General features: G+C 34.0%; 1 protein-coding gene across 5 annotated transcripts; it reads left to right on the top strand.

Annotated features, from left to right (window-relative positions):
* The first annotated feature begins 30,495 nt into the window (after positions 1–30,495).
* Positions 30,496–66,065, top strand: LOC118197288 (stearoyl-CoA desaturase 5-like). Of its 5 annotated transcripts, none has more exons than XM_035368988.2 (5): positions 30,496–30,640; positions 55,093–55,449; positions 60,018–60,148; positions 62,169–62,374; positions 64,531–66,065. In XM_035368988.2, the coding sequence occupies exons 2-5, from the start codon at positions 55,119–55,121 to the stop codon at positions 65,054–65,056; spliced, it is 1,194 nt and encodes a 397-aa protein (XP_035224879.1). In that variant the 5' UTR covers positions 30,496–30,640; positions 55,093–55,118; the 3' UTR covers positions 65,057–66,065. The 5 variants fall into 5 exon arrangements, with proteins under 5 accessions (XP_035224879.1, XP_035224700.1, XP_085681228.1 ...); XM_035368809.2 differs by lacking the exon at positions 30,496–30,640 and adding an exon at positions 30,647–31,028; XM_085825102.1 differs by lacking the exon at positions 30,496–30,640 and adding an exon at positions 43,854–43,881.
* The last annotated feature ends 6,024 nt before the right edge of the window (positions 66,066–72,089 follow it).

The raw sequence follows: 72,089 nt of genomic DNA, 5'->3' as shown, positions 1-72,089 counted from the left end.
TGCTATAGCCAGCATTTAACATTGTTATCAAATACTAACTGTTATATAGCCGTCACTTTAGCATCATTGATGAAACAGTTCAAAATGCATTTGACATCACATTCTCAGTGTTAGCAGCTAACTGAAACAGTTTGTTTGTTTTAGAATTTATTATGCCTGCACGTTGTTGTGCAAACGTGCAGGCATAATAAATTCGAGTCAAATGTAAATATCAGGAAAAGATAATATTTGCCATGGATAATTAGAGTACATTTATAGCTGTCAGATTTTACACATCATAATCTTTACATTGCCATAAGCCATAATTAATACCATTAATTTCTGTGAGTATTTTTCAGGTCCGTTTCAAAGAAAAATTTTACGAAACCTGATTTATGTGTACTTGCAAAGGCATATAGGTTTCTTTTCTTAGAAATTAATGAAGAACAATTTTACCATTTCATGTATTTAAAAAATTAACTTATGCATTTTGGAATTTTTTCTGAAAAATAGCTTGAGATCCTTTGCTTTGCTTTCTTTCTGTATCTATAGGCAAAGTTTGAAGTAAAGGATAAGTATGGATATTCAAATTGACGATTCGAACAAGCATCCTTGAATTTATACCACCAACAGAAAAAGAAAAAGGAAAAAAAATCTAAAACCTTTCATATTTTATATTACGACCAAAAGATCGTTTTTCCTAACGTTTTGCGAGTTACCTTTATTTATTAAATATCACGTTCTTCGCCGGCATTTGCGTTTATAGAAGAACAGTTTCAAAAATAGCGCCCAATGTCATATTTAGAATTTCTATTTACAAAATCGAAAATATATACGTCTTGTTTGCCTTTTCAGTTACCTCGTCATTTCTAAATCAGACTTTCATAAATTAGAATATTCCACTAAAGAAAATAGGATTTAAAAAATAAATTTAGCTAACAGTGGTTAAAAATAAAGCTAGCTAAAAAAGTTAGCTAAAACATTTAACGAATGTTTTAGCTTAATCAGCTTAAAGGTAATATTAAATTTAACTGCCATTAAAACAATAAATCAAAAACGTCATATTTTCTTTACAGTACCGATCATTACCCCATTAATACACACACCGACCAATGAATTACAAATCCAAGATCAATATTTCATTGGACCACCTTTTGCACGGATAACTGCTCTGATTCGTCTGGGCGTCGAATCTACATGCTTCTGGAATGCATTTACGTCCAGAGAATACCATGCATTGGAGCATGGTATTCTCTGAACATTTTAGATGCTGTAAATTAGATAGAGTGCTTTTTAAATCCTGTAAATTAGATGGAAGAAAAGAGTGCTGCCGGATGCGTCTTTTCGCCATATCCCATACATTTTCTATAGGGATAAGGTCTGGAGTATGCAGTGGCCAGGGAAGTGTTAGAAGTCAAACTGATGTTCAGTGAACCAATTTTGAACACTTCTGGCACGATCTACAGTTGCATTATCGTCCATGAAGCATCCCTCGCCATCAAGGTAAAAATGCAACATTTCAGGATGCACTTGATCTGCCGTATATCTAGGTATCTCATGGCTGCTTACCCTCGAGGAACACCAGGGTACCAATTCCATGCCAGCAGAACATGCCCCATATCATGATACTCCTGCGAGACCCTTGCACAATACGAGTAGGGCAAGATGGATTTCGACGTCTTCCATCAATGCAAAACAAGGTGTAGCGTGATTCATCCGACCACATCACCCGTTTCCGTTTCCAATCCTCATATCTCCAATGTCTTCTTTCCCGACACCACTGCAAATGAATTCTTTCATGTCGGCAGATATCTTGTTTTTTTCATAGGCAGCCGACTATGCCTTCCTATCCACTGCAATTCTCTGAGTATGGTTCGAGCTGAAATTTCTTCGGAAGAGACTTGGGTGACGATCTGTGTCAGTTGAAGCACAGTAGAGTCCCTGTTCTGCCGTACAATTTGTCGGAGACGACGCCAATCACTTCCATGGAATCACTTGCCAATCACTTCCATTATTCTTAATTTCGCTACCAAAAACAGTAGAGTCCAAGAAAAATTTTAATGAACGTTTCCTTTGTGATATGAAGGTTAAATTTAAAGAGTATTTAGGTAGGCAAAGACCCCTGCAATGTTTTCGTTGCAATGGGGTTCAATCACACCCAAGCTGGGTGCAATTACGCCCCAAATGTGTTAGATGTGTCAAAGAGCATTTTGTTAAAGATTGCCCTGATCGAAATAATAATAATAAGCCTTTGTTCTGTGTGAATTGCGGAGGTTCTCACACCTCCAGTTTTAGGGGGTGTGAGAAGTTCCCCAAGCGAAAACCTGAGGAAACAAATATGTACCCTAGCTGAGTTGTTGAAAATAAATCATAATCTTTTTGAGTGAAGCAAAGCAGGTTTTCGCTGATTTAGCGAAACTCGTTTCAGTTATCAAAAGTGCAGGGTTTCAGATTTCTCAGCAAGTTAAAGAAATTAAACAAACCAGTCAGGAAATAGGTAAACCTTCCAATACAAATGGGACAATTTAGACCCTTAAGAGCCCCTATTAAAGTGATGACTTTGAACGCTTGCAGCGTTCAATATAAAATTCCGGAGCTTATGGACTTTATAATGAATCATGACATCGACGTGGCCATGATAACCGAAATCTATGCTACGCCGAGTCTAAGATTGACTATACCAAACTACAAATGTTATAGATGTGATCGTCTGAGTCACCGAGGGAGGGGGTCACCATTTATGTCAGGAACTCCCTAAACTCCTGTATGATCACTGATGAACGTCACAATGGACATGAGCTGGTCACGTTATCAGTTCTACTTCCCTACTGTGGCATGGTCTATTTTAACTCTATGTACAACCCGCCATGGAATACGTTATATATAAATTACTTGGCCAAGATCTTATATATAACAAGCAAGTGATCCTTGCGGGGGATCTCAACGCTAAGAATTCAAAGTGGTGTTGCAGAAAAACGAATAAAAATAGGGAGAAACTTCTGGAATTCATCAACAACTATCCGATCTATTTTTACTCGTCAGGCGAATATACGTACTTGCCACACAACCCAAGGATAGGAGATATTCTAGGCTTATTTATGTCGACTACGTCATCCCCCTTCAATCTTGAGATTCTCCATGAGCTAAATTCCGACCACTGCCCGGTTATTGCTACCCTAGGTACCAGTAAGGACAGCCAAGAGGATTTCATTAATACCACGGATTGGAAACTGTTCCATAATCTGCTAAATGACCGCCCGACTAGCACACACAGACTGCACACTATTAAAGTATGTTAATAAAAATAATAATAATATAATATATAGTTTAGATAAGTTCTGGCAACAGTGAGTGTTGTCGTCATCAGGAGATCGTGCTTCGCGATACTGTCGTTCAAAAAATAGCTATAGTTTGTAATCCCAATAAAAAGCATCGTATTTTTGCTCTGCTATTTGTTTTCTCTCTATTTTTAGAAATACCTTTTTAGGTTATGTATTTTTTAAGAAATACTTTTTTAGGTTATGGGTCAAGCAAGCTCCCATATTGCGTCAAATGTTTTGAATTGATGTTTTCTCGAAGAAACGGAACTCGTTAAGCCTAATCAAGTAAGTGTTTTGTTTTCGTTATAGCAATCGAATGTTCTTTAGAAATCAAAGTATGGAATTATCTAAGGTCCAAGTAAAGCCTTTATCAGGTGAAAGCGATTGGCTAATATGGAAATACTGGATAAAATTTGTTTTAAATTATCATCCTGGTGCTTTAGAAATTGTAGAAGGAACTATAGTGAAGCCAGAAATTCTTCCTGTAGATGCTCCGATTGCTCAACAAGAGAAATATAATGAAGCTGTTAGGAAGTTTCAAAATGCGAACACTAGTGCTATGATGGTATTAACGAATTCCATGACGGAAGAAACTCTGCAAAAAGTTATGAGATTTCAGACTGCTAGAGAAGTGTGGTTGGAATTACATGAGTTATTTGAAGCATCATCAGAAAATCAATTGTATAATATATGCATGCAATTTTTTCAATTCAAGTGGAATGAAAATGATAATATGGCAGCTCGTCTTTCCAAATTAAAAAACTTATGGAATGAGTTGAATTCAGGACTTGAAAAGAAAAAGGAAAATAAGTTACAATAGCAAGATTTTAGATGTCTTACCAGAACAATACCATTTGTTTAAGTCAAGTTGGTTACTCTTGGGTGAAGACAAAAGAACAGTTGATGAGTTAACAGCACAGCTTTGCTCTCATGAAAGAGAATTTAAAAGTCATGAGAAAAGCAATACAAATGAACAAGTGGCATTAGTAATGTCAAAATCTGAAAAACAAAAGCAATATAAAAAAGACAAATTCAGAAGAAAACCAAGAAAAGAAGATATTTGCAATTATTGCAAAAAGAAAGGACACTGGGTAAAAGATTGTAAACAGTGGATTGCTGATGGAAGACCACCCAAGAATAGGTTAACGAAAACCAATGAAGGAAATACAGGCAGTGTAATACTGATGTCCATTGACGAAGAGGCTAAGACTGATCAAACATCTTTTTGGATTGATAGTGGAGCTACAAGACATATCATGAATTGTTTCACATACTTTATTGACTTTATGAAGTTTGATAGTCCCTGTAGCATCAAGACTGCTGGAAAAGAAACTTTAGTTGCTCTTGGTAAAGGTACAGTATGTGTCAAAACAACTATTGGTAGTAAAATCCAAAGAATTTACCTTAAAGATTTTTGGTATGTCACTGAGATAAACAGCAATTTATTTTCTTTACTTGCTGCTCAAGATAGAAATCCGAATAGTAAATTTATTTCAACAGTTACAGAATGCTGGTTAAAGGTTAATGGTCAAGTAGTGCTTTTTGGAACTCGCAAAGTATATGGTACTTTATACAAGGCAGCTATCGAACCTATTATGCCTGATAAAATTATAGAAGTGCATGCTGCTGAAGCAGACAATTCCTTGTTATAGTTATATCATCAGAGATGAGCACATCAAGATAAACGTCACATTAAGAACATACTTGAGAAAGAATTAGGAATTAAAATCCCATTTGAAAGAAAATTGTGTGAACCATGCATTTTTGGCAAAGCACACCGTTTACCATTTGGCATGAGAAAGCCAGCTAGCAAGCCTGGTGAATTAATTTCAGCTGATGTCTGTGGACTTTTTGATTAATCATTCCAGAGGAAAAGATACTTAGTTGTGTTTAAAGATTACACAAAGTTTCGTTACGGGTATTTTATTAAGGAAAAATCTGCTATTGTAAATACACTCATGTCCATAAATTAAGGATAATTCGGAGTCACGCGGAAATTGAACTCTAAAATAAATTTATCACCTGTAAAATCACTACACACATCTTCAAGAATCATATGCAAATTTCAGGAAGTAACCAGATGACACCGATGGTACGTCACAATGACGAGAGTGTAAGAGAGTGATATATAAGGAATGCAGGCAAAGAAGTAAAATTGTTCGCAGGCGCTTTATAAGCATTTCAGTTCAATAACCGAATAGTTATGACACGAAGGACGCTTTTGGATGATTTTTTAAGTGGTAGAATTATCGGTCATCTGGAATGTGGGCGTACCCAACTGGAAGTATCAGACGAACTTGGAATTGCCCAGAGTGTCATCTCCAGGCTTTGGCAGCGATTCCAAGATGATGGTAATGTGAGTAGACGTTACAGCACAGGTCGCTCCAGAGTTACAACGCCGAATGAGGACCGGTGTTTGGCAGTTACTGCCAAAAGAAACAGGGGGAGCACAGCCTCAGACCTGTCTCGTCAGCCACTGGTACGACAATTTCAAGGCAGACCGTGTACAGACGCTTAGGGCAGATTGGTCTATATGCTCGTAGACCTGTCAGATGCGTTCCACTTACAGCAACACACTGTCGCCTGCGGTTAGCCTGGAGTAGAGAGCATGCATTGTGGACACCGCAACAGTCGGCTTGTGTGATGTTTTCCGATGAGTCCAGGTTTAGCTTGCAGTCTGATTCTCGCCGGACTTTCATATAGAGAGCTCCAGGTACCCGTTACCACCAAGAAAACATCATTGAACGACGCCGTTACGGTGGTGCAGGAGTGCTCGTTTGGGGTGGAATTATTCTGGGTTTCAGAACTGACCTGCATGTTCAACTTGGAACCATGACAAGCCAAATCTATCGGGACGTCATTCTGCAACAACATGTACGTTTGTTTCGGGGCGCCATGGGCGCATAATTTGTGTTTATGGATGACAACGCCCGTCCTCACCGTGCAAATATCGTAAGCGAATGCCTTTAGTCGGAAGATATCACCCGTATGGACTAGCCAGCATTCTCACTGGACTTGAATCCAGTAGAGCACGTGTGGGACACGCTTGGCCGACGAGTTTCAGCCCGTCAACCTCCTCCTACATGTCTATCGGAACTTCGGAGAGCATTGCTTTTTGAGAGGTGTAATATCCCCAAAGATCAGATCGATAATTTGATACTCAGCATGCCTAGGCGTTGTACGGATTGTATTGCATCGTCTGGGAGACATACAATGTATTAACAATCATACCAACCATGTAATATTGGTTTTTTGTAAATAGGTTTTTTTTTTTTTTTTTTTTTTTTTTTTTTTTTTTTTTTTTTTTGTAATTTGCTCCAGGGAGAAAAATCGCTAATTTTTTTAATAATATCAAACATATAGCATCTTTTTTTGCTCTTTACCTTTTGTTTAATAAATAAGCTTTACAAATAAGTCAAATTTCTTTTGCTTCTAACACTTCCTTTGCCTGATTTTACATTATCCTTAATTTATGGACATGAGTGTATGTTACAACACATGCTTGCACACGCTAAAATTTTAGGACATTCAGTCAAAGAATTTCTCAGCGATAATGGAGGCGAGTTTAACAATGACAAAGTGCGTGCTATTTTGCATTCTGAAGGTATAACTCAAAGACTAACAGCACCTTATTCTCCTGAGCAAAATGGCTCTAGCGAAAGAGACATACGTACAATAATCGAAATGGCAAGAACATTTAAGTGCTCAAATTCTGAAGCTCATTTTCCTGCAGCAATGTGGGCTGAACTAGTCAACACTGCCATATATGTACTAAACAGAACTGGCAAATCATCAGTAGAAGGCATAAGTCCTTATGAGCTATGGTTTAAAAAGAAACCTCGAATTAAGCATCTTCGTATAGTAGAATCTGTGTGTTATGCCCATATTCCTAAACAAAGAAGAAGGAAAATGGATAATAAGGCTACAAAAGCTTATTTAATTGGTTATGATGGAGACGAAAGATACCGACTATGGATCAAAGAAACCAATAATGTGATCTGTTCACGTGATATTATATTTAGCGAAAAGCTCACAAATTGTAAAGAAATGGTGCAGTTACCTATTCAAGATCAAGATAGCCTAATTTCTGGCTCTGAACATCAACAAAATTCAGAAAAAGATAAGTCAGAAAAGTTTCTTTGTGAAGAAGATAATTCAGAAAAAGAATGCGACAAATAAATATCTGGAAATATATCAGAAGAACATTTTAAAAGACAAGAATGTGAAGATATTAATTTGCAAAATAATGCACAGTCAAGATACCTAAGAGATAGAGCTGACTTGAGAAAGCCAAAGCGTTTTGAAGATTATATAATGATAAGTGAAGCTTTTATTATTGATTCTGAAGAGCCCGAATCTTATGAAGAAGCGATCAACTGTAAGCAAAGTGTTAATTGGAAAAAAGCTATGGATTCAGAGATGAAATCATTGATAGAGAATGAAACATGGAGTTTAGAAAAATTACCAAAAGATGCTAAAGCTATACCATGAAAGTTGCAAGTCAAGTGGGTTTATAAGATCAAAAGGAATCCTGATGGATCTATTGATAAATTCAAGGCTAGACTTGTTGCCAAAGGATGTACTCAACGTTTTGGAGTTGATTATAATCAAACGTTTAGTCCAGTAACAAAGTTAGGAACTATTCGTTCAGTTTTGAGCATCGCAGCCAATGAGAAAATGCATCTTTCTCAGTTTGATGTTGGTTTATATACATGCAGCAACCAGAAGGATATAGTGACGGTTCGAAGAAAGTCTGTAAGTTGAAACGCAGTTTGTATGGACTTAAACAATCATTACGCTGCTGGAATAAATATTTTGGAGATTTTGTGTCGCAGCTGGTCTTCAAGACAAGTGAAGCAGATCCATGCTTATATATAAGAAACAATAACGGCAAGAAGCTAATCGTATGTTTATATGTAGATGATGGTTTAGTAGCATCAACAGATCTACAAGAATCTGAAAAATTTCTCAGAGAATTGAAGTCGAGATTCAGAATCACAACTAAACCAGCAGTATACTTTCTTGGACTTGAAGTTAAACATCTTGAAGATGGAAGTATTAAAATTAGTCAGCAAACTTATGCAAGGAAAATTCTTCAAAAATTTGGGATGGAAGATTGCAAGCCAGTGTCAACTCCTATCCTGAAGGAAGGTCTAACTGAAAAGAAAAAGGAAGTTAAATCAAACAGAGAAATTTTTCCTTATAGAGAAGCTGTAGGAGTTTTAATGTATCTTATGTTAGGCACAAGACCAGATTTAGCTTACTGTGTTGGCATTCTATCACGTTACCTAGAAAATCCTTCGAAAGATGATTGGAAAAAAGTGAAACGTGTATTCAGATACATAGCAGGTTCTCTAACTAAAGGTGTTACATACAAGAACAAATACAAACCAGGAATTCTAGAATGCTATAGTGATGCAGATTTTGGAGGCTGTCAAGAAACAGGAAAATCAACGAGTGGAGTAATGATATTATATAGTGGTGCAGCTATATCATGGATTAGCCAAAGGCAATCAGTTGTTGCAACTTCGACGACTGAAGCAGAAGTAATTGCAGCTAGTGAATGTTCTAGAGACGTAATTTGGTTAAAGCGACTATTTAATGACGTAACCAAGTTACGTGAAACTCCAGTAATTCAAGTAGACAACGCCGCTGCAGTGAGACTGTCACAAAACCCGGAGTTTCATCGACGCAAAAAACATATTGATATCAAGCACTTTTTCATACGAGAGAAAGTTCTAGAAAAGGAAATCATTGTTCAGCAGGTACCTACAGAGGCGCAAGTTGCTGACGTAATGACTAAGCCTTTATTTAAACCGAGACTGTTAAATCTTTGTGATAAGATGGGACTTTTGTGACTTTTTTTTTTCTTTTAATTTATTATTATTATTATTTTTTACAAGGAGAAGTATTAAAGTATGTTAATAAAAAAATAATAATATAATATAGAGTTTAGATAAGTTCTGGCAACAGTGAGTGTTGTTGTCATCAGGAGATCGCGCTTCGCTATACTGTCGTTCAAAAAATAGCTATAGTTTGTAATTCCAATAAAAAGCATCGTATTTTTGCTCTGCTATTTGTTTTCTCTCTATTTTTAGAAATACCTTTTTAGGTTATGTATTTTTTAAGAAATACTTTTTTACAGACCATGCACGAGATAGACACTGCTATCAGCCAGTTGACTACGGATATTCAGACTGCGGATAAAAACGCCACCTGGAAAATTCCTAGGCAGCAGATCGCTGATAGACTTCCAAGGCAGATTAGAGATCTGATCAAAGACAGGAACAAACTCAGAGAAAGGTTTCATATTACATGGGATCCAAATACCAAAAAGCAGCTTAATAAGGACATTAAGAAGCACATTACAAATTACCGCAAGGAGCTCTGGGACGAGAAAGTCGCTAGCTACAATGAGCCCAATAACGCGTTCTGGTCGTAAAGAGATTAAAGAGTAAACACACGGTTAACAAGCCAATCTGTGTGGAGTATCGTGTTGCTTTTAATAAAGATAAGACTACTATTTTTGCTGATCACTTTGAGAAGCAATTCTTCTCTAACATCACTCCTAGTAATCCAGAGTTTTGGACTAAGGTCAGCTCCTATATCTCGGACTGGACTAGTGCTTCTCCTAACAAAATCACCTTGAGCTCACCTCGCCCCGAGAAATTTTGGATATCGTTAAGAAACTACGGAACAGGATGGCGCCTGGTTTTGATAACATTAATAATGTCGCCTCAAGTGTCTTCCCTTAAATATCATCTCAAGGTTCACTAGCATCCTAAACACATGCCTCTATCACAGTTACTTTCCCGAGTTATGGAAGACTGCTAAAATGATTGTAATCCCGAAACCGGGAAAAGATCTGACAAAACCTGAAGGGTACATGCTCATCAGCCTGCTTCCCAGTATGGTCAAGATTTTAGAGCGCATCATCCTCAACAGGATACAACCTCATCTCGATAAGCTTCCTTTGGAGCAATTTGAATTTAGGAAAGCCCTCTCCACCACCAAACAATTGGTACGGCTAAATGAATTTATTGGCAGCGCGCTGCACAACAAGAGATGTGTTGCCTTACTCATGCTGGATGTGGCGAAAGCATTCGACCGTGTCTGGCATGAAGGGCTTATTTACAAGCTTATGGAACTTAACTTCAGTAGCGAGCTGATTCAGATAATTAACTCCTTTCTTACGGATAGGACTTTCTTCGTGCACATGGGAAATGAATCCTCTGACAACAAGAAAGGGATGGCCGGCGTCCCACAGGGGTCCATTTTAGGTCCCATTTTGTATTTGCTTTACGTGGCTGATTTGCCTACATACAACTTGGATCATAATGTTTTATGGGCTGTTATGCGGACGACACGGCGCTTGCTGTCAAGTCTGCATCATCTAATTTCGCAATCACTAAATTGCAGAGTTTAATGCCGCACCTTGAGATGGGGTGCTCCAAATGGAGGATCGCCATAAATGCCGAGAAATCTAGACTTATTATTATCAAGAAAAAGAGAATGAACACCCCTCTTGCTAAGACATTGTCATTATTTGGTACTGTCGTGCCGGTTTTTAACAAGGCCACGTACCTCGTGTCAAATATAGCTCCAATTTTCAGTGGAAAGAGCACAAAAATTATGACAGAAGTAAGACGGCAGGGGTAATTCAATGCCTCACACCCCTTCTTTCCCCATATTCAAAGCTGGACTTAGGACGCAAGAGACATATTTATATCTCGATCATTCGTCCCATTTTTGCCTATGCGCCATCCCCCTGGGCTTCTTTCTATAAAAAGGAACTCAATAAATTGCAAGTTACGCAAAACAATCTGCTCAGGATGATGACCAGAGCGCATTACTTTGTGTCAAATCAGACTCTTCACAAGGACTTGAAACTTGAGACAGTAGAGGAGTACTTGCACAGAACGAATGTAAACTTTTTCACAAAAGCACAGGACTGTAGGTACATGGGAGACCTTAATGTATTTAAATATATTGTTCTTGAGGAGGACTCCATTTATAGACCGCTTGCGGCCCACCTCGCTCGGGACTTGAATTTTCCTACTTAGTTATCTCACCGCTTTGTATATATGTTAGTACTTTTATTACGTATTTCATATTGTGAACTTGTATTTCAATTCGTAACTGATATTTTATGTCACTTTACTGTGCATGCTGTGTCATTTATTGTATATAGTTTTGTATTTATTTATGCTACCTTCTCATGTATTGTTTAAATTTTTCTTGTATCACTTGTCTGATTTGTCTTTGCTACTCACTGCATCAACACAAACATACACCACAGTGTACCTCACAGCTCCTTAATTTCACTTATCTTGTGTTAAGGTCTTGCTTCATGAGCCGGACACATCGCGCCTTGCGCGATATCCCGGCGATACTAGCGCGGATACGGATACGGATACTGTGCTCAAACCAGAGTTACGTTTTCTAGTGTGGGTTTTGATTCCATCTCTTGAAAACCTTTAATATGGCTGCTTTTCAGAACGCAGTGAGATTTGAGGTCTTCGAATTCGAGGCCCCTGCTAAACGGGCACCAACAATAAGCCTTTTTTCAAATGGTAAATGATATGTCGTTTTTTCCATTTTATTTCATTCATCGTGAAAAGCACTCTTACACCTTACTTATACTAGCATTCTAACCACGTGTAACCCACGTTATAAAAAAACAATTTGCATACTTCATCCCTAGCACGCATTCAAAGTAAAATATCAAAGGTTTCTAATTCATTGGCCAGTGTGTGTGCAATACAAAATGCAGAAAATTGTTGGCACGAAGAAAAGGGAAGAAAATTATTAATATTATCCCCGACAGAAAGAAGTATCTTATTTCACAGTGATAATGATGTTTTTCCTTAATCTCTCTGTACCTGCTAAGAAAACAGACAAGCTCAGTCTCAGTTTAATCCCATCATTAAATGCTTACCAGCAGTTGAGCGATAAAGTCACTGAGCACTCGTAGTTTGGTCCGGGGTTCGAATTCTAGCGAACGGGTGGGCAGCATGGGAGTTTTTGTTATTTTCCGTGTGCACAACACGGATACAAGTCATTTCCCTCAAAAGGTCCTCCACGAAGGCACCCCTTTCCTTAAGGAGATAGCCCATGCGGGCTTTGTCATAAGTAAATAAACCCAGCACATATTTATTTAGCTCAAGAGTAATGGTAACCTAGCGGTAAAATTACTGGGCACTGGTCACTCAACCGTATAAAATCCGGGCGAACATAGCTAGCTGCATGAAGCCTGCGTACTGTTCCCATATACCTTAAGCCCTCTCAAAAGACATGCCTTCCCTTAAAAATTTATCAAGAATAATTTTTCCACTTCATGAATAAAAAAAATAACTTATGGCTTTTGGAACATTTTCGGAAAAAATTGCTTAAGATTCTTTGCTTTGCTTTTCATTTGTATATTTAGGCAATATTTGGAGTATAAATATGAATATTCATAGTATAAATATGAATATTCAAATGGTAGCTATTTAATGTATTTCTTCGATTTTAAGAAGCATCCTTGAATTTATACCACCAACGGGAGGAAAAAAGAGAAGGAAAACGGAAAAGATTTAGGCATGCAAACTTTCATGTGCTTTGAGAGAAGTGAGAGATAAATTCAAGTTATTTAACCCTTATCCATCTTTAAATAGCTTGCATTGTATTTCTAAAGACAGCAATATTCTTTTCTAAAAAAATTGAACGTCTGTAATGAGAAGCATTTGCATGTTTTTAACCAATCGTAATGAAAGTTTTTGCCTATTCTTTTTTTATTTATTTTCATACTTTATGAAGGCATAGGTGTAAATATAAGCAAAATGTATCTCTCAGTTTGTTCCTTCCAGAAAAAATAAGGGAAAAAAGTCCTGTCATTACACGCTTATATATCTTCAACCAGAGAATATCTGAAGAAATTTATTTCCGCAATCAACCGCTAACATTTTAGTAAAAGAATAAAAAATTAATTTCCTGAGCAGGTTTCTGAGAAACGAGAAAATTACGCCTCATTTAAGCTTAGGCAGTTAACAGAAATTTGTTAGCGTATAAAAATGTTTGCTGTCTCCGAATTTAATAAGAAACTGATATTTAAACAAGATCGGCTGCAATTAAATTCTACATCAAATGGTTCGGTGGTAATCTACTATTTCAATAAATATGCATTAATGTTTAAAGCAGGATGTTTTTTTAAATATGACTGGAAAATGAATCTGATTGAGAAAATCTAAATATTAAAATTCTAATCTACAAACACAAAGCCAAGAATTTTCTTGCATTTCTGACAAATTCGCCTTTTACCATTTCTTGTGCTGCCTCTGAGCGAAGTCAAAAATCTCTTCAGAGCGGAATAATTAGATTACATTACACTCTTTAAAAAATAACGAAAAGCAAAGTTAACGTTTTCGAAAAATATAAACTCCCCCCTTTTTTTTCCCTGAAATTTCTAAGTTAGATCAGTTTGTAAGGTCCCTCACTTGAAATTCTAAGTTAATGTTGGAAGTGAGGAACCTAGGAACTGATAAGCGAATAATCGCTAGAGTTCGAAGACAGGAAATAACAAGAGAGAAGGATAAATAACTCTTTATTGTTTCGATAACATTTAACAAAACTCCGCCTGGGAGTGTACAAATAAAGTCCGCACTTTGGACTTGAACTTAAAAGACTAAGAATTAAACTAAAACTAAGATTAACTAACTAAGTATAGCCAAAGCTAACAAGGTTCAATGAGAGTTGACCCCTTAACTTATTTTACTACGAAGCTTAGCAAGGGCCTGAGTACGGCCGAGCGTAAAACAGCTTTGAGAGAGAGAGCGGCCAAAAAAGCAGACGCGCGTATTTTCTCTCTCTGTCTCAGTAACTTCGTGGTTTAAATACCGCTCCTTCTCATTAAATATTCAGCAAATTCCAAAACTACGTTCTGGCCGGAAGTAGTAAGTTGAAGTTAAGAATTTAACAGGAAAGGAACTTTAACTTAAAATTTAACTGTTAGTAAAATTAACATAATCCTTGCAAGTTAACCATTCATTTTAATTATAAACAGCGGAAAAGATAAAACTGTTTTGCACACAGAGTTATGCTCCATATTTTATTAATATCGAATATAGCAAAACTTGCAACTAGGAATTTAAAGCATGTCATAGAAGATAAAATAGTGAGTTGTGAATTAGAAAATTTAAGCTGCAAGATCCTTTTACTTACGAATTATCCTTTTATTAAATGAAACATTTTTCAGAAAATATGATCTTCTAAGATGAACAAAAAAAACGAGCCGCAAAAAAAAAAAAAAAAAAAAAAAAAAAAAAAAAGTAAATAGCACTTCCAAATAGCACTGAAAACTACTTTCATATTATTAAATCTACCTTTTAAATAGCCACATTAAAATGTTCCGTGACGGTCGGTATGTTGATCAAGAAAACTGGCTGCCGGTTGTAACAGCTTTAAATATTATTAAAATCTTGTAGTTTAAATAATTTAAATAGATGAACATCAAGGTATTTGTGAATGGCAATATTTGAAACCAGACTCGAGTGCCCCGTGCGACTCTCGCATGAAGAATGTAATTTATTTTGGGTAAATCGCAGAATAGGCTGCATCAGTCGATGCTCTGTTTACTTCTCTTATGCTTGGACACGCCTTTTTATGACGTAATATTGGTTACGCCTCTCCTTAAAATCAAGTTATAAGTATGCTATAGCTTCGTATTTAAAGAAAACTTAAATGAAGTTTTAACTGAGTTGAAATGGTAGGTTTATAATGTCCTGCGCGAGATTTTTTTAATTATAAATCTACTTTTGTGTGGTGTGTGGTAGTGTTAGCATTTAACGCAACGAATTATCTCTGACAAATGTAAGCCTTATTAAGGAAGTGTCTACCCGTACAACGTCGGACGGCTAGCTCAAACATGGTAAAAATGCTAAATGTACGACTGGTTGCGCAGAGATCATCTGCGCGAAGTTTTAACTGAGTTGAAATGGTAGGTTTATAATGTTCTGCGCGAGATTTTTTTAATTATAAATCTACTTTTGTGTGGTGTGTGGTAGCATTTAACGCAACGAATTATCTCTGAGAAATGTATTATTAAGATACCAAACGATTGAAAATATTGAATGCATGAGTTAAAAATTATAACCGCAACTTCTGAAAATACAGAAAAGAATTCTTTTGCTTAAAGAATGTTTTGATTATTGATGAGTGTGTCAAAATCAATGCTTACTGCAGAATAGATGAGTATCTGAATCTGGATTTTTTTTTAATCAGTTGGAGCGAAGAGGCAAAGTATGGAGAAAAGTTTGATTGCAGTATCGTATAAGTGCCCAATTTGTGGAACAAATATGAAACTAGTAGAGAAACGGTTTTGAGACGTATAGACGATTTTGAGTGGTGCGCAATGCCGAGTTTGTGCAACTCTGAGATGTTTTTTTAAGTGAAAATTGATCGATGTGCACATGGGCAAAGCCTGTGTGGTGCGCAATGCCGAGTTTGTGCAATTCTGGGATTTTTTAAGTGAAAATAGATCGATGTGTACATGGGCAAAGCCAATGTGGTGCGCAATGTCGAGGTTGTGCGTGATGCCGAGTTTGTGCAATTCTGGGATGTTTTTTGAAGTGAAAATAGATCGATGTGCAATGGGCAAAGCAAATGTGGTGCGCAATGCCGAGTTTGTGCAACTCTGGGATGTTTTTTTAAGTGAAAATAGATGGATGAGCACATGGACTGGACATTTGTGGAATTCTTTGATGTTTTTCGAGCGAATACTGAACGTTGTGTAGAAGAGAAAAGGAGGTTGTGTGTGATGCCAAGCAGTAATGTAACTTTATTTATGTGCAATGTTTAACATATCGTTAGTGTATTTTAAATTTGTATTGTTGTTTTAATTGTGAATTATATTTAAGACGTCTTTTTCATTTAAATTGTATTTTTAATTTTTTGGCTTTGATATGTTTTCAACGCTTTCCGACTTACGACATATATCGATAGCCGGACGATCTACTCAACAGTAGCAAAATTGTTAACTTTAACTCTTGAAGTAACGTTTACCTCATATTTTAATACGTAGTGTTTGGTATCGTAATTGCACTTGATAATATGAGTTCATTGATAATATATGTGTGTGTGCGTATGTGAAGCATTTTTTAGTGTTATTATATTATTTTCTTTCATTCTGAGAAATTAGATTTTTTTATTTATTAATGCTTAGAATTCTAGCATGCCTACACAGAATATGGCGTGATTTAGGAATTTCAGAAACTGTTATGAAAGCTGTGTAATGATGTTCATATGCAATAAAAAATATCCTTTTTTTATTAATGTAAAGTTTAAAATTTTTAGAAATAATGAAAATTGTCTAATTATTGGTATGTAAAGAATTATGTCGTTACGTAGCAAGAAGGTAATTTGTAATAATGATAAAATTGAAATGTTCCACAATGTGAATTTAAATTTAAAAAAAAAATTATTTTATTTGTATAAATAAAAAAAAATTAATAAAAATAATAATAATAATTTAATAAAAATCTTTGAAAATATTGAAGCTCTACAAGTATTAGAGACTGCGACGTTGTTTATCGTTTTAATAATTGGTAGAATTCGCTCACTGTATCATGGTAATTTTAAATATAAACAATTTATTATACTTATTATCAGTAACGCCTAAGTTTAAATGTTATAAATGTAAATTAAAAGTAAAGAATTTGAAATTAATTTACAATAATAAATAATTTATTATTGTTATTAAGAGAAAATAGAAAGTACACGTAGTGTAAATACGAGACTACATTGTGACGTCATAAGCTTAGTTCCACCCATTTATGGACGTCACACAGCTCCTCCTACTGAACTTTGTTGATGCAGCCTATTCTGCGCTTTTACCTTTATTTTTAAATGTTAGAATTCTTTTTTCTTCTTGATTGCTATGTCGCCATTTTGAGTGCTAAATAAAGTTTTTTCTGTGTTCCATCATTGGAGTTGCTTCATATTGCCAAAGAAGTATCACAGTCATAATTATTTTGGAGGCACCGACTAGATAGAATAATCGTGCGTATTTTTATTTTATTAGTTCATCATTGAACGCAATATTAGTGATACCAGATTATTACTTCCTGTTAATATTGAATTGCTTTATTTTATTAGTTCATCATTGAACGCAATATTAGCGATATCAGATTATTACTTCCTGTTAATATTGAATTGTCTTATTTTATTACCGTTTTGGATATTATTTTTAATATTCATTTTAGTTGTCCGGACAGTAGATATATATATTGCTCTATGTTGTTATTCTTATTTTAGTCACAATTAATGTGGTAGAGAGAATTAACTTCTTATAATTTAAATATTTCATTTTTGATGTATACATATTTAACAGAGTGCATTTAATTCCGTGATTCCTGACTGCATTAATTAATTAAAGTAATTGAATTGAGCTATTTTGAGGAAGTATAAAGAACATAGTGTTCGTTAATTTTAAACATAGAAACAATGTCTTACTTAGGAAAAGCTCGTAAGGAAGATTTGCAAAATCTCGCGGCTGAACTGGGGGTTCATGTGACTGCAGATTTGAAAATAGTCGATTTAAAACAGAAAATTGTTGAAAGTAGAGATTATGATGAAGTATTCGTCAAAGGATTCTTAGACACAATAATAGAAGAACGGAAAGAGAGGGAGGAAAGGGAAAGAGAAGAACGTAGGAGACAAGAAGAAGCAGAAGAGCGGAGAAGGAACGAATAGTATGAATTAGAGAGATTAAGACTTGAAGCAGAGACAAAGTCTCAAAATACAGGACAGATCCGGCCGAAAACGGAGCTGCGTCACCTCATGCAGAAATTTGATGGCAAGAAAAGAGATATCAGTCTATATTTGCTATTGTTAAGCAGAATGGGCTAGAATTGATAAAGAAGAATTTGTATCTCATTTACTAGGACTACTTCCTTACGAAGTAACCCAGTTAATAGCTAGAGAACACTCCGATATAGCTAAAGACTATGAACACGTGAAGAATTCATTGTTAAGACGGTTTAAACTAAGCCCGGAAAAGTTTAGGCAGAAATTTATGAAACATCAAAAGAGTACCGAATCCACATGGGTGGATTTCAATTATGAAATAGAAAATTATTGCAAAGAATGGGTGACTGGTCTAGGAGTTAAGACTTTTGATCAGTTGCTAGATTTGATGGTGAGTGACCAACTTAAACGTCGAGTTCCTCCTGAAATTCGAGATCATTTTCTTGATGAGTGGGTAGAGATGATTTCATCTAAAAAATTAGCTGAAAAACTTGATGCCTATAAAAACGTTTGCGGAAACTTTCAAAAAAGGCCTGTAGTGGATCGGCAGAAAGAAAGATACAATGCACTAACGGCAGAAAGAAAGATACAATGCACTAACTCAAGGTAAATTGAGTTTAGATAATAAAAATAAAACTGAAAAAAAAATGTCATCAGGATTTAATTCGCAAAGCTGGTTTCATAGACCTAGAAGTGCACGTCCAGATGATAAATATTAAAAACAAAAGATGCCACAATGCTATCAGTGTGGATCCTATCAACATTTAAGACCCTAATGTCCAAAACTTAAGAATAGTACTGAATCTCCTGCTAATCTTAACAGAATTAGTGCAAAACCAGGGGATAAATTTCTATTACCTTATACTAGTATGGGTTACGTAAATGGTCATAAAATTCCTATATTAAGGGATTCAGGTGCTAGTATTGATATAGTTTGTCGCAAATACATCACGCCAGAAATGCTGACAGGTGAAAATGTGTGGGTGCAACAGCCGTTAGATTTGAATCCAACCTGTTTACCATTGGCTGAGACAGAACTAAATTGCGATCTTGGGCGAGTAATAACTAAGGCTGCCGTTATTAGAAATGAACTCGACAAAGGTATTTATTTATTAGGCAATCGAACTTTTGCACTGTTGAATAAACAAAGAAAGGAACCTGATAGTCATCCTCACCAGGTTAATGCCGTCTCTACTAGAGCTCAAAGAAAAAGAAAAATAGCTGAAGATCTTGGAACCGATGAAGGAAGAAAATAAAGCATCCAGAGATATGTTTGAAGAAGAGGTTAAATCACCGGAATTAAACGTGGAAGATTTTCACGAAAATTCGAAAAACGATAAAGAAATTAATATTGAGAATCATTTTGCATTGCAGCGTTATCACCATCTTTCGGGTTTTGATTTAGTATCGAAGCCGCTACTGATAGACGAAGAAAACAATTGTCGAAAGCAAATGACAATTGAATATTATCCGAAAGGCACAGATGAACTGAGGAAAGGCTTTGCTGTGAATTATAGCCGATGAACTGGTCCACCATGGAAGAGATCTGGGCGCCGTCAAGAAAAAAAATGAAGACTTATTTGATCATTCTCCATCTTATTCCATTTAAATGTGGTGTAAAACTATTTGTTTAAAACTTAAAATTTTTGGTCTAAAATTTGGAAATTTATAAGAGAAATTACCTTTTCTCTTTAAGCAATTGAGCAAGCCGAGCTTATAAACTTTCAAATTTTACCGAACTTTTCCCTTCGGCAAAAGTCTCTCCGTTGGGGGAGAGGTTGTAACAGCTTTAAATATTATTAAAATCTTGTATTTTAAATAATTTAAATAGATGAACATCAAGGTATTTGTGAATGGCAATATTTGAAACCAGACTCGAGTGCCACGTGCGACTCTCGCATGAAAAATGTAATTTATTTTTAAATGTTAGAATTTTTTTTTTCTTCTTGATTGGTATGTCGCCATTTTGAGTGCTAAATAAAGTTTTTTTCTGTGTTCCATCATTGGAGTTGCTTAATATTACCAAAGAAGTATCACACTGTCTTTTGGCTTAAATTCATATACAGGGGATTAATGTACAATGCCATTTTGGCATGAGGAAACTTAAAATCTCATTGAGCGGTAAGTGATAGGAATATCAATCAAACTTACTTTCCAGCTTCTAATTAAATTAACTTTGGGGTAAGGCTTTAGGCTCAACTCCATTGGAGGCAGATTAGAACGTCACCTCCCCCCTTAGACAGATAGCCCTCCAGCGTTTTGCCGTAGTTAAAATAAAAGGTACCAAAACCATATAAGAATCATTTCTTGAAAAATGTTCCAGGCAAGAAACTTAAAAACCCGAAATATTGTCAACTACCAGTTCGAGGAGGCGAATTTTCTCAAATGACTAAGCATAGTGTAAGGATCTTAAGTTTTACTAACGTTTATTTTATTTTAAATCTTTACTATCACTTCTTATTTTCTACTTCCGGCCAGAATTATAAGCGTTAAGGATTTTATGCAAAGTTTGTCTGGCGAACGCCAAGTATTTAAGTTGTGGCTTTTTGCCAAACGAGAGAGAGGAAGCAGTGAGTCGAAGCAGGCCGCTTACCTTAGAAGTTACGCAGTTGCTTGTTGCCTTCCAGGCCAGAGGTTTTAATCCTCTTGATAAATTTTAAACGTATTGTAGTGTTCACAGCTCTCTGTACTACATACGCTTCCTGTTAATATAAGGCCAATCTTCCACGTTTAATATTCTAAAGTTAAATTGGAGTTTAGTTTTATTTTTATACTTTTACGTTTTGACCCCAAGTAGCGGGTCGGTGTATTCCGAAGTAAGGAAGTCATTGTAAATAGAGAAAAATAAAGGGTTTTGTATACCCTTCTTGTGTATCCTGTTTACTTCCCACAGTTTTGAACATAGCTTTAGTAAGCTCTCTGTTCCGAGTCAGGTCCTTGCATGTTCCCGAAGAAGGTAAGAAGGAACATTGAACCTGATAGTGGCGCCCAACGAAGAAGAATAACCATGGCCGAGTTTCAAGAAGAACCTGTGCTGCCTGCAGAAACGGCTCAGAATCCAGAAATGCCAGCTACCGCCCTGGAAGGATTTGGTTACATCGTCCAGACCATGCGCGCTTCGATGAAACCAGAAGCAACATTTAATGGAAACTCACCGGTAACCAGCTTTTTGGAAAAATTGGATGACCACTTCATGCTCTACCCCGTGCACGAGTTTCAAAAAGTTACCTTAGCTACCAGCGCTTTGAGGGGCCAAGCGCTTAACTGGTTCAAATGTATAGGCAGAAGTCTCTTGGGTCAAGCAGGAAGTCCCACCTATACTTACGAAAATTTCAAGACTGCCCTACTAAAAGCCTTCCCTGTTGTAAGGGATCGTGCGAAATTAAAAACGGAACTTTTTAGTATATATCAACAAAGAATCGAAAACCTCTCAAGCTTTATTTTAAGAAAAATTCACGTCTTCAAACTCTTGTATGGAAACCGTCCGAATTCTGAAATAATTCAAGTGATTTTGCCGAGGTTACTGCCCCAAGTGCAAGACTTTATTGAATTAAGAAATCCGACTACACTGGAAAAGTTATTTGAGCTAGCAATCCAGTTTGAAAGTAGAAGAACGGCGGACGTCGAAAGAAGACGCCAATATCAACAGCGAAACCAATTTGGTACGCCAAGACTACAGCAAACTCAAGCACACGGCTACGGAGGCAAAGCGAATCAGTGGGCAAGGAAACTCGAGCATTTAAAAACAGCCGGCGAACGTCGACGGTTCAATAGCAATCCAGGAAAAAAGTCTCAAGGCCAGGGGAAAAAGAAGGAAAGCACAGAAATGAAAAATAATTTAAACTAAAACGGATTTCTGCTGACGGGAGGGTGCGGAAATCCGAAGGCCAAGAAAACCCCTCTTCCTACAAGTTAAATACAGAAATGGTGAAAAATTTGACTCTTCCGAAGATTGAAGTGTTGGTGAATAATATCCCAGCCACCGCACTCCTGGATACAGGCGCGCAGTGTTCCTGTGTGGCAGAAGATTTTTTAGGAAGTATTTTCGTAAATACCGCATATATAATTCGGATAATACGACAATGTTAGCGGCGCAAGGAGAAAAATGTAAGTGCATAGGTAAAGTACCGTTGTATATCCGTATGAAGGACGAACAAGTAAAGGTGATGTTTTTTATAGTAAAGAATCTGCAAGCACATATAATCTTAGGGATAGATTTTCTTTCAGACGCACAAACAACACTGGATTTTAATGAAGCGTCCCTTAAGCTGACAAGGAAACCAGTTCAGGCAGAAAAGGCTGAACCGCCGATGTTAAAACTTGACCACCTCCCTAATGACGAGCAAGGAAGAATCCGACAAGTGGTAAGTGAATTTGCTTCGTTATTTAGTGACATTCCAGGTGTAAAATGTTATTGTATAAATTTTATTTAAAACATTCTAGCAGGAAAGAAGTTTAGTCTGAAAGACTTTTTGAAATGTATTATTTCAATGTAGAAAGAATTGGCACTTGCTTTGAAAAGAATAGAAGTTAACAATGTACTACTAATGTATGTTTTCAAATGTGTAAAATTAACGGCATGTTAATATGTTCTTATATACAATGTGAACTGTTATTTTAAATGTTAAGAAATACCGTGATATGGTAAAAGTGAATGTTAATTTTTTTTTTATTCGTGTGACTGTAAAAAGACTAAATCATGGTGAATATGTGTTAAAGGTTGAATGATGTAGTTAGGCTCTCTGACGCTACACTTCAGAGTTAGACACTTTCAGAATAGTACCTCAGGGTTTAGAGTTGAAATTAGGGTGTGTTAAGAGGTCTTGTTATGTTGAATTTTAACACGTTAGTGTTTTGATTGTAGGAGGAAGTGTGGAACACGTAGACAAAAACACATTCATGTTTGGTGTTCTTTTACAACACATGTCAGAGAGCACGGGGAGAGATAATTAAAATAGTCATGAATGAAATAAGAATGTTAAGTGAAATATAATTATACATGTTACTTGCCATTTCATTGTGTAACATTTCATTAAACTAGTTTTCCTTCCAGATCTGTGGAAGGAACCAGATTTGAATAAGAGCTCCTGTTTGGATGCAGTACAGATGAAAAAAAGTGTGTATCCTGGGAGCTGCTATTGTAAAAACAAATTTCTTTCTTTTAAATTTCTAGTTTCTAGCGAAAAAAATGTTTGTAAAAGATTGGCCTCGCGTTAGATTCTAGAGCTAAAAGTTTTCAACAAGGTCGTTTTAGACCTCAGTTTCAAACTAATTAACTCTGGCGGGAAGTATGTAAGGATCTTAAGTTTTACTAACGTTTATTTTATTTTAAATCTTTACTATCACTTCTTATTTTCTACTTCCGGCCAGAATTATAAGCCGTAAGGTTTTTATGCAAAGTTTGTCTGGCGAACTCCAAGTATTTAAGTTGTGGCTTTTTGTCAAACGAGAGAGAGGAAGCTGTGAGTCGAAGCAGGCCGCTTACCTTAGAAGTTACGCAGTTGCTTGTTGCCTTCCAGGCCAGAGGTTTTATTCCTCTTGATAAATTTTAAACGTATTGTAGTGTTTGTTCACACTTCTCTGTACTACATACGCTTCCTGTTAATATAAGGCCAATCTTCCACGTTTATTATTCTAAAGTTAAATTGGAGTTTAGTTTTATTTTTATACTTTTACGTTTTGACCCCAAGTAGCGGGTCGGTGTATTCCGAAGTACGGAAGTCATTGTAAATAGAGAAAAATAAAGGGTTTTGTATACCCTTCTTGTGTATCCTGTTTACTTCCCACAGTTTTGAACATAGCTTTAGTAAGCTCTCTGTTCCGAGTCAGGTCCTTGCATGTTCCCGAAGAAGGTAAGAAGGAACATTGACCCTGATAATAGGAGAGACAATACAAATTGACGTCAATATACAAAAGGTGAGGTCAGCCAACAAAGTCAAATAAAGTCAGCCCACAGGGTTGGGGTCAGTGAAATAAAGTCAGCCCATAGAACTGAGGCAAACAAATAGTACTCAGCCAGTACAATAAACAGGCCTAAGGGTTGCACAGAAAAACAAAAGGCCTTTAGATTCCGTCCCTCTAGTACCCTAAATCAAAATTTGGTTGTAAATTGGACAAAGTAATTATGTTAATACAGGTGCGCAACATCTCAGACCAACGGTATCCCCCCAAAATTTTTCATGAGGTGGCTTAGGGGACACACTCGGACCTCGAAATCTGTAATCTCCGCTATCTGTTTCATTGACTGTCTGAGATAACGTTGCGGTTTAATTGAAATTTTTACTTGTTAATTTGAGTAGTTAATACAGTTGTCGCTTCCTCTGGACTCGGCGGAAAAATATTTTCATGTTTTTTTTATGCTTTATGGAATAATTCTGTTGTTATCAACGTATAGAACAAATTTTTATAACCATTTTGAGTGGTTACTTTCTGTATTTTGGACATTTCTTCCAGTAATCATGTGCGAATGCTATTTCTTCCTTTTCTAATTATGGACTTTGCAACTGCCGCTGATTGGCTAGGTAGCTCCTGTTCCCCAGATGGCTGCAAATTCGCTGACATTTATTTCCGCTCTTTAAGAGCTGACTCTCTATTGTATATAATGTAAATAGTGAATGTTTACTGTTTGTATCCTGCATGTTTTACCTTGTACAGTAGTTGGCAAGTTAGAAGTTTCGGACTCGCCACCAACACGTGACCAGTCTCATGCATTGCTTTCAAAACATCGAAACAAAGGGCTTCTTCTTGTATCACCTCTTTATTTCTACCTCGTATGGAGAACTCTCATCTTCAGACTTCATCATATGTCAAGCCCAGTCGGAATTCTTTGAGGATACTAGTAAGAGCAGGAACGAATTATCCTGCTGAATGCCAAGAAAAACGCCAAAGCATCAAATCATCAGTTGTCATTTGAATGTCCTTATGTGGCGGTTCTCAATCGAATGGTTTTCTCCTGTGTGTTTTTGCTATTATTCTACATGCATTTCGTTAGATAACCAGTCGCTGTGGATTTATCTTTGATGCTGAGAGAGGTGAGTGAATGTATATCAACATTTGTTACTTTATTGGAAGTGCAACAGAAATGTGCCGTGATTGAATGATGTATGAAAGTTGCTTTGATTGCTACTTTTTTTTTGCTTGTCCAAAGTGTGGTGATAATATGCGTTTGTGTGAGAGAAAGAGAAGTACAGATAGGTTTGAATGACGATGTGAAAGCAAGGAAATGTGAATGCGGATGATATTTCTAGGAGTATAAGGAAAGGTTCTTGGTTTAACCATTGCCATTTGAGTATACGTAATATTTTAGTGTGTATGACGTCTGGGATAAATGATAGTGTTCCGATTGAAGGTAAAGGAGACCATGGATGAGAGTAAGTTCGGAAAAATGAAATATGGAACAGGAAAGCTTGTGGACGGTCATTGGGTAATAGATGGTATAGAAAGAGGAAAGAACAGATGCTTTCTAGAGAGTCTGAGAATAAATCAAAGGTGGTTTTGGAGAGAGTGATAGTTGAATAGGTGTTGCCGGGATCAACTATAGTTTCAGACTGCTGAAAGGCATATAATGGATCAAAATTTTAGGTTTTCATCATCTTATCATCAATCACAGAACACCAAAGACGAACCCCGCCATGGTACTATGCCTTCCGGGAGTTGCATCCATACTTTTGAGACCATCCAGGGGGCGCGACCCCCGCAGTTCCCCTTGGGTTTCCACCATGGAGGTAGGAAGTAAGATGGAGTTGCCCTAAACAAGTTTCTCCAGTACCCTGCTCTGAAGCACCGGCGATCCCTACGTGGTGACCAAAACATTGGGTCATTTACCATTGAGTTCAATGGGATTTGACGCGTTCGGATGTAAATATTTTGTAATTACGTCGTAAATATACATATAAATGTATATATTTTCTTTTTCTACAACACTTCAGAGTCCTAAGTATATGAAAACAACATATTTTTAAACAACATTTCATTCTGAACGGAATTAAATGCTATACTTTTCACAGGACAGTTTTCTCAGAAGGGTTTAATTTGAATGAAATATTTTCACAAGTTTTCGTTAATTACATTAGAAAAAAAAATTAAGGTAATTCGATTTGATTCGGTTAAGGTACAAAAATTAAGATCAAAGATTATTGTACTATTAATATTAAAATTATGCATTATTTGTTTTCTATTTATAGAGCTTCTTCCTAAAATACTTTCTTAAATATGACATGATTTTTTGGCTTCTTTTAAATCGAAAAATGTAAGTCAATTTATAATTAATGCTCTATTCGGTTCATTTTAAATTAGAGAATTATTAGGAATTAGCGAAATACTTTAAATAGTACTTGACTTTCTCTGAACATTTCTGAAAGGGAATAAAATAAGGTTTTTTTTTTTTTTTTTTTTTTTTTTTTTTTTTTTTTTTTTTAAGTATTATTTAAAACTTATAACTGAGTTATTATAAATTGTAACGGGAATAATTCTTTTAATTATACTTATCAGATTTTTTTTAACCTTTCATTTCAACAATACATATTCAAAAACTCTTTATTACTTTCTTAAGTGCGCATCTCATAGCATTTCCTTTACAATACCTTTTAACAGATTGCTTTCCAATACGAACAATTCTTGCTTAAATAGTTTTATAACGTATTTGTCAACAGGATTTCAATTCATGTTTACATTTCAATATTAAGGTTATTATATATTTAGATAACATTTATAATCATTATAAATTAGATACATTTAATAATTAGATTTCTTCACAGTACTTTCACAGTTATTTATAAGTGAATAAATTCTTCATTTCAAATACATTTATAAATAATTTAATGAATACTTATGTATTTCGTCAAAGGCGATACATGCTTTTTGCAATAATATGCAACAATAATATATGGATGTGAAAAAAATTTGTTTTATTTAAAACATTTTGGCTTTTGGAAAATAAAATAAAAGTAGCGAATACTCTATCAAGGGTATCGAAAGACGTATACAATTTTAAATGTACCGTAAGGTATCTTTCATTCTTTAAGCATAACATTTTTCTTAAAATCTATATTTTTGTAGTTCAACAGCTTAGAATTTTATAAAACAAATTCATAATCAAAATCACGCTGTTGTTAGTTATCGAAAAATAACCAAGATGTGATTTTTGCGTAAATGTCACTAAACTATACAAATTGCTAATATCCATCACACTATGAATGTTTCTTTCATGCGAAAGTGTCCCTTTTTCGATTTGTATGGAACTGTCGTGTGTCGAAATACTATCAGAACCGTGTCAAGCGAGCTTCTGAATGTAAACAAAGAACACCCCATCTGGTGACCCAAGCTTCAAAGTAGTGCTTCACTTCTAGTTCCGACTGGCCCCTCCTTCCTTTCCTACCTCCATGGTTTCCACGAAGCATGGGACCGAAGAACGCTATGAAGAGTTTAAGAACGAAGACATTTTTGCCCCGGGAGCATCCAATATTGAAAAGAGTGGTCTATACCAGTACAAGTCCCCCACGAGGGACCAAATGAAACCAAACCCTCAAAGATAGCCACATATCATACGATGTAACAACAACTCCACAGCCAAGGGGAAGACAAGACAGTACCAGTACGGTTCCCGCCAAGCCTGAACCATCTCCCGAATAAACGGAGGTTCTAGTCCTGAGACTCCTATATACCCCCGTGTTTGAGACTGCCTAAGTACAGATCCTAGCTAATATTTCCCAGAAATTCTCCTGAGTCAAATCCCGGGGGGGGGAGGGGACTGTCAACCGCAGTCTGCACTTCAAGATCCCGAAACGGATGCGCACATCAATTCCATAGAGGTTACTTAGTCTGGAATAAAAGTTCATTTGCGTCGCAGTACAAATCACGTAGATTTTGATTTGAATATATGTGGCGAAAATGGCACAACCAACTCATTGAGTGATGAATGTTATCGTGTCTTTTTAACGGCAATTATAAAAATTTATCCGCCGTTTCTGGCGGATAAAACAGAGTAAATTTTCTTAAAGATGGCGGTTTCAGGAGGGTTTCCTTCCTGACATAAATTTTTAAAAATTCCCTCAAAAAGACTTTAAATTTTTTCTGAAAAGGGTAAGTGAAAAATGTTTTCTTTTAATTTTTAAAGTTGCTTACTTTTAATATTTTGCTATCTTTTCTTAAAGAATTGTGCCATTTTTTTTAAATACTTGTTCGATGTCATTTTGTTTAGCATTTGGGGAGCGTCTCGAGAAGGGGTGGGGTATAATTCCAGAGACGTTCCACAGAAACGTGCTAAATTGGCAATATTTTGAAAATCGCCAAGCAGTGGGGTTAAGTTCATTTTCACCAAAATGTATAAAAACGTTTCAGTATAAATAAAATCATCTTATTCTTTCCAAGCAACAATCAATTCGTAAATAATTTTTTGTTGCCAAACTAGGAAATAAAAACTTTTTTGACTCTTCAGGTTAATACGTGTATTCATGACGTCTTGGTTTAAATTTAATGTAATATAACAATTTTTTCTCGATAAAGGAATTAGCGTGGCAATAACATGCCGTGTCAGTTATTCTAACCCGAAATAAAAATGTTGCCAACAGTAGCTATTTGTTTAAAATTCTGATATTAACGAAACATTTTCGACATACAGTGACCCATGCAATCGCGTGCTTGCTTCAACGTCAGAATATGATCTTATATATAATAGTAATATATCTGATGATTGGCAATGCTATTTTATTTCACATTTTGTAAAACTTACTAATTTGTTATTAACAAACTCTACGATTTGAAAGCGATCAGTGGCAACACTTTTCGAAATAAATATAGTTTTATCTCCAGCGCGTGAGAGTTTTCAGAGTTAGAATTAATATCTCTGCTGATTAAAGTCGTTATGAAGATGCAAATAGTAGAAATGGCTTCCCAGGAATTTCTAGATCGGGGAGTACTCTTTCGAACCTCAACTCGCAGCCGTTCCGAAAGAGATGGTATCAAAAACAAAAGACACGCACAAATTTTAATAATGATAGAAGTTTTATTATTTCTTGCATTGTTATTATTAATATTAACTTTATAAATGCAAACAAGTCTTCAAGGGGAAAAAATCACAGATTATAAATTACACAAAAGTTGGATTTTAATTAATGTGATATTTGTGCTTGATGTACTGATGCATTTTTTTTTAAATATTTGGCACAAAATTGTTTGATTTAATTCTAAAATCATCTCGCTCAAAAATATTAAACATATTTTAAAATACGTTATTTGTTTTTAAACTATATTAAATAACTGTGTATTTTCCTCATCCATTTTTTGTACGAGTTCTTCCTTATTACATGATACAGCTTTGCATCAATAAACCGTTAATTATTAACTTCATTAATAAGTTTCTCGGAATCAATAAGATCTTGAATATGCAGATCAATTGCTGATGCATATTTGGCTGTCGATCCCCAACAGACCCCTTGATCTTCATTGACCTCCTTCAAAATTTCATCGAGCCCCGTTGTGAATCCCTACTCTGATCTAAAGAAAACATACATTTGAAACGTATTTTGGGTTAAATTTCTTCTGGGAGTTCAAAATGCTACAGAAAAATAAAAATAAGAAGTTAAAAAAGTACAATATTTGTATATGAAATTTAATAAAGCTCTAATTTTACAAAATGAAGCAGCTAGTATGGCATACTCTTTCAAGATATTTTTGGAGAAAGGAGGAATGCATATATTTGAAGAAAAGATAAAATCTGCATTAATATATACTTTCAAACTTGTATTAGATTCAGAAGATCCTCAAAGGGTGATAGCAATAATAAAACAAAGCATGGGTACTAATATTGTCTAAAAAATAGTAGTACATATAATGGAGATAATTTTATAAAACTCATCTTAAGCTGGGGCTTCGTGTGAAAGATTATTTTTAAGTCAGATCTGATATACGAATAAATATTATTGTATTCATCGACATGTTCACCACGTACACTTCTGTGCACGTGTGTATGTGATTTATTGCCCAAAATAATTCTTGAAACAAAAAATGTTTATATTACTATTTTTTATTCCAAATAAAATGTGCATGAACTTGAAATAGCAACAACATCATGTAGGCAAAATTAATATCTGAGTGTCAAAAGCATAGCTCATGAAAGACACGTGAACATCACGCGCGGCTCAGCCACAATAGGATATAAAAACAAAAACATCCATATGTAAAAGTTTTAAAAAAATAGAACTTTATTCCCGGCTATTTCGCTGATGCAATGCTGCATCATGGTCATCTCTAACAACTAGGCACATGATATCGAATCACACACTATTTTCTAAAAAAAAGTATTAAATATTAATAAACGAATAAATGCCTCTCATAGTATCTCCGGCAATGCTAGGCTTTTGTTGGCAATCCACCATCACGCCACAGCAGACGATTTTCGCGTGGCTGCTGGTGATCACGCCATGTGGTTCTATGACAGTCGCACCAACCAATACAAAAGCTTTGCTCCAGTGACGTCACTCACGTGACCAACTCTTTGCTCTCCGCTCGCGTGGATTTCGAATTCTTATTTTAGAAATGCCGGTATAGCATCGTACTGAGGGGTAAGTGGTCATATCCGCCCGTTTTAAACTCTGTTATCTCTCTTTCGCAAAACTCGAGTTTTTGTTTAGTGCGTGGGTCTAAATTTATCCACAACAGAACTTTGTACTCGCATCGAAATCCGTTTAAGAGATATTGATAAAAATTAAAAATAAAATAGTCTTTCGATTTTTCTGCCCTTTTACACAGATCCGGTGTTAATTGCGAGATTGAACTCTGACCGATGCGTTTTATATATAAGAGAAAAAAAAAATTATGGTGTCTCAGACTTATGAGTAAATCCATTTTGGGCGGACTGAGCATGAAATTGTAGAATTTAAAAATTAATACATTACGAAGAACTGCTTTTTGCTTAACAAATTGTTTTTATTGGAGACTGAATAATTTACCGTAAGTATAATATTTACCTTATTTTTTTCAATTGTTTATATCTGTAAAGCTATTTTTCATTTCGTTAATGAATTCACTTTGAATTTGAATACCTTTAAAATTATTTCGTTCAGTTATTTTTTTCAATACTTTACACATAAAATTTTTTAAATGTCAATAATTTTAATAAAAGTTCAGTTTACAGATACGATGAGATAAGCTGCAAAATATTATATTTTTTAACATTAAAAAATAACTGGCTGAGTTTCTCCTGCAGTTTTTGAACTGAATGTTTGAAAAAAAAATTAATATTTTAGACAATTTAATTCAAATTTAATTTAACATAAGACAGTATATAGTTTGCACTAATTTGTTTAAACATTTTGAGTTTACTGCTTTACATATTTAGAGATATTGTAATGTATTTGTCGAGTATGTTGTAACAAAGCATTTAAGGTAATAATTTTTATGTAATATTAAAGAGAATGGACATTTGGTTTCCAATAGAACTCTTAAAGAATTGAATTTGTGCATTGATGTTTGTAATAATTTTCTTACTTGTTTACCTTAATTTTCTTACCTCTTCTTACTCTGCATATAAATTGCCTTATTTTACTGTAATACATTTGGAGAATTAGATTTATGAAATATTCGATCAAAATCAAAAATCATTTCAAAACAAACATTAATTATTTTAGAAATTTTCTCGCATATGATTTTACTTCATTAGAAAGCAGACTCTTAGTCCTTTTCCAAGTGGTAAATATTATGTTTCAAAATAAGGTATGTTTCCAAAATAAGGTAAATATTATGTTTCAATTTCAAATGTCGCCGAATTTAAAATTTTGCTTCCCCCCCCCCCTCTCTGGTAAACTAAGGATTGCAAGAATAAAATTTATGTATCAGGAAATAGCAATATCGGAAAGCTTTATTTAAATTTTTGATTTTAATGAAATCAGTATATTTAAAATGTTGGACTCTTGATTTAATGAAATGTTTTTCACTAAAAATGGGGTAATCAAACTTGTGTCCAAAATGCATGGACTTTTGATAATTTTGAATGTCATTTTGATAATTTTGAATTGAAATGTATTCTATATTGCAAGTTAGAAGTTATTCTGAAGTCTAATAATTTATGCTTTTTGCATTTTTTAACTAAAACCAATTTTATTTATTAATCCGAAGATTAAAATTTATAAAAATCCAAAACTAATGCTGATTGAAAGGGAAACTTATAAGTATTACATTATTAAAAATACAATTGCTTGCATATTTAATATATTTATTGTAAATATAGTCATACTGAATTATTTATTGTAAATATGGTATTTTTTTATTTATTTTCAAAATACTTTTGTTATATTATGGTTCGGCTTTTCGAAAGGATGCTTTTCGGATGCTGAAGTTTGATATAGAGATAATTAAAAAAATGCTGCTCATTTTAGACGAAATTTTGAGAGTTCTATTTCCTAACTTGAATATTTTGAATTTTGGCAATTTAATACAAATTTAAAATCGGTTTAATAATATTTTATTGAAAAATATCTAGTTAAAAGTGTTGTAATGAATAGGATGCTTTTCGGATGCTGGCGTTTGAAACAGAGGTAATTAAATATTAATGCTGCCCATTTATATGAAATTTTGAGACCTTTATTTCCTAACTTGAATACTTTGTATTTTAACAATATAATATCGGTTCAATAGCATTTTAGTAGAAAATATTTTTAACTCGTATTGAAAATATCTATTTAAAAGTGTTGTAATGAATAATAAAATATTTAAGCAAATTTTAATGCGTGTCATAAAATTTTGAATTTAATATCTTTATATAAAGAACTAATTTTTCATATGATTGAGAACTTAAGTAACCTGATTGTACGTTCAAATTAATTAAAATTTACTGATTTTGATAATCAGTATAAAATCTAATGTGTGTTGATACTTTCGGTTTCGTTGACACTGATTCTTAAAACAAAATATTTACTCAAGAACTCGTTTTTAAAATCTCTATCTGCATCGTGTGCTGATTAAAATTCTGTCGTGAATGATTACAGGAAGTGTCGTGCAAAGAGGTCATTTTTCTTTTCGTCCTTTTAAACAGTCATTGCGCCATCTGTCGCATTTTCGCCGAACTAATTTGTCTTGCATTGAGCGAGTTCCTGTGCGTTCAAAATTCGGTGAATAGCGACAAATTAGTTGCACGAAATTTGTATTACTTCTTAGATAAATCAGTATCTGGGTTGGTTGTGGGCAGAATAATAGTCTAAATTACAAATTTTATATTAAACGAGATAAATTTGCAAAAACTTTGCTGTTACTTCAGTAATTTAATCTGTAACCAATTCACTGTATTATGGAAGAAATCTGCGCTCTCCTAGGATTAAAAGTATTCAAAAAGGTACTAATCTTCAGTAGATTTTTCTCTCTTATGAAGAGGCATGTTGTTAACATCTTGAAATGCAGCGTGTTTGTTCTCCTTTTTACAAAATGATATTGAGTAAAAGAAGACTACTGGAAGTCAAACTGGACTGAACCTTTTTTTCAGAGATTAATTTTTAGTCAAAATGTCACTAAGAATAAATATAAAATAAAAAGCTATTGTGAAAAATATGATTTATAAAAAACTTTATGTAAATTTGATAATCTTAAAGTAATAAGAAATTTCTGAATTCTTCAATTTGTTTTATATTTCATCTTCTAGTAAGCTTTTAAATAATGACATTAAAACCCAACTTCCATTATAAAATCTTCACAATTTCCTGTGGGGAAACACGTGCCCGAAATTTTATTCGATAAGGCAATCTCAACCCCTCCTTCTTAAATGGTATTGTCTTCTTAAATTTCAGTATGATATAGTTAATTCATTTATAAAAATTCATGTTCCAAACAGAACTATTAAGGAGATAAAGAAGCTGAAATTGTGAATATTTAATAAAATTAAACAACTGTCTACATTAGATTATCGAATTAATGCAAAGAAAGCAGTTATTAATTGAATGACCTCAGAGCCAGATTTGCTATTTGAGATATGAGCCCTTTATAAGTCTGATTTAATACTATTTATAACTATATTTTAATTTTTGTAACCCACAAAGCTTAGGGCCCCAACAAAGTGGGGGCCCTAAGCTATGGTTTATGTAGCTTATACGTAAATCCGGCCCTGTATGACCTTCATTCTAGCCTTGATCGAACTACCAGCAACCGAGAGAATAAGCTGGCTAAACACTGATAGTTTTACTTGGCGAAAGAGCTGGCTGCTTGAGCGTTTTCCTCATGTTTTTTGTGTTCACAAACCATATTCCCTGAGAAAATCGCCCAAAGATACTATATTTCCCTAAGGTAGACAGATGTTGCTTTAACAACAACAATTTAAAATAATCTTTTAAAGTCCTTTTCGAAAGCATCCTTTCTGAAACAGCTCCGAATGCTTCACCGTAGTTAAGACCCAAAAGATCCGATGTGAAATGTGATTTTTTTCGCTTTATTACATATTTTCCTATCGTGTATTCTTCTCCCCTTGTTTCTCCGTTATTTTTAACATTTTATACATTCCTTTTTCGCTTGTTACACATTTCTTACATAATTTGTTGACCGACAAGAGTGAAGGTGATTTCTGAAACTCAGCATTAAATATACAGTTCTTATAAGATTAACGATATTTCAGGAGCCATAACTTTCAAAATAGCGTGCGTGATCTTATAACGCGGCTGTAATTCTGATATCCACTACACATTACTATTTTAAGGAGGAAATACTACGCGAATTATTTCTAGAAAGTTTGGTACTTCCTTGTTAAAACGATCATGAGTCATTGGCGACATTGACAAAATTTGATCTCCCATTATACATGGGAGATTAAATTTTGCCGTTTCTGGTAACAAAGTGCGGTGGTCTCTTTAATATGGAAGTATGAAATGTTCTCAGCAAGAACACCTTTATTTATAAAGTCTGTAATTCAAACATTAATCAGAAAAAAATGTTTTTTATAACAAAATGCTTTAAGCATTTAAAAAATCCCTTATGTAGTACTATGCAAAACAGTGATTAAGAAATCGTTGGGCATACATATGTAATTTAGAATGTTATAATTAAAACATTTTAATCAAGTACGTTGGGCATAGAAAGAAGAGTAAGTATTATTGAAACCACCTTAATAGATATCCTTAATGTTTGAAAATGTGTTAAATTCTGACAATCTTGTACATACAAGCAATTACGTGCATGACTGTTGTTCAGTTTTAACAAACAGCTTCTCCATTTTCGTACGAGTTCTTTTTGTCGTATTCCAAAGGTTTCTATAGACAAATCGTTAAATTTCTCTTGAATTCAATTTTTAAATATATGCTTGTGAGCTTTGCGTACATTGAAAAGTTGCGGTAATATTTCGATGTTAGTGCAACCACCTTAGTAGAAGTCAAATTCTCACAACCATACACATAGCAATTCTTCACGCAACTATGCACATAATAATTCCCCTGTTTCAGTAGCATCGCCTTTCCCCATGTGTAACGTGTATACAAGCCAATTTCCCTTAAAACGGCCTCCACGAAGACATCCCTCCCCTTAGGCAGATAGCCCTAGTGTGCTTTGCCATAATTAAATACACCACCACCTCAGTATCATCGCCATTTTCGTATGCGCTCTTTTTGTTGTAATCCAAGTTTTAGTAGTTCTTACAGAAGAAATATATTATATTTTTTTGTCTTTAATTTTAAAATATACGCACCTAAATTTTGCTGCTGTAAGAGAAACTGTAGTATAATTTCTACACGAATATAATAGTTTGCCGCAAAATCGGTATAGGGAACAAATGTCTCGCCACAAAATTCTACCAGAAAAAAAGAAATAAAAACTAGCTCTTAAGTAAGTTTATTGATTGATTAGATATATGATGTGCCATGATAGATACATAATTAAAACCTGAAATATGCATGCAATTATACGTATGTGCATCATATGTAACTTTTTGCCACAGAATCGTCATTCTTTTTCTCAAAAAATTGCCAAACTGCCCCAAGGTGGTTGCGCTATTACGTAAGTGCAGAATTACAGCCTTTTGTCGCAAGCTAGTTAAAGAGAATAATTGCTTTGAGTTTATTCTTAAAGTAATCCATAACAAAAGGAACAAAAGTCCTCTTGTAAGTAGGTTTGTTGATTGTTTTTTAGATGAATACCTAGTTAAAACGTAAAATATATCTAGAATAATAAGTTTGTGTATAAAAAAGTAAATTTTATAATGGAAAGTCGTCATTCGTTTTCTTTTGCAAAATTTGCCAAATGGCGCCAAGGTGGTTGCTCTAATATGTAAGTGTCAAAATAAGTTTAGACTATTTGAAAATGTACGATATTTGAGCAGACAGCTAAAAATATGCTTCAAAGGCTGACTTAAAAGAATGTCGGAACATTTGGTCGCCATTTACTTTCAATGATGATATATTGGTGTGATTCTGTAGCGCGCATACTTTTCAGATATGCAAAATAATAATGAAAATGGCGCGACGAATACGGAAAAGGTTACACCTACTTTAAGCTAATATTTTATCTCGTTTTGTAAATATTTTCACGCGAAATTAATAACTTCTAAAGACAACACAGAGACAATTTTCTTATCCTAAGGTACATATTTAATCTCTATTATGGCAAACTTTCGAAGAGCTGTAATTATTCTTCATACTCGCCTCTGACAAACTGATGTAAAACTTTATATCAAGTGTGAAAATTTATTAAAAAGTGGGATTTTTTTTCTTTTGTTTATGTTCGTCAAATTACACCTATGTTTATTTCCATTTAAGTTTCATATTTTTACCAGAATGTTGAACAAGTACTATTTTAAATTTTATTGCATATTTCCTGTTCACATGTGAAAGATCGATGTTTTAAAAATTTGTAAACGTATGCCTGTTATTTTAAGTATTTATCCTTTACCGCACAGTTTCTTAGTTGAGGGGGGGGGACAGGAATCAAAACAGAAATTGTGGCGTTTAATGCACTTCAAGCCTGTTCCGCCTTTCATCTTTAATTGTCCAATGCCAGCTGTCGGAAGGTCTTCATTTCTCATCTGTGCGTGCGTTAAAGACATAAATGTGAGCCCATTAAATAAGAAAGCTGGAATTAGTTAACGCGGAAGCACCAAAGCCTCCCCCCTTTTCAATTCAACCCATCCTGCCTTCACGACTGTCTCGTGATTGCAAAGCAGACAAAATATTTTATACTTGATATCGGTTGTATTTGCATACCTTTAGAAATAAGGTATTTAGATTATTAAGTGCTTTTTAGTAATAAGTTTGGATTCTTTTGGGCCTTTAAATAATTTTGAATTATTATCAGGCCGGAGGTGTAAAATTAATTTAAAGCTAGCTCTAAAATCTTTTAGTATATCAGCTGGAATTTCGCCAGTAAGTCTGGAGAAATAAGTATCACTTTTTTTATTGATAACATTTTTGTTTCCCAATGGCGGGCACTTGCCTATGTCGGCATCGGCCAATCATACGGCCAGATTTGGTGGCCTCTTTATTATGGAGGTACCTAACAGATGGGCCACTTTTGCCTCCTATAAAGGGACAGACAATTACATCCATGCCATCTCCGGAATTCGAACTCGGGCCCTTCGGTATCGCAGTCATACTCCCCTAACCACTATACCGTCTGGGAGGCTTTATTGATAACATTGTTATATAATTAGTTTAGGCTTAATGTTAAGAAACTGCTTCTTCAATCTAGAGCAAAATATAGTAAATGTTTTCTCTGACACCATCCACTATTCCAGCGGAGATTCATGTGGCCTACCAGCAGCCGAATGGTAAAGTCTTTTAACCCTGGTCTTTGGCCGGGGTTTGAATTTCAGGTAACGAGCTGGCTGTATGAGCGTTTTCGCGGTTTCCCCATGTGTGAATTGTATACGAGCCAGTTTCCGTTATAAAGTCCTCCCTCCTTAGGCAGACAGCCCTCGAGTGCTTTGCCATAATTAAATAAGCCAAATCTAACTTATGTAGATGTAGTCTTCTTATATTCTAACACTGCATTCGTTTGCATGGATTTCATAGTATATTTTAATTTATATTACAAAAAATTTGCTCTCTTTAGTTTTTATAAATTTTTAACAGTTGCACATTTCCTAATTTCATTGCTAGTGACAAAATCACGTCGATAGATCTCTCTCTAATACGCGAAGGAAATACTAAAACTGCACTTCCTAAATGTTTTTTAATCGTTTTTAAATTAGCTTTTAATTTACATTTTAATTTTGCGCTTTGTCATTTCCTAGATACACTTGGTTCATTCGTCCTGCAGTCGGCCTCGCTTGGTTGTTCGAAGAAATTTGCTACAAATTTGTTTTGAAGCAAATGCAAAACATAGAAGCTTCGAGTTTTGTCGCAATAAATTCTGCTAAATATATCTGACTAAATTTGACTTTTTGAAAAACACAAATTTTTTAATTACAGTTCAGTGAGATTATTTCGTAGGAAAGGCATCGTTCTCTCGCAGTCTGAACAATATGACGTTTGGTACTATGTTATGTTACCATAAAGATAGTTCTGAAAATATAATGAATACAAGCTATACAAAAGCAAAATCAAGGAACTGCTTTTTATGTAAAATACACTTCCATCGAGCTATATGAAGTAAAATTAAATGTTCTACAATTGCGATTTATCTTTCGTCTTTCCGTAAATGATATGATTTTCATGCCCAATAAATTATGTTCCATATGGTGTTGAATAATCGAGCTTTTATTTCTCTTTTCGATAAGTTAGACAAATGCCCCCCCCCCAATCGCTGAACACTGGTATTTCAATCCGAGGTTCACGAATCCCATCAACGGGCTGGCTGCATGGATGTTTTCGTGGTTTTACCCATGTGCAACGTGAACACGAGCCAGGTTTCCTTAGAATGTCCTCCACGAAAGCATCCCCTTCCCTCAGGCAGATAACTTTCGAGGTTTGCCGTGATCACATACACCAAACCATGAACAAAGTAGATATTTTTTTATCGTTTCGTATAACAGAAGAAAACAGTCATAGGATACTTTTCAATTCTTTCGTTAGTAGTAACGAAATTTATCATTTTTATAAATAGTAATATACATCTTTAACTTGGTAATTTATCCAGGAATTTACATTTTTCTCGTTATAAAACACGGAAGTTGCAAAAATTAAGCCTGTTTTATATTGAAAGTCGTAATTTGTTATAATTTTAAAAAAGAAAAAATCGGATATTTACTCAAAATGAAGAAATTGCGTATCGCAGAATCCAAAGATTTTAGAAAAGCTGGTTGCCTTTCTTCTGTACGTGGATTCACCAGTGGACTAGCGCTTAAGTTGTTGAACACTGGTAGTTTGATCTTGTTTCGATTCTAAGCGAACGGGTTGGCTGCATGGGTGATTTCGCGACCTTTTTTCCATGTGTATCGTGTTTACTAGTCTATTATTCCTTAGAAAACCCTCTAAGAAGGCATCTCGGTCCCTAGGCAAATAACCATCGAGTGGGTTTTGCCATAATTAAGTAAACCAAGCTAAGCCATGACGAAGAAAAATACTTTTTTAATCTTTTATGTAGCCGACTTTTACGTAACTGCTGCAAACTTTTCAAAATAGTTTTTCAATTCCTTCCCTTTTAACAACGTATTAGGCAGTTAACCTCTCAAGTCATGTCGTTTTCTATCCCTAAATCCCTCTACTTTATTAAAAGTCTTATTTAGTCCTATTTGACTACCTCAAATTCAGACTGCCTCTCATTTTTCTTCCAAATTATAACAGTGTATTATTTTTACAGTTCTAACTCATTCCAGCTCATTTATAAATATTCGTAACAATGTAACATAAGAAATTTCTCTTTACTTTGGCTTCAGATATTCTCTTTGATTCTCCTACCGGTACCCTAAAGTTTAGCCAATCATGAGATCTTCGTAAAGTTCTGAGAGGCAACATAGAGAATGCCGTACTTTTCATTTTCAGTTTTAATTAAACAGCAAAGACGTTGTTTTTTTCAGATGGCAACAGTAGATGTTATTCTTTTTTAGAACGTCTGATTTGTTTTACATTGGTTGACATTTCAACAAAACTGAGTTCTTTGAAATTTGTATGTTTTACGTTTCTTATTTAATTTTCTTTCCTATCCTCTTTTCTGATACATAGTTTCCGATTAATTTGTTCCACCTTTCATGTTTTTAATTTGGACTTGAGATACCTAATTTATTTCCATTCATTTGTTTTTTTTTTTTTTTTTTTTAATTAGAATAAAGCTTCAGATATCGGAAACTTCAGTTAACTAAATTGCTTTCTCCTCTTGCTGGGGCAAGTAAAATTAAGCTTGTTAATTTATTTCGGTGCATGATTTTTCGGATGTAAAAAGATACGTCTTCTCTTTATATTTGTCTAGAAGCTAGATCTGCTGCAGGTAACCCACCTTTCACTTTTCTGTAGGCTAATTAAAATATTTATTGACGGCAATTGAACAAAAACTATCGAACAGTGATGAATTAACAATGATATTGTCCCATAAGTATTGTTTCGTTGTAGTCTTTAATTAAGGAAATATATCCCCTAGATTTTAAGAATTTCCTTATCTGATCTATCAGGATAATTGACAGTTCTCTTTTATTAAGTGAAACATGTTTTGACACCACTTAGCGATTTGTCTGTTTCACATGAATTTGAAGGTTATCTAGTCACGATATATTCAAATTACTTACCTGGGAATTTAGAATTATTTGTAGATGATTTTAGTGATTTCCCATTCACGTTTATTTATTTTTTAATTAATATATATAGAATAGGGAAACTGATTACAACTATGGTGATGTTCTTTTACAGTTCTTTCTGACCTTCTCTTTAAATATAGAAAGTTTTGTTGCATAATTTTTTTAATAATATTTCACATGAATGAATATATATTATTGCTAATATATTATTGCTAATATATTTTAACTATATAATATTATTTGCTAATATATTTTAACACCGAAAAAAAAATTCGTAAAATTTAACCAATAGGAAAAAAGTTATCACTTATTCAAACTGAGTTACCATAACCATGTTGGGATTTGAAGTATCGGTATTTACGGAAAATCCCGTCGATCACAAGAAACGGCGCCAAACTAAAAAAAACTTATTTACTAAATACGTTCTATTCTTATTTTTCTTTCAAATTTATTATATTATCATTTATTTATATTTACTTTTTCATTAACAATTTCCATTATTTTTTATTCATTATTGCTTCTTAGTTTTTAAATAAATCGCCATTTCGTGTCCATTAACACATTATTTTGAGGCCGGTTAAGATTCCATAACTTTGGAAATATTCAACAGCATGCTCTTCTGTAGTAGGTAGGTCTCAAATTTTTATCTTTTTTTTTTTTTTTTTTTTTTTTTTTTTTTCGAAATTGCGTGATAGAGGGGGTGGAAGGGAGTCTTTACTCAAGAATAATAACTAACACGTGTAATCAAGGTTACACCAAACCCAGCGTGTTTGAAGACTTTTCCATTTTGGGCGAAAAATCGCGTAGTTTGCCGTCTTTTCTTTAATAGGCAAAAATGGTCGATGGGATTTTCCGTAAGTACCGAAGTGGTAATGTTTTTTCCCTTATGCAGTACAAATATGAACCAGATTTGTTAAACGTCCTCCACGAAGGCATCCCTCTTTTTCCCGAAAATATCGCTTGTGTTTGACTAAAACTCTTTTCGAAGCATCTGAACTGTGTATGCATAAACGAACATTGAAATAATTAGGAACTTTATGTACAATACAGAGCATCAACGAACCAGGCCTATTACAATACTAGAAAGCTTTTATCGGTACTTTTCCATTTTGTCGGCGCAAGCGATAAAGTCGCCAAAAATGGTACAACCGATGCCAAACGGAATTTCCTCGCTGGTAATCTTTTACTCTTCATTTTCAAAACAAGTGGCAGCCATTTCTTTTCAGATTGATTGTTTCTTTCAATGCTGGCATACAATTACATAGAATTTTAACCAGATAGTTCAATTTTATTCCCTAAGGCCATTTGCGGTAATTAAGTCGATTAGGTTGCAATCACACCGCTCACCCGAAGGCGAAAATATAGAAAAGGCAAAGGGTTAAATTTATCAATTCTAATGAGAATACACTAGCGAAGTAAAGCACTGCGGTTTCGCATAATTTCTCAGTAAGCTATTTGTACGAATTGAAATAATTCTTGCATTTAAACTTGTAATCCAAATTAAGATTTAACTTGAAATTAATGTAGATAATTACTGAGAGAATTAGATTTTTGTAGTGTAGTTTACGTGAGATGAGATCACATGATATGAAACGGCGAATCAGGATGTAGTACCATGAAAGCATAGTAAATTCTTAATGTCTATTTACAAATTTATTCTTTTTAGAAAATTTTAAACGATATTAAAATGTTTATGCCTTAAAAATTTCTTAGAACTAACGTCTGTTAACACTTTTTATATGTATACAGTGTGTTGTCGCCGATAAAGTCTGCTTGGCGAGATTTGCGCCGGCGAAACGGAAAGTGCCCTTTTATATCAAAGGACGAATCAAATTTTATTCAAAATTTTATATTCAAAGTGAGTTGTCATGTGATCACTGGCTTACGTTATTACGGTAAAGCGTCGAAAGATATCTGCCTAAGAGGAGAGATGCCTTCATGGAAGACTTTCTGAGGGAAAACTAACTTGTATTCACCTTACACATGGCAGAAATCACTAAAACACCCATGCAGCCAGACTATTCCCGGGATTTGAATCTCGGACCGAACTACGAGTGTTCAGCGACTTTACCGTTCGGCCGCTGGTGGGTCTGTGACCACTGGCAATGTATCAGGTAACATTAAGTCAGGCTTTTATAAAGCTTTTAAATCAGTCCGTAGAGGGTTTTAAATTTTTTTTAATTCACTTAAAATAACTCGAAAATTTTCTACTGAAATATTTTCAACAGTATTTACTTTTATAGCTTTTCTAAAAAGAAAACTACCTCTGTAAATTCCCATATAGTTAAGAATTTTCTATTTTTCTTTTTTATGAAAGAAAAATTCTTAATTTCCAGTGTATTTAATTAAAATTAATTAAATACACTGTGTATTTAATGAAAAATATTCTAATTTAAAGTTGTTTAATTTTTTCTAAAGTAGCAATGTATAAATTCCTTTCTTGAATATTTAATTTTATGTAACTATTTTGTGATTTACCTTGTTGATAATTCAACAAAGCTGAAACAATTTTTATAGAAAATCTTTATAGTAAGTACGATGATCGGCCCTTTTTGTTCCAAAACGTTTCGATTCATACATAGCGCCGCTTCATAAAACCAAAAATGAATAGAAATATACATATTTTAAAAAAAATTAAAAATAATGAAATGACAAACTATTTTGAGCGAAAACGCAGCCATAAGCAATAATCGCTGTCAAATTTAAGTGCCAGGCTAACCTCTGCCTACTTTATCCATTAGATCCTCCCTTGGACACCTTACACTTGTATCGATCGGTCTCGTTTGTGTCCTCTCACCAGTGACCGAGGCATAAGACTATGATGAACGCTGGTTAGTTTCGGCAGGGCTCAAATTCCAGGGTTTCTTCTGCATGTAACATAAGTCAATTTCTCATTGAAAGTCATCCATGAAGTCTTCCATACTTTGTCTTTCAGGCATGTGTTCAGACATAATCAAAAACATCTAGTCAGTCTTTATTTCATGGAATACCGCAAATTATTAAAGGGCGATCTGCTGAAGAGAAGTATGCCTTCGTGATGGACCTTTTTAAAGCTCATAATTCACGTCACGTGTAACGAAAACAGTGCAGTCAATCCATTTGACGAAATCTGAACTGGGTCGAACTATCTCTATTCATCTGTTTTATCTACTCGGTCGCTGATGAACATTTCGGGTAAGTATGCCACTAAGTAAAATTGTTTGAGACAAATATAAAATGAGTAGTGATAAAAAAATAAATAAAAATAAGCGAAATCGTGCTTGCAGAAAAAAAAAGTTGCAGGTGCAACATGCGACATGATAAAGCACGCTAGCTCGTACCTTACAAAAACATTAGTTCCTGCATTTACCACCAGATAATCCTCATTTTGATCCTTCACTGGACTCACTCTTGAATCAGAACAAAGCCTGTCTTAACAAAGTAACCAAGCCCATCTTAAAAAGAGTTGGGGCTATATATAGACTGAATACTTAACGCGAGCTGAGGACCGACTGATTTTTATGGCTTAACCCAGAAATTTATGTGATTGATAAATGTTAAGAGTGAAATTTGAAATTGTGAAAGTGCTTTGGCGTTATTCAGTTGGACACTCTTTTATTGGCATTATTTCCTGAAGCGTAGTTTTAAAATTTTATACTTTTGTCAAACGGCATTAAAACTTTCTTCCAGTTTCATTTGTGCGCAGCAGAAATAGCGTGTTAGTGTGCAAAAATTTGTCTTTGCATTTCTAGAATTATTAAAAAATTTATAGATAATTATTACAGATATTTAAATCTTATCCCTCCCCCTTTTTTTTTAAGAACTGGTATAAATAACTGGACTTAATTTTCCCATTACTAAGTGCAGTTTGCTTTGAATTTATTTTGGGTTTTTTCCTTTTATTCACTTAAGTTACAATTCTGCATAATGTATAACTCTGCTTATATAAGGATCAATTATAGTTATTCAGTAACAGCATCAATTACCAAACGAATATGAACCAAACTAATTTACAAGGACCGGACAAATGGTCACCAAGATTGGCGATTTTTCGCCAAATTTAGCGACAAAAATTAGTCGCCAAAATAATTGCCAGCTTAGCGGTATCTCACAGCCATTTTACCTCGGTGTTAAATAGATTTGCCCTTGCAATTTTATTTTTCCATCAAAGCTTCACTTTTCTTCTGGTTTTTCGTGTTACACTATACATAATTCAAGTCCTGAGAGACAAAGGATTGAAAACTTCATGGAGGAATATATATATGTAATCAAAGAAATAAAAGGTGATAATTAAAAATTTTCAGGAATTTACTTATATTCATTTAGCTTTAAATTTTACATAATTTAAATCTTAAGCGTTTGCAATAAATTAGTAAAATAATACAAAAAAATTAATAAAATGTTAATTCAGGGTAAGTTAAATGAATGCCAGTATTTAAAACCTTTACTACCCAAAATGTAATTAATTTATTCATTCAAAAGATATACACTGTAAAACGTAATATACAGGAGTTTCGAATAGCAGTTTGTAATTTTATACTATGACTAATTTCAAAGTCCGTAAAAGTCTGTATCGTCCCAGCATCGATACAGACTTTATGCATGCCGTGTAACAAAAGTTGTGTATATTGAACATTTGTGAGGACTACATTCAAAACTTGATTGTAATACCTCTACGTGTTTACGGTATCTTTTGAATAAATAAATTAACTATATTTTGTGTAGTAAAGCTTTGGAATACCCGCATTCATTTTGTCTTACCCTGCATGTCTAAAAGCTGAGTTTGCCATTCTAGATTGTTTTTACATGTCTTATTTAGGCTGGTTTCTCTACTTATTTGGCTCAAACTTTGAAATTAGTTTTTGACTCGTATCCCTCCCAACTAGTTTTCTGGAAATTATGCACTCATTTTTCCTATTATATTTCCGTTGAAAATAAAATATTTAAAAGCGATTTTTTTGCCGAAATTTGTATGGATTTTTTTTTTAAGTTAATACCTATTTTTTCACTTAAAACTTTTAATCCTGAAGAACCTGCACAGTTTTTATGTTCCCAGAAGGAAGTTTAAAAGATGACGTACCACTTCAATATCTTATCTGTTTAGTTACCGTTAACTACTCATACAATATCAGTCAAATTCTATGTTATATCCCTGTTTATCTCTAGTGTGAAATTGTTTTCAAATATTTTGTATTTTAAATTAGCATCATTATCAAAAGTAATTTTATTCATTGATTTTAGACGAACTCTAAGATGTCCAACGTCAGTACTAATGTTGAAAAATAGGAACTTGATATTTGAGTTCGGCAAAAAGCTTAATTCAGAAATCTGAAGCTATATAGTTTCTATCAAATTTAAGATAAATTTTTAAGAAATGGCATTTTCTGAATCTTTTCAATAAAGCAGTGTGTAATATTATGAAGATGGAAAAAGTTTAAAATTATATTAGGATGTCAGACGGGCCATTTAAAACAGTTGCAACATACAAATAAGATGGCTGCAGCTACAGCAGATCATGTATATATTCCCAAGTCACATAATTCTCGTACGCCTTTATCACTATATCATATTCTCGTTTGCAGCAAGCGTGTACATTTGATGCTGAGGTCTTAAAGGAATTAGTGGTCACAACCGGTGTGGAAACATGAATACGAGTGGCCCATCAGTAAGTGTTTAAAGTTAGTTTGACCAGAGTTCTATTTGGTTTCTATTTTCGTGAATAGGTTGGTTCCAGGTAAATAAGAGCCAGTTCCCTCAGAAGGTTATTCACAAAGACATCCGTCTTCTTAGGCAGATAACCTATGTGTGCTTTGCCTTGATCAGTTTAATCATCCAACCGCCATGGACATGATCAAGAAGAAAACGTACTTAATCAAATTATTTTTGATTGTGGGTTCATTCGGAGCTGCTTCCTTGAAACTGCAGAAAATGGTTTATAGCAGTGGCTGTAACAATAGTGAAGATAGGCATTTAGTTACATTTGTTTAATCAGCTATTATGTTTACAGAATTCCTATAGAACTACTCAAGGTATAACGAGGCGATTTGTTGTATTTCCAAAAGATCGATGACAATTGTTATCAGCTTCTCCGAAAATCACTGTACTTGCAGATTGCTACAGGTAATAAAGATTCCAGAATTGAGTGCTACAAAGCTCTCTTTGTGACGTATTAAAAGGAAAATTCTCTTCCAATAAATCACGCCCTACCTAGGAATTAAAAAAGAACATCATTGCTGGAATTGACGATGGGAGCCACACTCAAATCACTGAGGTGTTCGTAAACATGAAACGCCTGTTACTTTCGTATACAAATAAAGATAGCTGTTACCGCTTTTAGCATTCATTGTTAAGTGGTATCTAGACGTCTCTCAAAGTATATTGCAAAAAGTACAATTTCTTACTTTGTGAACCATAGAAAAAATAACTCTGGTTTCCTTATGAGAGCTTTGTACCACTCAATTCTGGGTTACGAGCACCATGCTTATTCAAGCTGCGCAGCTTGAAAAACTTTAAATACTCGATGTGCAAATCGTACATCATTCCAGATAAAATTATGTAGGCTTTAATTGTCACCCGTATTTGTAAAACATTTATTTCCCGTTTCTTTACAGGTAATTTCATTTAACGACAGTGGATTATTCCGATTGAATGTTAAGTAGTCATCAAAATAAAATCTGGAAATTTGGAATACAAAACCCTGCGTCTTAGCATAAATGCACGAGTATATACTGCTAATTTAATTACTTTTCTCAAGAGAGCTTCAGTTATATTCGATGCCATTTTCGTCTGAAAACCGTTGTTTCTTTGAGTTAGTCAATCAACATTCAGTTCTAAATTCTAAGACAAAGAAATAAAAAATCTGTGATTATTCATCGCAATTCGTTTTGATTTCAGAGCGATGAGATCTGTATCACGTGCCCTTTATATCTAGAATTCCTTTAATTATCTGAGAAAAATAGGATCAGTTTTCCGTATTATATGTAGAGATAGGCTGAAGATTGCTATCTTTACATAAACGTATAATGTTATTTCGGGGAGGGCAGTCAGGACGACGATGATGTTTGTAATCTTTCGGATCTTTTCCTGATAACTAACGGAGAAATGATTGACAATTAATAATGCCATTTGTTTAGGCTAAAGGTTATCAAGTGCAAAGAAGAAATTCCGTTGGATAACTGCAGAGTCACAGATGTTTAGAAAATTATTTACAAGATTTGCTATTTTTAGAATCTCTCCTATTTTTGTACTGCTAAAGTCCTGGTTCCTATTTTTCGTGCTGAACTCGCGTTAAATGCCGTGAAACAAAACATGTATCATTGTATTTTTTTTTAAATGTGCAAAATCAGTTACTTCTGACAAAATTTGCTTCTTCATGTCTAATAGAATTTCTGAGTGTTTTTTATCTGTCTGACATACATTTAAACCAATTTCTCATACATCTTTCACTACAAATTCCGCTTTTTTAAGGAAGATAGCTGCTACGATAGACAAATACAGGAAGCATTTGTCATGTACCAAAAGAAGTAGGTGTAGTATATAGAATATATTCTCAGGTACTATTCTCTGTATGAAAAAAAAAAAAAAAAAAAAGATATGTAAGCTTTCAGATGTTATATTATGTCCAAAGAGGCCCCCGCCTTTTTTTTTTTTTTTTTTAAATGTTTAGTATGTAACCTTTACTTATTAAGTATCATGTTTTTCGCACTTAAACATAAAATTGAATTCAACAGCAGTATCACAAAATTTTAAAAGAGCATATCTAGAATTTCCGATACACAGTCTCGCGCGCTGGAAATTTTTCTTTTTCTTTTCTTTTTCTTTTTACCCGTACAGTGGTGCCATTGCTCGCTTTGAAGTCGTAGAATTTGTTAATCAAAAACTCGTTTAAATTTTACAAAATATGAAATAGATAATAAAACAAATTCCAAATTTGGTCTTCCTAATGGCCCATATTCGAGTGGATGACTACATTATTTAAAATTTGATTTCTCTAATGTACCGTTGTTTTTTCACAGAGCGAGAAACATACATACATATATTAATGCAGATTCTTCATTATTTAATATCCTTAAATATAATGCAAGGCTGTAATATTTGGTGGTAACAATTTGAAAAGTGAAACGCCGTTTATAATGAACAATATAAAATGCCGTTTATAATGAAAATATAAAATGCCGTAATGCGTTTAGTACTTGTACCTTGAATACAAGTACCCCCTTTGAGCTAAAAATTGCATTACATTGGTTGGTGTTTCATTATTTTGATAACCTCTAAAAATTCACATCAGACTTATTGTAGACTATAATTGCATTCGTATGGGATAACAGTTAATAGAATATTGAGTGACTGGTCGCTTATGTATGGTATTTACTTAAGCAAGTTTTAGACCAACATTCGTACACAGTTTGTCAGATTACATTAACACATTGAATTACAATCTAATAAAGTTTGCATGAAATTCAAACACGTTTAACATATGACATTACACGTAATGCGTTTAGTAATTTGGATAATTTTTCAGATTTTAGAAAATCATGATCGTTTAACAAATGCCTTGTAAACAACTTACTAGTTTAATATTTGCATTCATGAATATTAATGTGGTGCCTTTTGAAGACGGACTCTACGAAGACAACTTTTTGGTAATTTAATTAATAAGTGTATAATTTGTTCCCTGATATATTTTTCCGATTTTTGTCGTTTCATTCAAGACTCAAACAGCACATTTTTTTTTTATATTTTCAACAGTATTTTGACACAGGTGTCCGTAATTTACATGGATATGTGTTTTCGATTGTGGTAGTCAACAGAATTATATAATGAAAAATTGACAATAAAAAGATAGCATAGAATTATTTTCTTCTGAGAAAACATATGGCTGAAGGGAACAGAACTGTTGATGAGGGTCTGAATTTTCTGGAAAGCTACTCCGGAGACATTCATCGATCCGGTATGACGTCATGGCTGTGGGATACGTCACAAATCCAAATAAACCTGGCGAGCGGGGGAAGGAAAGGATGGTTGTTGTTGGAAGGCAAGGGGCTTATTCGCTTCTCAATAAAAGAATGAGTTGTGAAAAAGATGTAAAATTTTATTATCCTAAGTAGCAGTGTGTTTGGAAACAACCGCAGGAGGTACTCCTGAAGTGCTATGAAAGTATCTGGAAGGCATTGTCATCGAATTGTTTACGTAAGTATGACGTCACATATGGTGTTGTGTGAGCTTGATTGAATAACACGCTGGCTTGTTGCAGAACATATAGGCATCCTTTAGATGACGAAATGTAACAATACAGCGTTTCATTGTTGTATATATCTTTATTGACTAATTTTATTACTTCTACGTTCTTGTATTGGCCCTTGTCTATGTAAGAATATGTTCATTTAATATACCTCGCTTGCTATAGAGAACAGCTTAAAGGTATTTTCTTTTTGTACCTTGAATACAAGTTTACTTTTTTAAGCAATGACATTAAATGCTTCTAGTCATGGCGTCATGTAATTTTAAGTTAGGAGGAAAAATGCTTGCTTTTAAATTTGTGCAGAATGAAAGAGATTTTATTTGGCACGAATAGCAAATAGCAGCTTTTATTTTTAAAATTTAGTGAAGCCTAAGCGTATGATTACAATCTATTAAGATATATCAAAGAATGTTTCGAATAAGTAAAAATGATGAATATTATTTTGAATTTTCACATCTTTGCTCGAAAAAATAATTTTGCAGAAGACATGTTTTCGGTGATTTAATTTAATAAATCTATAATTTGTTAATTAAGACACAATAACACGCCGAATAAATACTAATTCAGAAGTCAAACAACAAAAATCAGCGTTACAAACAAACAACAAAAATCAGCGTTAATTTTGTAAATATAACGCTGATTTTTGTTGTTTGACTTCTGAATTACTACAATTTGTTTCCTGATATATTTTCCTATCGACCGCAAAAAATGGTATAGTTGCATATCTTTGCATTTCTTGAACATATAATTACATGGAGATATAAATACGCATCTTGTAATTTGTATAATCACGAGTTTAGCGCACTCGTAACTTCATACACTTGTTGCACAATGTGTTGATTGTAGTTTTAAAAGTAAAAAAAGTAAACAGTTTTCATTTTATTCTTTTACTCGCCAGCTGTGTTTTTAATATAGTTTATGAAATAACAGTTGCTTGTTAAACATAATGTTTATGCCTTTACAGCCGTTTAATTTTGAAAATCTAAATAAACCTGCTTCACAAATACGTTGGTTTGGGAATGCCCTTAAATTAACAAATAAAATAAAAATTTAAAATTTTTTTAATTCTTTGTTTTTTTTATTTAATAAATTTTAAACTGACTAGAACTGGATTGTATACACCGATAGTATTCTGTACTGCTTAAATATGGCGTCGTTTATTTCACGAGAAAGTGATCAAATTTTCCAATTTCTAATAGCTTAAGCAACATAAATGATTAATTTCTTTTAAATTATTAACGGTGAATTTTTAATTCAGGCCAGTGTTTTGCGATTTGACAGATGTGAAAATGTTCTGCTAATGCCGTAAATATCGCAGTTACTGGAATATTTTCTTTTATTTGTGCCACATATACCATAACAGCGAACCGAAACCATAGCTACCACAACAGCAAACCGAAAACTAGCTTTTGTTGTATCTGAATTGCATTCTCTAATACGTCATTTTTCAGCAGTGACCTTTTTTTTTTTTTTTTTTTTTTTTTTTTGGAGGGAGAGGGAGGATGATTCTCATTGCACTAATGCTTGTTACATTTAAAATCATTAATAAAATATTGACTGTGCAATAAATATTGACTGTGCAATAGAGACTAATTTTGATTTCGTTCTTTAATCGCTAGTCACCCAGTGTTATGAATAGTATAAAACATGTTTTGAGAGATCTAATTATTTTCACAGCTTTCAGCGTCCATGGATTTTTAACTAAAAAAAAAAAAGAAAAATGAGTCAAATATTTTTGTAGCGAGTCTATTTCATATTGTCTTTGCAATATATATTGTCCAAACGTATTATCTTCATATAATCTCATTTGCACTATGTTAAACAATGAAACAATGATAGAAATGCAGCAGTTCAAATTGTATCGTTCGGAAACGTTAACTGGAACATTGTTGGAAATCTTTTTTGAGTGTAAAAATATTCGGCGGCAACCTTGGAGAGATCATAATTACATCCACAAAGGTTAATACTTGGTTTGTTTTATTTTTCAAGTATTAAATCTTCAGTAAAGAATTAACTGACTGAAAAAAGTGTCGGACATCAGCAGAATAATTGCCTCAACTTCGGAGTAATAAGTTAGTTGCTCAAGGTCAACTGATTTCATTAAATGGCTTATTTAATACTGTTCACAAAATTGCGGTTGCAATCCGTTCTCGCACGTCATTTCTAACAACGTCATTGGTGTCAGCAACTTGTTAACCGATGGTAGTCTAAAGCTCTTGACAACTGCGAATTTAATGCGAAGATTGATGTACGAGCAAATTTGTTTCAGGTAAGAATGCTATGAAATATTTTTTTGTTTTGCGGTAAAAGTCTATCAGATTTCAAGTAGCTATTTGTTGAAATTTTAGCTTATACGTAATCCTTTTAATTTTTAATAAATACTGTGGCTTTCATGATTTGTTTAGCACTCTTTTTTGTATTTCATCTGAAAATAAGGTTCCTTTGTTTCATAATCAAATTTTAATTTTTTTCGAAAGCGTCTTTTTTTAAACAGTTTTAATTTTATCAAAGCTTTCATTATTAGTCTTAAAAAGATTTCTCGCATTGATTTTAAATTTACAGCAACATTTTGTATTATTCATGCATTATAAATTTTAAATTAGAAAAAGAAAATTCTTTCAGCTGTATGTGCTTCCTGCTAATTTTATAAATTGCTGTGAAATTCGCAGTAAAAGAATTCGAAATTTCCTTTAAAATCTAAAATTTAAAAAACTAAAAACTGTAAACAATAAAATTAGAAAAGAGTTTTGACATTTCGACGAAATGAAATATTTAGTTTCACACCAACGGATAAGTAACTGCTTAAAAAAATACACACGGAAGCTAATCGGTGGACAAGAACAGAACGTCGCGTAACATTGATAGTTCTCGTGGTTTTATTCCCGTAGAGCGGATAAGATTACTGAATGTTGGTGGTTGGATCTAACTTCAAATTTCTGCCAATGAACTGGCTGCCATTTCATGGCTTTCCCATATGTAACGTGAAGGCGAGCCAGTGTCTCTTAAAGTTTTTTCATAAAGGTAACCCTTCTGTTATATAGACAGCTCTCGTTTTTTCCATTAAATAACCTAAATAAAATCCTCTAGAAAGATATCGTTTCCTATAGGCTGATACATCTTGTAGCCTGCTTTGATATATATGGGTTATGTGGTATAAAGTATAGAATACATAAAACATTAGTATAAAAAATGAAAAGGTTGTTTATATAAATTTCCTTTTTTGGCTACATATTTATTTAATGCTATCCTAGACTTTTATAAGATTTTACACAAACAACCTGTGAAACTTATTCAACCTTTTCCAATGTCGCGCAAAAAATTAAAATGCGTAGAGAAACACTTATAAAGATTGCTTAATTAATTTCATTAACGTTTCATTTGCCGGCACGTTAGCTGTTCAAGAAGGCAATAGTTTCAAATTTACTGCTCAATTTCTTCTGAAATCCTTTCACCGAAGAATTAAGAGGAAGGAAGTCGTATTGACTGTTTTCCGAAGAGAATACTTTTTCCTTAATTATAGGCAATTAATCTTTTGCTAGAACATAAAACCTACATATCATGGTTAATGAGATTTAAAAGGTTGGGTTCACAAGGCAGTATATATTTTTAGTGTCTTTAATACTATTTTTAGTTGTAGTTTGTCATGCAATTTAATTTGTAGAATGAAATTTTTAAATGTTTTGTTTTTAATAATTTTGATATTTTAAGATAAGGAAGGGCAAGAGAGATTTTATATACTTTTTAAATATCCAATTTCCTATGCTATTTGATCAGGCTCACCAGCGGCCAAAAGTCCCGGAACACTGGTAGGTCGGCCCCGGGCTCAAGTCACAGAGAGCAATTTGATTGTGTACGCGTTTTTGTGGTTCCCCATGTCTAAAAAAGATACGAGCCAGTTTACCTTGGGATGTCCTCCAGGAAGCCATCCGTCGTCTTTTGCAGATACCCCTTGTATACATTGCCGTAGTCAAACAAACCAGACCCATACTGTTTGACATAGTCATTTTATACTGTGGTATGGCATGATATTCTGCCTAATTGGAGAAATGCCTTCGTGAAGAACTTTTTAAGGAAAACTGGCTCGTATACATGTTACGCACGGGAAAAACCACGAAAACGCCCATGTAGCCAGCCTCATTTAATGCTTCTCTTTTAGAAATACGTCCTGTTGCATCTTCAAAATAAAAGAGAAATAATTAACTTTTTAAAGGAATTAGCTTCCTTAAAATGCAAGTGTACTAAATGCAGTTATGAAGTACTCGAGTTATCTGGATCTTTGTTCCTTCTAATTCAAGTAAAATTTGATTTCTTCGCTTCCTTTCAATTTTTTAAAAGTAACGTAATAAATAAAACATAGTATATGTGTTTGAGAAACTCAAATTTAGACGATTGCAAATGTGACAGGCTATGTGTTTACTAAAATTTGCAGGTATTAACATTGAAATGAAAACATTACGCGTTGTATGCAGTTTTTTTTTCTTTGCTTGCTGTTGGAGTTACTGCTTAGTTGTAACAAGTATTTCATTCCCCCCAAAAAAAATAAATGTAAGCAAAAGTAAGATTTTAACAAGCTATTTTTCCACACGAGTAAATTTTGTCATGCAGTATACAGCGTAGCTAAAGTTGTTTTCTGTTTGGCCTTTGATGTATGTTGCCTGGAGTTTTTTTTTTTTTTTTTTATTATTATTATTTTTTAAATACTTTCCTTATTCCTGAATAAGATTTAATATTCAAGAAAATGTTCCTTGTTCTTAAATATATGTCTATAATGTGAAAATATATTTATTATGTCTGCTACAGTAAAATATGAAATAAAAAATTATCCTGCTAAAATTACTATAAACACATATTTTACCTACAGAAAACAAATGCAATGGTAAACTTTTTATATTCACTTTTGAAAGTGACGAGTATTTCAAGGAATATGAGTAAATATCAGTACTAAATGTCACTTCTTTAAAATGACCACTTTCCCAAAAGGCAAAAACCATCTAAAACCATAAGTGGTTGTCTTAGGCTTCATTGTATTCACTACCCTGTTATCCCGATAGGCCCCCAATTGTGGTCTCACTCAGAGTATTTGAAGCTCCTAGTATGTATCGATGAACGTGCAATGTATTTCTCAGACCTTCAGTGTACTGACTTTTTTTTTTTCTTTTTTTCAGCACATCTTTGTACCGCGCTTCACAAAATGCCTCCCCTATCTTGCACAAACGTTACGCAGACGGTTGCTGAACCTGCTGTAGCTGTGAAACGAGAGGAAGATAACAGTGACGATACAGCAGGTAGTTCTGAGCAAATCCGAGATTTTTGCGACGCCGAAGCGGAATCCCAGGATGCCAATAGAAAAGGTGAAGTCAATGGAGATGTCACCTTGGAAACCGCATCTCCCTCTTCCAGAGAATCCTCTCCAGTCAAGATCGTATGGAGAAACGTCATCTTGTTCGCCTACCTTCATCTAGCAGCTTTGTATGGACTGTACCTCATGTTTGTCTCTGCCAAGTGGCAGACCAATGTTTTCGGTGAGTTACTTTTTTAATAATTTTAGAATGCTGGTGCCTATTACCGAGGCAACATAATCATACTTTTTGATTTCTCTTTCACACTTCGTTATTGCTTTTCAAACAACTTACTTAAAATCCTTTAATCAACCACGACTAGTGCCTGACGCATAAACTCTACAGGTTTATGCTCCATAGTTTCTACTACTAATTACTAAAAATGATGGATCAATTTTAGATGAATTTTTTTTCTGTAAAAGGTATATCCCCCCCCCGTATACTTTTTCTTACCTTCCAGTACAGCAGTTTCGCTCCCCACTTTCCCTCCAGTTTAACAACTACACATTTAATTATAATGTCAAGCCAGTTTAGCTAACAGAATTTGCTCCCGAATCGACAAGATGCTTATACCTGTTTTAAGAGTTTGGTACCTACCACCGACCGAGCGCTTAGACCATTGGACACTGAGAGTTCGACTCACCATCAAGTCTCGGTGAACAGGCTGGCTGCGTGGGAGTTTTCATACTTTAAACCCTTGCATAACGTCAATACGGATCAGTTTCCTCTTAAATGTCGAGCCAATGGAAGCCACCTCTCTTACTAAGGCATACATTCCATAGGCTGATATCCCTCGCGGATTTGGCCATAATCCAGGAGTTTGTTAGCATCACCGATAGTCACTGGAGTAATTTTTATCAGCGTCAAAATATTATCGCCAAGCAAATGTGACTCGGATAATCAATAAATACCAAAGTGAGAAAGGAAATATAATTTTCAAATAGTCCTAAAATATTGGAGTGAAACATAAGTAATGGCCACTTTTTAACTTAAAAATTTTTATTTTAGCAAAACAAAAAGACCAATAAATTGGTCAATAATATCCGAGTTTTTGGATTTTCCCCATAGACCCAAGATGTCGAACTATATGTCATTTGGCTACAACCTATTCGTTCAGCTAATTCTCGAGTATTGACGAGCGTCTTCGTGCAGAAGTTGATTCAAACGCTCTTCATCAAACTCATTTGGTCGTCCGGAACGAGCAGCGTCTTCGAGGTCGAAAATTTCCATTTTTAAATTTGGCAAAACCAAACCATTTCTTTCAGTTCGTTCAGGCATTGAACCTTTTCCATACACTTCACAAATCTCTCGGGCAGCTTGTGCAGCACTGGCGCCTCGATTAAACGCAAAAAAGTTGTCTAAAATGCTTATTTTTGCCGACTTTACACTTCATTTTAATGACCTGAAAAATAACAAAAATTAGCTCAGACAAAACAATTTGGCTACAATCTTTCCCAAATTTAGCAAAAAAAAAAAAAAAAAAAATTGGGAAAGATTTTCTTTCCAATAACACAAAGCATTGGGCCAATATATTTTATTTTTACCGCGTAATTTTAAACACAACATAAAAGGCCATTATTTATGTTTCAACCCAATATATATCTGTAGCGTGGAGCTTGATAATCTATTATTTACATGAAAATGTTTGAGAGAAGGGTGCAGAAATATGTATATCAGCAGTATTGGAAGCGGAAAGGGAAATAGCAAGTCCCGCCCGCCCCCCCCCCATTTCATTTGAAAGTTTCATATAATTAGTCGCAATACACTTGCATTATTATGACCAATCTTCGATAAGAATTTCTCCGATGGTGTATTTGATTATGGCAAAGCACTAGAGGGCTATCTGCTTCAAGGGAAGGATACTTTTGTAGAGGACTTTCTTAGAGAAACTGGTTCATATACACGTTACACATGGGGAAAACCTGTAAAACGCCTATGCAGCCAACCCATTAGCCTAGAATCGAACCCAGCTTGGAACTGCCAGTGTTCAGCAACTTTACCGGCTGCTAGTGGGCGAAAGCATTTGGTACTTGATATTATCGCAACCACCTTCGCGCAACTTAGCGATTTTTTTAATAAGAAAAAAAAAATAGTAATTTCAAGTTATTTATGTTTTAATTTTAGTTCGGTATTTATCCCCGAAAACAATTTATGAAACTACTTGCAAGTAGGTTTTTGTTTCTTTTCTTCCGGTAGAAATTTCGTAACAATGGCTTTAAGAATAGGTTAAAAGCAATGGGAAACCACTCAATTCTATACACTAGGCAGTATATAAATCTGTCTGCTGTAGTAAACAGCAGGCAATTCTCGAACCAATTACCGCTGCAAATGTCGATGTGTTTGTTACTTTTTTCCACGTCACATTTCCAAAAAAGTTGGTTTCCAAAATACAACATCAAATGTGAATCTAAACATTCGAACCTGTATGGCAAAATATTCCTGCAAGAATTTCACAGAACGAACTTTGTTTACAGGCAAATCTCACAAGCGCATATTTCAAAATTCAGCTGAACACCAAAAATATAGCAATTTACTTTTAGAGCTAATACAACCAACACAGTACGTACGAAAATGCCGACGTTGCTTATTCACACTTAGTTATCGTTACCTTAATAATTGTTATGAGCATTGTTGCCACAGTTTGGCTCTTCTGGAAAATCTGGAGACTTCTACCAAGGTGGTTGCGATAATACAGTAGTACCAAAAGTTTTATGACTGTAATTAGATTGAATTTTGAGTATCCTTTTCCGATATTTTTTATTCGAAGCATCAAAGTATGATTGCACTTTCTACAATACTCAGATTTAATGCGTTTTCTCGGACATGAAACATTAAATATATACGGGTGGTTAAAATAATTTGATTAGTTAGGCAGTAAAGGACATTTTCGTTTCTCCTGCATTTTAAGATTTGTATACCTAGAAATTTTATGAAATATCCTTTTATATTAATTGAATAGTCTTAATGTGAAATCTCATAAGTTCTCGTTGAATGAAAAATAATGGTAATTGTGTATTTTGCCTTATCCGTATTTAAATATAGAGTTGTAAAGAAATGTTTTATTATTACATACATTCGTAATTCAAAAACTAAGTAAAACAAATCATCATCCTAATTAAATTTCAAGCTTTTGAGATTGAATTCCTATAATTCTAATTAAATTCATGACACTGGAGGAAGAATTCGGTTTTCTTGGAGCCTCTAAATCTACTGATCAGTCACCACCTCTGATAATAACGTCTATTTCCAAACTTGCAATTTTACACTTAACCAAGAAATGTACGCAATTATTGATATGTAAATTTTAATGATTTGTTCGCGCTTGCCACATCTGCAAATTCTGTTAATAAATATTTCTACGGCGGTGATTGTGTTCAGTAAGATATAATTACCATGAATAATTACAATCAGGGGAACTTAATCTGTCTTTGTGCTGTTAACATTTTTCAGTTATCCTTTAATCGAACACTACCATATTGGCTAATTTTGTATATTTATACTATTTTTTTCCTTATGTAAACTATTTGTATCCATCTCATCTCTTCCCTACTTTTCGTGATCAATTGTAAGGCCCTCAGAAGGCAATTTGAGACCTTGTGAGAAAACTTTTTCAAGGGCCTCCTATGTTCACTTCTATTGTTCCTATCAGAAAAGGAGCCCTCCAGCGGCTGAGCGGTAAAATCCCTGAACACTGGCGTTTCCCACCTGGGTTCTATTCCAGGAAAACGCGCTAATTGCATGGCCGTTTTCGTGGTTTTGTTCATGTGGAGAAAGTATACGAGTCAGTTTCCCTTAGAAAAGTTTTTATGAAGGCATTCCTTCCCTTAGAAAAAAGCCTTAGTGTGCTTTACTATAATCTATCAAACCAAACCTATGAGAAAAGAACAAGATTATGAGTAACTATAGAATGATTTTGAGAGCTCTTAATAAATGGGGTCCTAGACTCCATCTTCTGTGAGTCTACTGAGTAATTAGAGCCTGTTTTGAAATTCACTGCCATGCTTCTGGATCTGAAAACAAATTAGAAAAATCTGAAAGGTAGAAAAAGGGCATCGAAGATTATTTTAATTAGATCTCTTAATGACCTTAGGATTTATATATTTTATTCATTCTAAGCAGATTATTTATTTGGTATTTAGAATATAAAGTTTTACGCACATATTGTTTCGAGTTTATTTTTCTCATGTAGTTGTACTGATATTTGCTGAAAAGTTTAATGTTTCAGAATTCATATTTTTTTCTTTACAGATGTTGATGCATATTCTTTTATTATCTGCATGCTTGTGTGAGGTTCCATATTCTGTTTTCAAAGTTCTTTTTCAAAAATACGCTATTTGAACAGCTTTTTCTCATTGAAAGGAGGCTTAACACGCATGTAAAAGCCACAAAAACATTTATTACTGTTACACAGTTATATTATGAAACACGTTAGCTCTTTTTTCTTCCGTTTTTATGCATAGATAGCAGTTACTTTATTTCGGTTTTCCCCTACTCAGCTGCTGTGATCGGCTTCTCAGACTTAAACCTCACGGTACACAGCTGAAAAGATTACTGCTATTCCTATGGGAAATTCATTATCAATCGCGTTGAAAAAGAATCATTAGGATGGCATTCTTTTGTAACTTTGAGAAATTCTTCTGTAAGGAAAATATATACCGATATTCTACTCTTTAAAAGTATCTCAAAAGCTTGAAATTTAAATCAAAATGAAAGTTAAATTCTTCCAAATAAATTTGTAAATACTTTTGCAGCCTTCTTTTTGTACATCACGTCCGGTTTGGGTGTTACTGCTGGAGCACACAGATTGTGGTCTCATCGATCTTACAAAGCAAGACTTCCACTGAGAATACTTCTGGCATTTGTATACACAATTGCTTTCGAAGTAAGTATATGAAATAAGATTAAAATTTTGTGGGTATCCACAAAAATCGAAAATTTCAGATACTTGACGAAATCATTTTTTTTTAATATCCTGTTATTCTTTGAGCATTTACAGAGGTAATAGCTAATGACTGCTTTTGCAATGTTTAAAAGTTATGCTAATTTATGCCAACATATTCCATAAAATAATTGCTGAAATTCTACCAGCATATTCCATAAGACTTTTTTACACAATATCATCGAAAAGAACGCCCAGATTATGATAGTACTCAAAAGCGACAAAGCAAAGCAAAATGCTAAAATATTAAAATTTTCGAAGTTTTTATATTACATTTATAGATTCTGGTAGCTTCTACTTTCTGCATAGATCGCAATATCATATTCGGCACTGTTATAGGTCCACTGAATTGTGAACTTTTTACTACGCTTGGCTGCAGTAATCCTTTACCACAGCTGCTAAACATCACAAATGTTTAATTTTCAACATTATACTCTGATGTCCTTAGTTCGCTATGAGATACTCCGAGTTCTGAATAAGATGAGGGCCTCCTGGCAAAGAAACGCTTGATTTGTCCACCCACCTTGTTGGGAACAAATCTTTACCAACCTTCATCAAAATTATTGTTTCGCTACGTTTTAATAGTTGAATATTTTCCCTCGGAATGTTTTCATTCTGTATGAAAAAGTGGTGTCCATCGAAAACATCACGGCAAAAACATAGTGGTCGAAAACATCGAGGAGAAAACAACGCGAGGCAAAAACGTCATATAAAACATCGTAGGAGAAAAGAAAGCGAAGAAAAACATCTCTGTTCCAAAATATCGTCACCGAAAGTAAACAGATTAAAAAACTTCGCAGTTTAAAAACATCGTCGCCTAAAATATCGTGGTTAAAAAAAAAAGCGCTTACAAACCATCGTATGACGATAATATCACAGGCATGCGTTTCCCAGGGCATAAATGCTGTAAATGCATATTCGCAAAATGATTTGTGATTTTTTTAATCTCTTTTAGACTATATTTCATATGGAAAATTACCAGTAAAACTTTATAAAATACAATTAATTTATTAGTGCTCTTTGTTATTTAACTATGTAAGTTTAAAATTAAGTGTTATAAGTTGCATTAATTTTCTACTCATTTTCAGTTTTTAAATGCTGAAGTGTCTTTCCTTCTTACTTTTTAATCAAAAAATTATTGGTTAATTCAAAACTGAAATATAAAAGTGAAAATATTTCTCTTTCCTTCGTGCGCTCGCAAATCATTATGCGAACATGCATGATGATTTGTGAGCGCACGATAACTTTTAAACCATGGAAAACGCATGTCTGCGATGTTATCGTCATGCAATGATTTGTAAGTGCTTAATTTTTTAAGACTGTTATTTTCAACGATGATGTTCTTAAACTGCGAAAAGTTTTACAACCGCTTTATTTTTGGCGACGGTACTTGTACCACAATGTTTTAGAACTGCGATGTTACCTCTTTGCTTTCATTTCTCCCACGATGTTTCGTTCGACGACATTTTCGCCTTGCGTTGTTTCTCCGCTACGTTTTCATCTGCGATGGTTTTGCTGCGATGTTTTCGGCTGCAACCGAAAAAATATCTTATCTCCTAATTCATGATCGATGATCCTCGACTTTTTTGTAAGATGGAATTTGCATTGCTACATACTGAGAATGAATTGAGAAAAGTCCTATTTTGCATTTGAGAATCATAATTTTTATGCTTAACTAATTTATTGAATTAACAAATAGCAACGCCCATTTGTTGCGTACCAATGTCCGAGTGCAAAAAATATTTCCCATGAATAAAAGTATTTCTTTATAGAATATACTTTGTTTTGTACATTTTTTCATTCAAAATTAAAACACTGAGTTCTAAGAAATATTATATATTTATTGCAACATAATTATGACAGCAATAAGATCTTGTATGCGCCTTGATTCTACAAATTTCATGATACATGTATGGGGGTTCAAAAATACATTAAATTCCGTTAACTTGCCTTTCTGTTCCAGAATGACATCTATGAATGGGCTCGAGATCACAGAGTTCACCATAAATATTCGGAAACTGACGCTGACCCACACAATGCAAAACGAGGTTTCTTCTTCGCCCACATTGGTTGGCTTTTATGTCGAAAGCACCCCGATGTTATCAAGCGAGGAAAGGCCATAGATTTAAGTGACCTTATGGCCGATCCTGTTGTTAGATTCCATAGAAAGTAAGTTTGGATGGCTGTAAGCTTTTTTTATTATTTAGAAAGGGTATATTTTTATTTTAGAATAGCTGTTTTTATTTATCTAGTACTTATGAATAATATTAATTACGTTAAATTATTTCGATTGTTTAATTGGACTCTTATTACAATGAGCACGCATTTCCGAACAGTGGCTAAAACCCCGAAAATGTTAGCTCGCCCTGGGATCTATACCTAATGAATGAGCGGACAGGTTACACGAAACATCCATAGTTTTCCGTACAGAATAGGTCTATCAATCTTAAATTTCATACTGACTTGAAAAATAAAATTTTTGAAGTTTTGTGTATAAATAGAAGGTAGTTTCACTTAAAAAGATCATCCATGAAGACATTATTCCCTAAGCTAATTGCCTTCGAATGCTTAGTCGCAATTCATTTGTCAACTGATTTTATTGGTTATATTTTTATACTTTGAGAAAATATCAAAAGGTGTATTTTTGTACAATGTAATTTATTTTTAAGTAACAAATTCCGTTTTACTGTTTCGAAACGTATCTTGGCATTTCACACCCATTCTAAGTAATGTATTTGCCGTAGTAGAATTCAGAACAACTATTTTTTAAACAGCATTACCACTTTGCGCTGAAAGAGCTATTTATATATATTGATATCCATATTAACGTCTCTTCATGCTAAAGCTTACTGTGAGCTTCAGATAATTTTTTTTTTTTTTTTTTTCGTTTCAGGCAAATTCTATTCTATGGGATTTAAAATTAGTGGGGTTCTTTATTAATATTCATGTTCATAATATAAGACTGGTTTACCTAACATAAAATTTGCCATAATGTTAGATAAACAAGCTTATATTATGTTATCAGAAATTTGAATGGTAGTTGAAGCTAGACGCACGGCACATTACACTTTGGAAATGGTTAGGAAATTCAACATTCAGAGTTTCACAGTGTGCCAAGGATATCTAATTTCAGGCATAACCTCCCATCATGGACAATGTAGTGACCCACCGCCTGCACTTAATGAGCGAGACCGGCGACGTGAATCGTCAGTGTTAACAAACAAGCAACACTGCGTCACATAACCGCAGAAATCGCTGTGGGACGTACGACGGACGTGTAAGACAGTGCGGCGAAATTTGGCTTTGGGCTATGGCAGCGGAAGACAAAGTAGAATGTCTTTACTAACAGAACGTCATCACTTACAACGCCTCTCTCGGGGTCGTGACCATATCGGTTGGAGCCTAGACTGGAAAACCATGGCTTGATCAGATGAGTCGCGACTTCAGTTGCTGAGAGCTGATGGTAGTGTTCGAGTGTGGTACAGACCACACGAAGTCATGGACCCAAGTTGTCAACAAGGCACCGTGCAAGATGGTGGTGGTTCCGTAATGGTGTGGGCTGTTCTTTCGTTGCATGGCCTGTGTCCTCTGGTGCAACCGAACCGATCATTACTGGAAATGGTTATGTTCAGCTACCTGGAGACCACTTACAGCCATTCATAGACTTCATGTACCCAAACAACGAGGAAATTTTTATGGATGACAATGCGTCATGCCACCGGGACACAACCGTTCACGATTGGTTTTGAAGAACATTCTACATTATTCCAGCGAATGATTTGGCCATTTAAATCGCCCAACATGAATTCCATTGAACATTTATGGGACATAATCGAGAGGTCAGTTCGCTCACAAAATTCTGCACCGGGAACCCTTTCACAATTATAGACGTCCTAAGAGGCTATATGACTCAATATTTCTGCAGGGGACTTCCAACGACTAGTTGAGTCCATGACACGTCGAGTTGCTGCACTTCGCCGGGCAAAAAGAGGTCCGACACGATATTAGGAGATATCCCATGATTTTTGTCATCTCAGTGTACTTCTTTTTCCGCTATCATTGCATCCTTATTTTCCAAAACTTGGATGTGATGAACCTGAATGTAATGAAGCACGGCATTCTCCCGTTGCTGCATTTTGCAATTGGTTTAGAATTAGAATTTTCATTAAAATTCAACATGCAAACAGTCTAGATCTGAAAATCTGCCTAATCACTTAAGAGAAATAATATTTTGTGTCTTTCAGTAATAATGTTTAACAAATTAATATTTTTAATAATTGGCTATAAATGCGATAAACACATTTTTATAATACTTTCTCTTTTAGACATTACCTTAAATTAGTGGTTCCTTGCTGTTTCGTGATACCGACTCTCATTCCAATGTACTGCTGGAGAGAAACATTCTTGAACTCATTCTTGATTGCTACCCTTTTCCGCTTGTGCTTCACCCTCAACCAGACGTGGCTGGTAAACAGCGCTGCCCACATGTGGGGTACCCAGCCATATGATATCACCATCAATCCACGACAAAATGCCCTAACTGTCTTGGGAGCTGTTGGCGAAGGATTTCACAACTACCACCACACATTTCCTTACGACTATGCTACAAGTGAATATGGTATAAAATACAACTTAACAACAGCTTTTATTAACACCATGGCCTTTTTGGGTCTAGCTTATGATCTCAAGACTGCATCGAAAGGAGCTATCGAAGGTCGCAAAGCAAGAACCGGTGTAAACAGCGAGCTTTACAAGAAGCGTCAGCAAGAGGCTAAAGCTGTTAAAGAAAATTTAAACAGCCTGATTCTTAACAAGCATCAGCAAGAAACTGAAGCTGTTAAAGAAGACTAAATTTTGTTCCAGGGATGAAATGAACTGTGCCATGGACACCATGAATTCATTGTTTCTCCATGTGAATTTCTTTTGCTAAGTTTAATAAACTGTTTTGTCTGTGTAACGTACATAAATGCAGATGATTCAAAAGAAGAGATTTTTGTTAATTTGTTTAGCTGTTACAGTGGCAGTGTCTGTACAAAATGTTTCCCTAGATTCTGTAGAAAATTCAAACAATTAAATTTAAAAACCAAATCATTGATCTTTGAAGATTTCAGTAAGAAATATTAAGTTGATGGATGATTTGTGGTAACTTCTAAATAAACACTTTGTGCTGTATCAGATTAAATCATTCCTACGTAATGTTTCTCCTTTTTGTTTCAAAGCTCTGGAAGTTACTTAATTTCTAAAACTTTTTGATTTTCTTCTGATTCAGAATAAAAGCAGAAACATCTACGCTTAATTCCAAATATATATTATAATTTATGAAGACTACAATTTTTAATTTGAAACAGAAAATAAAATAAAATTGCTGTTGATAATAATGCATTAAAAATCGCTCGTTTAATCTTTTAAGTACATTAATAAAAAAATTTGTAGCAACATAATCGCAAAAAACTTTTACCGTTTTACTGTGCTGTGCACTTGATTCAGAAAGCTATAGTTGCCTCATATTTATTTGTTAATGTATGTCATTGTTTCTTAACTTGATAAAAGTTGTTCGAGTTTCATTGCAGCTGGCTGTAGATTGTTTATGTGAAAAGTTACAGAAGCAGTAAATATTGATTATAATGAAAGCTTTAGAAGTTCTCTTTCAGCTACGTTTTAATTCTTACAAATATATTTTATTCCTGGAAAAAATGAAAAAAAGTGTGTTAACTTTTGATTACAAGAATCATATTTTGGAGATCTTGTATCTTTAGTTTTAGTTATGTAAGTATGTTTAAGTACTACAGGAAATGTGAAATGGAAATTTGGAAGAATATAAAATTTATAAATTAACAAATAAAAGCTTTCTGTAACAAAATCTGTGTATTTATTTTTATACACATTCATTCAGACAGTTCATTAAAATATAGCAATTCAAATATTAAACGCAGTGTGTGAAATATTAAATGATGTAAGGCAGGGAAAATAATCAGTCCTTTTCATTGATACAGTTACGTGCGTAGGGATTCATAATGGATTGAATGCACTCAGAAATTATAACTTGATAAATTTATTTTCGCAAAAGAAACACTTTACATTTCTAGAACTTTCACAGCTCTTCTCAGTATCACAGAGAATAATCAATAGTTACACTTAAAATTACTAAGAACGTTAAACGCAAAATAAAGGCGAAGCTCGCAAAGAGATTTCAATACTCCTACGTCGGCTAAAAAAACCGCGAGCAGATCCTGCTCTCTGCGGTCTTGTACAGTCTTCATCTGACTACCAAGAAATCTCTACTGTCTGTTTACGAGAAGAACAGATCCTGCCACGGTGTCTGGAGGGTGGTGGTTGCTACATCGACACAGGACTTAGAAGAGAAGAGCTCTTAGAAATCAGTGGGGAAAGCTCTATGCCCACTGAAGCAGAAAGTGAGAAGTGATGACGTAGTTATGATGACACTGAGCGTGGAGATGCAATTCACAGCCTAGAAATCAGCGATTTTGAACCAGCGTTTAAAATGAGCTGAGTGTGAAAGATAGCTATAATTTGGAAGAGACAATGTTACTGCTGTATGCATTTCCCACTGAATCATTAAAAAAATTAATAATACTTATTCACTTTTAAAATAATAGATAAAATGTGCTACTCTTTTCACAAAGTTCCGTGGTATTTCTTTTTATTTGCAGGTTTGCACGTTTATTTATAATCACGTTTATTAATAGTTAGTAATGCACGTTTATTTATAATCATTTCTTTATCTGCATGCTAACTGAGAGAATTTTTATACCACTTCTAAAATAACTATAATAGCAGCTATTTAAATTTACTCGAAAAAGAATTTATTAAAGAGACGTACATTATTATTATACATTGACATCGTTTTAAACATATATGACATATACGGCAAAATGTTTGCTAATCTACATTTGATTTTTTGCCTAATTGTAAATTTTACATTAGCATATTTCCCTTCCTATTCAATATAATAATGGATATTTTTAAAATAATTTTGTAATTTATACTTACATCTATATTACAATTAAATAAATATAAGATTGTTATCTTAATTTTGACAAAATAGCTTTACTCACAGTACCTAAAACGGTTATTAAATTTTTCAAAAGTGAGTAAAGGAGGCAGGTCTTTTTATGCCAATTTGATGTTTTATACTACTATATTTTATTTAGAATACTAATCTAGCGCAAAATCGAATCAATTAGTTACAAAGGATACAATAAGAATAACTTTAGCAAGAACTTAACAAAATTAGTTTGTTAAGTACTTGTTATTCTTGTTGGTACTATTCATTATACCGAAGATATTATCGATTAACTCACAGAAGTCAAATTATTTTTGATTTCCTGTGAGGTGGAATATACCTTTTGCGGTAGTTTTTGAAAATAATGTTTTCGTTGGAGAGAATTTTTGTTTCTCGTTTCCCTTAACTTTTAAATAATTCGGTTTTAGTTTGTGACACAATTTGATTTCTTCTGAATCTCTATTTAAAACCTCTTTAATAATATCAAAATTTAAAACAGTGCAATCTTCTAAAACAAATCCTGTGACAAAACAAATTGTGACACAATCAAACAAATCAAATTGTGACACAATTTGATTTCTTCTGAATCTCTATTTAAAACCTCTTTAATAATATCAAAATTTAAAACAGTGCAATCTTCTAAAACAAATCCTTTATCTAAAACGTGGTTTCTCAGTAATTTGAGGCAGAGTGCGAAATAAGACCTCTGATTAAAACAAACTGCACATTTTGAAAAGAACCGAGAACTTGGTCCAGTTTAGAGTCATAGCAGAGTTTTCAATCTATATACATTTCGTCGAAACTGAGAACGCATATTTTTTCTACAGAAATCAAATATTTGCATCTTTACTTCTTTAGAGTGAGAACATTACTTTGAATTCTTGGACTACACTAAAATTTAGCGCACCATTTTTTTAATTTGCTAATACTATGTAAAGGAATTCCAATTTTTTTTCTTTCCAAAAATCATAGCTTTAAGATGACAGAGCTCTTATGACAATGCAGCGTGAAATATCTTCACTAGTCCACCCGAGTTTTTTTCCTTCTTTTTCAGCAATGCATTAATCTGCGTCTTTATACGTAAAAATAGGCTTTAGACGTTTTTCCAAATTCTACGATTTGTGCTCCCCCCCCCTCCAACGAAATTTCGCTATTTGAGATTTTAATTTCTGATACCAATTTCTTTCTAGATGTCGTCCACTTTCTTTGCCGCTGAACAGACATTCTAAAATATTTCTTTTCTCTATTTTTCAATACTTTAATACAATTTTCTAAGGATATTATTTGGTTCTTCAAATTATCAATGCATTCTTGTTTATCCTTAAACTTAGGGCATTCAGGAATATCTACATTTTCATTTGTGAATTTTATTTCAAAATCATTAACACTTGATTTATTATTGTCATCATAATTTACTTTCGACACAGCATTACATTTCAACAGCTTCTTTTTGTGGCTATCCAAACAAGCAATTTTTCATATCTTCATAAACACTGCATAGAAAATGTTCGCTGCAGATTTTTCCGTTCTTCACACTAATAGAATATTGTCTTTGACATTTGTGTATCCAATCTTTCGTCAAAAGCAAATTCTCATGTGGGTCCTTTGGTCCCATGAAATAAAATGTGTCATCATTTCGTACTTCTGTAAGTGTTACAGCACGTTACTACAGCGCAAAAAGCCATATTACATAAACGATACTTTACAATATAGAATTTAAAATAAAAACTGACTAAAATTATGTATATATAAATTATTTTAAATATTTACATTATTAGAAACAAATATATATATAATTAAAATTAATTTGGGATATGTAACCTCTAGAAAATCGTCTCGCAGCTGAATGAAACTACAGTTTTAAACACGAGAAATCAGAACAGGGGCATCAAAGTGACATCAGATTACTGCCGGTTAAGTCCCGCCCATTAGGCTCGCGTCGGCGAGGAGTTGGACAAAGGAATGAGTTAGCCCTTTCTATTTATCCCTGATATCGACAGGGATGGTATATTTCAAATGGGAGCGAACAAAGGGTTGCCAATTCATCTTCAAATGCACCAAGATGGCAAACTGAAAAGTAAATCTTCAAGACATCCCTACGGAAAATGGGTCAAGGCTCGTTTCTGTGGCAACAGGCACCTGCAGACTAACTGGCGAGAGCTTTTCTTACGATAGACGAACTGTAGTACCTTCCATCTTTCGAAGTTGCTGTAACCTTGCATCTAAGGCCGGGATACAGTTACAGTTACATATAGGTATCAATTACAGTTATACAGTGACCGGACCAAAGTGCCGCCAAATGGTTGCTAAGTTTAGGAAATTTTAGCTATTTCTCGACAAATTTGAGTACAAAAAATAATTAATTTACATAGTCACTTAGAGGCGCTCAGCCGCACCACATGTCCGGGGTTCGATTCTCGGGCTGGGTAAGGTCGACTCAGCCTTTCATCCCTTGATTTTCATCACTCGGTTCAATAAAATGAGTACCAAGTTCGCTTGAGGACTAAACACTGGGGGTTCTGCGACCAAGCTGACCACTTGTTCAGGGCATATGCTTACGCACCCCGGGGCCCACGGTCAAGAAAGCAGGTTTTGGGCTCAGCAGGCCTTGGCACATTAGAGTTGTTACGCCACTGAGTTTAGTTTAAGGCCTTATTTATTTTGGACTAAACTACAGTATTATATTAACTATTTCTGAGGCAAACCTTTTTTCAAGCATTTCATGTTACATTATACAAAAGATAAGTACAGTTTCACATATAATTTCACTAAGATTTAAAATTTATTTGTTCTAAATTTAATGAATTATCGAGAAAATTACATTCACAGCAAAAGATTAATATGAAGTAATTTTTCCTGTAAAAGAAAAGTAAATATGCCTTTAATAAATGCAGAGGTGTTAAAGTATTACAATTTGATTTGTAATGCTTTATGTGATTGCTCATTTCTGTAAATTGGAATGCCATTAATTTCTGATAAAATTTCAACAATCTTTCTGAATTAACATGCTTGTAATTAAAGTAAAAAACAGTACCGCTGAAACATTGATGCCCTGTGAATATCAGAGGTGAAAGACAGTTCTTTTATTTACACTTATTCTGTTAAAAGGTTTCTTAGGAAAGGTGGCTATAATTCCTTAGATGCTTTTCTTTTTATTAAATATACAAGCTATTTAGGGAATGATTGAAACATTTAAGTAATATTAAAGTTTTCTGGTAATTCTAATAACACTTGTCTTTATTTTAAAAATTCAGTAATTAAATTCATTACTTATCTAATCAAAGCGTGTTTTTATGGTTTCTTACTGACACTAAGTATCTTCTCAGGCATAAAACAGAATATTTATCATCATTCGGAAGTTGATGGTTAGATGCTACAAAATTAATACGTAAATACACTACTGGCCACCCAAATTGCAACCACAGCCAACTCTATCATGGACTTGAAGCGAAATCAGTTTCGGAAGGTCACGTGATCAAAATAGTCGATCTTTTTCTCTTCGCTATTAGCGCGAAATTTAACTTGCCGAAAATAATAGTTTTCTCTTAATATAAATATAAGTAAAATTAATAAACGTGACTAGGTCGCATGACTTGCATTAAATTTTTCATAGTGTAATATTTTCACAGGCGGTAAAATGAATATCTTCAATAATTTTTAAAACAATTGTACTTTGTTTATGTAACTAAAAATATCATTGAGAATCCCCACATACAAACTTTATTTCTGCAATTTTAATAAAAATGGAATCCCTTTATGTAATCTAAATCAAATTTGTTCCCAAAATAATATAAAATCCACAAAAGGAGAAAAATTCAATAGATTTATAGATGTAAATTTTATTTAGATTTTCTTAACACTAAAATAAATATTAAGGGCAGAATATTTTGTAAAAATTCATGCCGCTACCAACGCATCAGCTATATAAATTTTTGGAATACAAATATTCATAGTCATCTCTCATCACTTCATTCACTAATAAAAACTTAAATATCACAATTTTGTCAAAACAGGGAAATGAATTCAAAATTCCTTAAATGCTAGGAAATTTGTGTATAAAAACAAACTTACATGCATGTTATGCTATAAATAAATCTTTCAAGAAAATTTTGGCAAATTAAATGCTAATTGCATTCATAAAAAGGACAACATTCTATTTGTGCCAGCTCCAATTTTATGTTGTATCACTTTTTTCAAACCACCCAAAAGGTAATTTTTTTTTTTTTTTTTTTTTACAGTGGTGTCCCCAAATTATTACAGGCATATTCCACTATCAAAAATAGATTCATAAAACTTGGAGCTGTGCCATATACACACATCATACATCATTTAAGCAGAAGCATACATAAAAACAAACAGTTGTGACTTATTAACTGAAATTAACTGGTAAATTTTTTAACTTTTTTATATGAACATTTTATATTAATTTTGTCATTTTTATATTTTGTGTAATTATTTAACATTATTTTACAAGTTATTAAACATATATTTTCTAATCGGGTTTGCAAAGTCATTCCACAAGTGCAAGAATCTGTTAAATTAAAGTTAATTCTACCTAACTGTATGCAAGATAACTTATATAAAATACCCAGTTGCTTTCTTGATATAAGAAATGTATCTTCCATGATTTCAAGAATTTCACCAAATAAGAAATGTACAATTGAAGATGTTAGTAAAGCAACTTCAGACGGTAAAGTTAATTTCCCCCTATCTAATTCTTTAAGAAAACCAAAAATATCATCTGCTATATCTATTGAATGAACACTGGCAAATACTGCATTTTACCACCCTTAATTCTTTCATGGAAGCATAACCTGAAATATAAACTAGCACTGGTAAAATATCAGAAGGAACATTTTC

Source organism: Stegodyphus dumicola, chromosome 1 (genome assembly GCF_044657685.1).
Source record: "Stegodyphus dumicola isolate Sdum_Otavi_A_Nest chromosome 1, ASM4465768v1".
In the NCBI taxonomy this organism is placed as follows: domain Eukaryota; kingdom Metazoa; phylum Arthropoda; class Arachnida; order Araneae; family Eresidae; genus Stegodyphus; species Stegodyphus dumicola.
The sequence above is the reverse complement of the archived record's forward strand: the minus strand, read 5'-3'. Positions and strand labels throughout refer to the sequence as shown.

Bases quoted from the DNA above. Each gene is read 5' to 3' on its own strand.
- LOC118197288 (XM_085825102.1), top strand. The intron at 55,450-60,017 runs GTGAGTTACTTT...ATACTTTTGCAG, and splicing joins GTGGCAGACCAATGTTTTCG to CCTTCTTTTTGTACATCACG. The intron at 62,375-64,530 runs GTAAGTTTGGAT...TTTCTCTTTTAG, and splicing joins GTTGTTAGATTCCATAGAAA to ACATTACCTTAAATTAGTGG.